Source organism: Sciurus vulgaris (genome assembly GCF_902686455.1).
Source record: "Sciurus vulgaris genome assembly, chromosome: 13".
NCBI lineage: Eukaryota > Metazoa > Chordata > Mammalia > Rodentia > Sciuridae > Sciurus > Sciurus vulgaris.
This window is the reverse complement of record NC_136474.1, coordinates 8,083,031-8,155,119: the sequence shown is the minus strand read 5'-3', so window position 1 is coordinate 8,155,119 and position 72,089 is coordinate 8,083,031. Positions and strand designations below refer to the sequence as shown.

Genomic DNA, 72,089 nt, shown 5'->3' with positions numbered 1-72,089 from the left:
CGGATGGTGGGCCTGCAGTAGAGGACTGACCCCATGTGTATCCTCATCAGTGTTCAACACCACCAAAGACTACTGTGTCCTCATACAACTGGTACCTAGAGTTATCTACCATGAGGCAGGCTCTTTTCAGGCTGAGTTCGACCTACAGCCCCATAGACAGAAGAGGAAACTGGTCTCACTCACTTTAGCTGTCCTGCTGGGCCTAGGAGTAGCGGCTGGAGTAGGGACAGGGACCGCTGCACTTGTTCAGACTCCCCAGTACATTGAAGAATTACGGGCAGCTGTAGATGAGGATCTGAAGGCTATAGAGCAATCAATCACAAAACTAGAAGAGTCACTGACCTGTCTATCCGAGGTGGTACTACAGAATAGGTGAGGCTTAGATCTCCTATTCCTTAAGGATAGTGGATTATGTGCTTCACTAAAAGAAGAATGTTGTTTTTACATAGATCACTCTGGTGTAATAAAAGATTCCATGTCCAAACTTAGAGAAAGACTGGAAACAAGACAACGAGATTGAGAAGCACATCAAGGGTGGTTTGAAAGTTGGTACAACCGGTCCCCCTGGTTTACCACCCTCATGTCCACCCTGATGGGTCCCCTTGTTATACTACTTTTACTCCTCACTTTTCGACCCTGCATCCTAAATTGCCTAGTTACCTTCATCAGGGAAAGAGTAAGTGCTGTACAGGTACTAATGCTCAGGCAACAATATCAGTCCCTTCGCCAAGGAAATAACTTGGGAGAAGAGTATATAGAGACAGTAGTTCTATGATTAGAACTTCCGAAAAGAAAATGGGGAAATGAAAGAATGGACATTTTTTAAGCTGTTTTATCTCAACTCCCTAAAGTCTCCCTCCCATTGTCTTAACTCCCTAAGGTCACCCTCCCAGTTATCTTAACTCCCTAAGGTCACCCTCCCAGTAATGGAAACAAAGCCCCTAAAGCTGTTCCAAGAAATAGCCCCAAACGGAGAGTAAAAGAGTAAATTGAGCCAGATAACTAGATAGTGCTCAAACAGTAGGATTACCAGAAACTATTGACCAGAATCTACGCCCTGTTGTAAAACATTGTAAAACATGTTGTATGTTATCAGACAACTCAGACCCCCTTTGGAATTTTCCGGCAACTTTGTTCCCCCATTTTTTTTTTCTTTTTTTCCCTTTTTCTCCCTTTCATGTGCGACCCCTCCCGATGTGTGGTTTTCTGCCTTCATACACTTGTAAGATTTTCTGCTAGGGACTCGACTCCTGGACTACTGCGGGAGTCACGAGTGGGGTCCCAGCGCGCTGGAATAAACACCTCTTGAGGTTTGCATCTTATGACACCTCCTGTGGTTGATTGGGGTTGCCGTCGATCCAAGGGATAGAGTTGGGTTCTCTTTTTTGGAGGTCCTTTACTACCATGCACTACATTTTTCATTTTGTTTTAATGCTGCATAAATATGTATTCTCTCATGTCTGTTTGTTTCAGATACAGTGTGTTGAGCTATCAAAAGTTGTTGCTTTTCTTATCAGTAGACAGCTGCCTGCTTTAAATTATTAGATCCTTAAATACCTTTTCTTGCATGTGTAAAATAAAATTATTTCATCTAAAAATAAAATAATGGAAACGATCAAAGTTATGTCCATGTGGACTAGTTGAAAGGCAGGTTTTGTTGTTTCTATCATGATTATTTTTCTCCCTACTATTTACATGGAATTCTTAAAGATTTTACCCTTTTGGTACATCTGAATCTGATAATACCTGAAACTCCCTATTCCATTACCCAACACTGTAGTCCCAATCTAACATTTTTTATCTGATTCTTGGGAAATACGTAGCTAAACAGACAGCCCTTTATTTTTCACTCAGCAGTTGTCATACATAGGAAGAACTTATTCTGTCCTGCCTAGGAAACAGCTTTACAGAATATATAAGTGAAATGAGGATGACACCTACAGAACAGTATAATTAGTGCTATACAATTAATCTGGAAGGAACCATGAGAGAACACCAGAGAAGAAGTTATCTCCTTGGGAATTGCCATAGAAGACAGGAAGCCACAAATCCTCATTTGATAACAAAGAATGCAATATCTATACTCATATATAGGGATACTTTTGGAAGAACTCCCTATCCCACACTTAATGACACTCGCTACTTTATGAGGATAGGAAATAATTGTTCATTAAAAAAAGTTATTTCATTCAAATGAGCAATCCACCAACTAGGTTAAGACTCATATCCCAGTCATTTCACCATTAAACTTTCTTGCATTGTCTCACACATGAACTTCTGGAAAACACTTCATATCTGAATCATAACAGACTTATTAATTCACCTATGAACACTGTAGAGTAGAAGCACAGGGATGAACAAGCAAGGGTGTTGACTGAAACTTCTGTACTGGATTCTGGAATCAGATGGTATCCGCAAATATCTTCACTCACTTTTGCGGTCACTGAAATGCCACCATGATAACCCACCATGATATAAATGGAAGCCTCTCTTGACCAGGGATTTATTTGGTAGCCTCTGGTCAATTACTGTTTCACAACAGGCATGTACTAACACCCACTGCAAGTCCCACTAAACCAGACTCTGTGAGCAGTAGAGTCTGCTCCTGAATAGCATCCATGTAGGCACTGAGATAATTGTGGTAACTCTAATGCAGGTATGAGCATAGCTCTCTTCCTAAGTGGTTAGTTGTCAACCAGGCCAATGGTTACACCTACGGGACATTGGGCCTGTCTATGGGTATTTTCAGGGATGGTACTAAACACATCATTATGAACAGGAAAACTCCTCAACACAAAGAAGCATCTGGTATTTTATGTTAAACAAGCTGAGGTTCAGAAACCGTGGTCTAGATCATAAATGCTACTCAGGAAGGCACTGGGCCTTCTGTAGTTCATCATTTTGTCCCAGTGCTTCAGGAACAGTGAGTGTCTCATAGTGGGTGGGGAAGGAAGAAAAGGAAACAATGTAAGGGGGAGAGGGAGACACACAGCCTATTCTCAGGAGAAACTTAAAGCCTGGGGGCAGGAGAAATACTAAGTTGGACCTGATCCTCATACTACAGTCTATCTGTCAAAGAGTTTGAACATTTTCCCAAAAGTTTTTTTGTCCAATTCCAGTTGTTGATGTCAAGTTAGATGTTCCTCCTTGAATGTCAGGCAAGAGTCCTTCTAAGCAGTAACCTCCAATTGAGAAAGTTGTCTTTTCTACTCTCTATATCCCAAACATGCACAGTTAAAGAGCACTTGACCAGCATGTGCATGAAACACACCCACACATTAATGTGCAGGGTCATTTGAATCCAATGGCCCATGCTGGAGCTGATGACCTGAGAAGGCCTCATGCCAGCTGCAAGGAAAACCTGTTGACTTCTGAACTTGTACATTCCACAGTGATCTATGCAGTACTTCATTTTATTCCTTCCAAATTGCCATCAGAGAAAATATAAGCTTCAGTGAGAAAAAAATGTCTTTCAAGGTTTGCCCAAAACCCTCTTTTCTCTGAGAAGTCTGTCCTTGTCCCAAGCATCCTGAGCTTGCTCCAGGCAGGCATCTCTGGGAGACAGATTAAGGATCAAAGGACAGTTTGTTGGAGGTAATTTGCATTCTATGCTCTGCTTACCATGCTTTATTTCAAACTGGAAAATTATATTTCAAATTGAATGCACTAAAACAAAGAGTACTGATTCTGTTCAGTCACCCAAAAGTCTGGTGTCTGTGAAGCAAGTGATCTGGAAGACCATAAACACAGGTCCTGACCTGGAGAGACCAGAGAGCAGACTTATTAGAAGCAACTGCTGAGTTACAATTTCTTTCTTTCTAGGGATCAAAAGTGCTTTGTTAACTCTGCCAATTACTGTTGGTTCTCTGTTTCTTTGACATCATGTCTTTCCTGACTATGAAGGACATAACTTCCTTGACTGTTTATTGCACGAGTGTGTGTGTGTGTGTGTGTGTGTGTGTATTTATGTGCGCGCGCACACACACACACGTGCACATTGGGAATGAAAACTTGGATTGAACTCAGGAGCATTCTTCAACTGAACCAAAACTTAACTAGATCCCTAGCACCTTTTTAAATTTTTTTGATGCAGGGTCTCACTAAATAGTTCAGGCTGGCCTGAAATTGTGATATTTCTGCCTCTGTCCCTTGAGTCACTTGGATTACAGACATATACCACTATACCCACGGCATGCCTTCCTGGAGATAGCTATTTCCAGAGAGTCATTTATCTCCCCAGCATGTTCATCTTATCCAAGCTAACTGCTCTGGTTCCCACACCACCAATCCCATCAGGTTCAGGTACCAGAGACCCAGGGATGGCCCTTCTTGCTTAGAGAAGACTTAAATATTTGAAACACACTAATCCCAAAACTACTTATGCTGCATCATCTTTCTTCCTGCACAAATAAAATGAAGTGTCTTTCCTATGTTTTTTTTCTCATTTTCCACACTGTAGGCCTCCTGATCAACCTTGATGCTTTGCACATGGCCTGGAACATTTGTTTGAGGAAACTGTAGCAGGCTGTGAGAGAAAAAATCTGTTTTTGTAAATCTTACCATACCAGATAAAAACAAATTCAAGGTACCCTTAAAACAATGTCAAACTTGCAAAGTTTCTCAAAAGACCTAGGGCAGTTGCATCCATAGCCTGAACCCCTAAGCCTGGGTCATGGGGGGCATCTATCCTCTGCTTTCTGTTAGGTCTTCCCCATCTTAGTTCTGAACAACAGGAAGGCTGTGAGAGTAGAGGAAGCTCACTGCACCTTCCAAGTGGGGATTGTGAAAGCACTATTCCTGTTCCAAACACTCTATACTGTTATGGCTGCAAGCTTGGGCCACAGAAGAGGCACAGGAGCAGACAAAGCCCACAATCAACTGGAGCATTTACCCTCCCAATGAACACTTTAAAGCGTCAGAAAGTCAGGCCCTTTATTTTTCTGGGTATCATTAAAATCACATTAGACCTCCCATGAGAAAAAAATTAGTTTGTTGTGATTTTACGACCTCTCCTCCTCCTGACTGGTACCCTCAGAACTCAGGACTGTGGAAAAATGGTCAGTTTGCCATGCATGGGAATTAGAACTTGTAAAATTCTAAAGGACTTTCCTGATAAAATATCATGATTATTATACCCTTATGTTAATGACTCTGGCTGCATATCACTTTCTGGATACTGCAGGAACATTGTTCTAAGCACACTTACACCTTAGGAACTCTAAAGGGACTAAGAAGCTTGCAGCAGGGCTGTGGAATGTTCCTAGGTGCCGGCAGGAAAGTGCACTCTTGCCATCTAGTGGTACACAAGGGCAACTGCAGGAATCTACACATATAAGAAAAAATGTAGTCCTCCCAATCATGCTCACAGGGCAGTAATGTGGCTTTTGGAGTTTCTTTTTATTTTTGGGGGGGTTCTGGGGATTGAACCCAGGGCCTTGTGCTTGCAAGTCAAGCACTCTACCAACTGAGCTATCTCCCAGGCCCAATGAAGTTTCTTAAACTACAGATTACTTAATGCTTCCTCCTACAGAAAAAAAATAATAGCTAACACATTTACAGAGTTTTGATTATGAGACTTGGGTGGAGTAGAGAACCTTAAAGAGGACAGTACAACAGGATTTCCTCGATTCCTGGGCACTAGGGAACTGCGTATGCAGCCCCTTGTTTCTCAGGTCCTGTCTACCTGGACTGAAACTGTCCAACAAAGTAAGCCAGTTTTCCTGTGGTGTCAGTCAGTGAGGTCATAATAAAAGACTTTTTTAAAGTGGTGAAAAAGATCCTGTTTTTGGAAAAAACAAAACAAAACAGGTGCTCAACCTCAAGTGTGCACCTAGGGCAATTTTCAAAATTAGGATTCTTTTCTCCAATACTGTACGTCTGTGATATAGAATCTGCATTGCTATCAGTTCTTTGGTAAAACTCATATTGTTCTAGAATCCACTCCTAGAAACTCATCTCAACCATAGTGTGACTTAGACTGTTCTTTTAGTTCTTCAATGAGAGGACACTCAGAGATGTGAGTTGTGAAAACATGAGGTTAAGAGAATAATTTTATGAAGTGGGTTCAATGTGCTGATCCACACAGGATTTCCTTTTCAAGAAGTAATTTAACTGCATCTCTGCCTGGCCTTAGTGGACAGGGTATGTCACATTCCTCAGCAAACTACTTGTTTTGGAAGGAACAATGCAGGTCTAAAATAATGTCTATAAGGTGGACCCAAGTTAACTGGCAGAGAAAGAATTTTGTGAACATTTCCACAGACCAGGTTCCAAAACTCAGGAAGATAAGAATAATTCCTCCTAATAGTAAAATCTGTAAGAATTTATGGTTAAGAATTTAATGAGAACCAGTCAGCATGGGCTGAAGCGACCTTGAGTTGTTATGCAGCATGGACTTGACAGTCTAAAATCATCCAGCTGTCAGTCAAAATTCAAGATTTGGCCCTTGGTGGGACTGTCTGAAACTTCTCTGGGACTCTCCAAGAAAAATAGATTTAGAAGAGGCATACATTTGTTAGATGGCCCACTCTCTCCCTTGAGAATCTCTCTTTCCTTCGTTTTATCCCTTCAGTGAACTCAAGCCTGTTAATCTGAGAGACATGTCTGAAATCTTTCTGACTTGATCACAAGAATCAGAGTTTGAAGGGGGGGGGCTCTTAGGACTGCCTCAGTTTCCCAGAAGTCATAAAATCTATTATACTAATTTGAAAAATTTTATTCAACATTGATATTGCTCCAGATAAACTGTCAAGATTTCTGGGACTTCAGTCTACAGCTCTTTCAGGAAAAGTCAAAGGGAGAAAGTGTAAGAATAGAGGTAAACAGCAGGACTGTCTTATCCCTTCTTACACTTTAACAGATAGGTTTACTAGGAAATAAATTTGACCCATTCCTGAGCATCAATGACCCTTGTTCCTCACTGCAATATGCAAATGATCAATGATGACAGGATGCTAATTATCCATGATGCCTTAGGCCAGGTTTTAGATATCTCCACAAGATGGACATAAATTTCCATTTCTTTAAAACAAAGATTTGCATGTGAGGCTTTTCATGCTAGATATTTACCAACACATATGGAAAACCTCTGCACTATACAACAAGTATGATTTTACAGGACAATAAATACCAGTCTGCACTCTCCAGCATATAGGGTTATTGGTCCAATAACAAAACTGCATCTGACCAATCAAAAGTGAGAAGTGCTCTGAGATCCTTCCTCCCATCCTGTTCAGCACAATCAAACCTCAACTACATTTAGCCAATCAGAAGTGATCATTATTCTGATAGCTCACTAATGGGAATCAACAACACAGCTATACCTATTCTACTTTTTCAAGAAATGTGCCTCAGTTCATGTGGTTCTCAAAATGCATTGTAGATCTAGTGAAAGTTGATTTGCCTGAAACTAGAAAAAAAATTGTTTGTTACAAGTATGTGCCCACTAACAAAAGTATTATCTGTGATACAGAAAAAAGCAAGCACTTTCAGAGTTGATATATCCATTGTTCACAATAAGTACAGTGCCTGCATCCCATGGAAATGTTTTATGTGAAATCCTAAGAAAAAGAAATAAATGCAATCTGTCTTGGGTAATATTCATCTTTGTACCAGCCCAGTAGCAAAATGTAACTTTTAATCTTCATTGCAAATGGAGGGGCCCATGAAGGTAGACTCAAGTGTCTGGGATTTTCTAAAGCTGTGCTCCAACATGTGGCCAGTGTCAGGGCATTCTCAGACTTTTATGGACTTAAGACTTTTTCTTATATTTTCATTCATGGATTGTAGTTGTGAGTCCAGGGGGGAAAAAAGCTGGTAGTTAATTGTCAAAGCAAAGAAAATGGGTAGATAACACTCCCCATCTTCTATTTGCTAAGTTCCTCCAGGGGAGATTAAAGTTTACATTTTCCAACCCAAGCAATCACCCCCTGGATGACTCTCTTCCTTCCCTTTTGGTCACCTTTGGTCACATAGGCAAGATAAGAGGAGAGGACATGAAAAGAAAGGAAACCTAAAAATCTACAATGAGAAAAGACACCCCTGGACCCTCAAGCATCAGCTGTCAATTCCCTCCCCTCCAGAGGAGTCTCTCTCTGTCCCTCCCTCTTTCTCTTTCTGTTCTATTCTTTAAATAAATTGTTTTCCTACCTCAGAATTTTTGGATGTTTAATCTTCAGAACAGGTGTAACAAGGACCTGATCTTGATTTATAAGACTAGACTCAGTTGTATATAATGCTAGGATTTGTTGTTATATATTTCTATGTGAACATGACGTGACAATATAATTTGGTCAAAATCATTCCACAGTACTTCACCCCACTCTCCCTATTTCCCACACCTTGGTCCCATTCCTCTACTGATCTTCCTTTGATTGTTAGAAGATCTACCCATTGCCTTGTTTTCCTTTTCCTCTTTAGCTTCTATAGATGACATATGACCCTTAACATTCTGAGTGACTTATTCCACTTAACATGATGGGCTCTAGTCCCATCCATTTTCCCTCAAAGACAAACTTTCAATTTTCTTTTTGGATGAATAAAACAACATTTTGTATATGGTGTGTGTGTGTGTGTGTGTGTGTGTGTGTGTGTGTGTGTGTGTGCATGTGTGTAAATAACATTTTCTTTATGGATGATTAAAACTATATAGTGTATATATATATACATACATATATAATATTTTCTTCATCAATTCATTCATTGATGTATTGATATGCACCTAGGCTGGTTTTATTTTTGGCTATTTTGAACTGTACTGCTATAAACATGGGCGATGGGTGTGTATATATCACTATAGCATGATGACTTCAATTCCTCAGGATAAAGTGTGCAGAGTTGTTTAACTGGGTCATATGGTGCTTTTATGCCTCATCTTTTGAGGAGACTCCATATCATCTCCTAATGGTTGTATTAATTTTCAGTCCCCCCAATAGTATAAAAATGCTCCTTTTTTCTCAATGCCATCGGAAGCATTTACTATTTGTATTCTTGAGGACTGCAGTTCTGACGGTGTGAGATAAGGTCTCAGTGTAGTTTTGATTTGCACTTGTCTAATTGGTAATAATGTTGAACAAATTTTCACGTTTGTTGGCCATTTGTATTTCTTCTTTTAAGAAGTGTCTGTTTAGTTCATTTGCCCATTTATTAATTAGTTTATTTGACTTTTGGAGAGATTTAATCTGTTGTTCCTTGTTACCATTCTCTTGTCCCTTCACTGCTGCAAAGAAAGGGGATTGTGGAAAACAGGTTAATCATCACACTTTGCTTCAAGTGACAGAAAATCAACACCAACTCAAACTAACATAGGCATAGGTGTGTGTGGGCAGGGTGTTATTTTACAAAAACAAAACAAAACAAAACAACCCTGTGGGGAGTTCTGAATGCAGCCACAGCTGTTTTATGTGACCCACTCTTTTTTCATCTCTCAGTTTTTATTCCTTCTTCTGGCCTCCCCTGGAGCCCCAAGATGGTAGTAAGCCTTTCATGCTCATTTCTTAACAGTCACTTGTGGGCCTCTGGAACAGTCTGGATGAGCTCAAGTCAACAGGGTAGTGCTTCCTTGTTCAGAAGGCTTCCATGCTCTGACTTCTTAGGCCTGATCACCTGTCCCACTCACCCTATCTGGAGTGAAATGCAAAGGGGAGAGGGTATTCTAGAAAAAAAAAATGAGGAGTTACTTATGGAGGAAGAGAAAAGAGATACTGGACAGAGAAACCCTCTGTACAGACCCCCCTCTGATTTTCAGAGAAACAGTTGTTTCCACCATAGAGCTAGGAAGTATCCATTTTGACAGCTCATGGCACTGTCCAAGAACCCAGGAATAGACCTTCTCATTTCACAAATGAGGAGAGCATGGACCAGAGTGAGATAAACCTACTGCCCAAAGCCATTGGTCTTGAAAGTGGTATAACCAGAATGAGAAGTCAAATGCATTCTCCAAAGTGAGGTTTGGAATTAATCATGGCTTCCCAGTTATTGCTAGTCTCCCTTATGTATAAGATTATATAGCCCTAGAGGAGGAAGAGGGGAAGAAGATGAATGAAAACAACATGAAATCACCTCACAGAGACTCTGCACTAGTCAGTTTGTTACTGAGATTGGGAGAATTCCTGCCACTCATATCTTGTACATGTTTCCAGACATATTTATTTTTATGTAACCTTTTCAATTTTGGAACTTGCATTATTTTTTGTTTATTTCTTTTTCTTATTTCAGTTTGCCTGTTATACTTACAAAAACTTATTTAAAATCTCAACTGTTTATGGCAATTGCCAATAAAAATGAGTACTACTTGCCTCAAATAAAAATATTGTCCTTCTGTGCACTTTCAAAATCACCCTGCATCTGAGGCAGGGTCTTCAGGCACAGTGTGAAAAATTAGACCAACAAGGTCACACCAGAAACAAATGAACCCTGTGATCCTCTGCCACAAACAATTTTCAGGCATGCTTTCCACCTCCGTTGCACTCTGAGAGCAAGGTGAGGACTTTCCTAGCTCCACTCAATGAGGAGTCCAGGATGTTCTACCCCAAGTGTGGCCTTATTACAAGGTTAATGGTTCTGCTCATTGCATTCTTAGTTTCTGAGCACACACACACTTGCAGGCATATAATATTCAGCAGATGTGGAGCCTCCCAGCAACCTTTGTGCCTAACAGTTTAGTTATATCATGATTTCAAATTTATCTCTTTCATGATTATTACTGGTTAAGGGCTCTGGGAAGTAGAAACCATGTTTTTATAGTGTACATAGGAAGCCAGACAGTACATGACTTAGCACAGTCACACCTTTGCCCACTGTCCTTTTGTCAGCTGCTGCTCAAATGTCTTTCAAAGACTAAACTCTATGGGAAGACAGAGAAACCAACAACTCCAAAATAAGAATGTCTTTGAGAGTATGGAAAAAGTGGTTCACTGTACAGAGGAGGAAGCCAATCCTGAGGGCCCTGGTCTTACTATCTTGTGCAATCATCAGGGACAGACCCATATTGGATAAATATTCCCTGACTCCTGATACAAGTTTATCATTTATTCAACTGAGAATATTTCAAACCCAAATTACATTGAGCTTATAACTCCAAGTATAGAGAGTACAAACCCTTCTCCTTAGAATATTCTAATCTCAGTGGTATGAATTTGACATCCATATGGGACTAAATATGTCAATGTTGCATGGGCATTGAGCCCTGACCCTGACCTCAAGGAGTCACACCTCAACCCAGTGTGAATATTCACAAGTCAACGCTTTGTTGCTCTTCTAGCATTGTAATGGAATTCAAGGTCAGCAGAGTGTGCTGCCAGTCATTGCCACAGTTCTCTTTTTTAAATTCATTTTATTGTAATAAATGGGATACATTTTGTTTCTCTGTACATGAAGTAGAGGCATACCATTTGTGTAATTATACATTTACCTAGGGTAATAGTTTATGATTCATTCTGTTATTTTTTTCTTTCCCCCACCCCTCCGTCCCTCTTATCCTTCTATATAGTCCCTCCTTCCTCCATTCTTGCCCACCTCCCACCCCTCATTATGTGTCATCATCCACTTATTAGCAAGATCATTCATCCTTTGGTTTTTTGAGATTGATGTAACTCACTTAGCATGATATTCTCCAATTTCATCCATTTGCCTGCATATGCCATAATTTTTATTTTTTATGACTGAGTAATATTTCATATATATATATATATATCACAGTTTTTTTTTATCCATTCATCAATTGAAGGGTTTCTAGGTTGGTTCCACAATCTGGCTATTGTGAATTGAGTTGCTATGAACATTGTTGTGGCTGTATTTCTGTAGTATGCTCATTTTAAGTTCTTTGGGTATAGGCAAGGAATGGGATAGCTGGGTCAAATGGTGGTTCCATTCCAAGATTTCTAAGGAATCTCCACAAATCTTTGCTACTCATACTTCACATAGAGCACTAATTTACAGAATATATAAAGAACTCAAGAAACTCTACACCAAGAATACAAATAACTCAATCAACAAATGGGATAAGGAAATGAACAGACACTTCACAGAAGATCTACAAGCAATCAACAGATATATGAAAAAATGTTAAACATGCTTAGTAATAAGAGAAATGCAAATCAAATCTACCCTAAGATTCCATCTCACCCCAAATAGAATGGCAATTATCAAGAATACTAGCAACAATAGGTATTGGCAAGGATGTGGAGAAAAAGGTACACTCATATATTGCTGGTGGGGTTGCCAAAGTTCTCTGTGTCTTCTTTTTCTCTCTCCCTACTGTCCACATCCCCCATAGGACTACACCAAGGAGTTCCTTCATCAGCACTGTTTAAAGCTGATATTGACATGCTGCTTGTTAACACTAGGATAAAATTATAGTCATGGTTTTCTTACTGTCATTGCTTCTTGTTGGGACTGCTACTTGAACTGGTCAGAAAATCCTAGGAGAGAGTGGGCTCTGTCTGCCATGGTCAAGAGTCTGTACTAACTTTTGGCACAACACCTGATCTGATGTACCTGATAGGGATGTCCTTATTAAATAAGCCCCAATAAGCCAAGAGTGTACTGACCTCAAGTTTTGACTCCCAGAGGCACATGGCATGCCACAGCAGGGAGGATCTTGGGTGCATTTGTTACTAGTCTAAGCTTGGCTTCACTAGGGAAATGGCCTTTAGGAAAATGGCCTTAGCTAAGTAAATGGCCTATCTCTCCCATCAAAACCTGAAGACTAGTCCTGGATACTATAAGCCTACACTTCATGGGGGAAATTGTGACTCCTGTGCTCGTCATGTTGCATTTTTTCTTCTGCTACTGGCTGCCTTCCCTCTTCTCCTCCCAATGGATTTTAGCAACTCTGTAGAGGGCATTAATGGAATCCTGGGCATGTGCCTTACATTTCCCAGTGAATTCTTTAAGAGAATCATTGTTCTCATATCATAAATGGAGCACAACTTGTCACTAAATTACCTTGGATGCTGTTAATGTAAAGCAAAAAAAAAATTACTGATAAGAAACATAGAATAAAAATGATGTCATCATAGCCTGATGATAAAATTGCTTTAGGTACATTATTGTGTATCTGAATCACTACCCCAGTGGAGACTTCCAAAATTGTCAGAGACTGAGAGTAAGGTAGACATTCTGGGTGATGCACAGAAGAGCAGAGTGAACTACACCCACCATCCCCATTCATCAAAGTTGTAGAGATCCCAGGGAGAAGGGAGTCTCAAGATCTCCCACATTAACTATGACAAAGAGAAAAAGAATTATTTTAGTGGATCAGTGAGAGTCTTTATATATTTATCTATTGGCACATCTATGGAGTTATTTACACAGTTATGAAAATCTGGAATCAGCTTTCCTGGACTCACAGTGAAATTTAAATATTTTTTTACATAAAGAGAGAGACCCTTGATCCTTTTTTAATAATGAATATTCTCTGTATCATGTGACTTTTAGCATCATAGAAAATTGGGGAGCAAGATAGCACAGAGAGTTCCTGTTTGAAACAAGTCAGTTCTGTTTGCATCAAGACAAGAAGGCCAGGGCGAGTAGTTCAAGATGCTCTTTTTTCCCTTGAAAAACACTGAGTGTTCAACTGCAATTAAGGATGCATATGTGGGCAGTGCCTTTGTAAGCTTTGTAGAGGCAGTTGAGTGACCACTGACGAATATCCAGGTGACTGGCCTGGAACATGGGTGGGCAACCAGGTTGACCTGGGTGTGTGCAAGATTGCCATCATGTGACCACTGGAGATGTTTTTCACTAGTGAGCTAGTGAGCCCAGAAGTACAGCTTGGTTTTACACCCTTCTGAGCTGATAGAAATATTCTGAAATGATTGTGATTTTCTACCTTCAGTCAGAATGCAGGATCAAGATATAGATTAAACCCATTGGATGACAATAAAGTTCTAATGTTGCCATCCAGATTCAAATCTTCTCCAGGGGACCTGCAAGACCTCCTATGAGCCTCTGCCAAAGTGGGCAATAGTGCATTGACAAATTCCCAAAGGGGTGAAAGGCCATCCCTGTTTGTATAATTTTGGATTGTTAAGGAGATGACAATTCAGCACTCCAAAGGAAAATTTTGATAGGTTTTATTATGGAAAGAGGCCCACATAATTAAACTTTGTAGAAGTGATGGTTTATTAGCATGGGAACCCAACAGAATGTACAACTCTGATTACCAAACACATTCTAGAAAAATTCCCTTGTTTAGCTCATATTAAGAAAAATGTGCAAGACACCAATTTTTTTTTGATGTGTCCAAACCTTCAAAGGTTTAAGGCACAAAAATATCCAGAGCAGGAACATTTTTAGATATTGACTCAGTCCTCACACTAGACCCATGTGGCACCCACAGGTGCCATATCTGGAGGCACCCACAGGTGAAACAGAGCAGCCCAGAGAAGAACAATCCAGGCAAGTCCTCATGTGGGATCATATCTGAGAAGTCTTTTTTTCTGTGTCTGTGTGTAGGGCATAGGAATTACAGGGAATCTGCAATGATAGGAACAGAATATTCCAAGTGGAATCTGTGGTAGAACTTTCATATTTGTGTCACTGGACATGACTGGTAGGGTGGATACTTAAGTTCTGGGTACTAGATTTTTCTACTCAAATGTACATCCAAGGACATAATTCTGTAATGCAGTGTCACCAACATATTGAGGCCTATGCATATATTTATAAATAACTAATCTGGGTATAAAAATACTCACTGGGGATTGTCCCTGTGAAATTAGCCAGGATGGTCAGAGTTTATTATTGTCCTACATGTAAGACAATCTCTTCATAGAGTTTCATGCAAATATTCATGGAGTTATTTATTAATTATCCTTGGGGAAAGATCAAGTGCACCAGAAATCCAACACTGATATATATGGTCTAAGTTTATATGAGACATCTGGAGAATGGTCTCAACAGGTGGAAATTGGAGATTGTAAAGATAGATCCAAAACAAATATCCAAGTATAGGGATTTCCCTAAAGCCTTTTCCAGGAATTTACCACTTGTATGACCTACATTCCCATTTCCAAAGAAATATAGACCGTATTACTCTCCCTGGCAAATTAATAGTTGTAAATCTACATAAATGTAGAAATAGAAGAACAAATTTCCCCATAATTTTCAATGTTTACTTGTCACTAAATATTTACTTTCTGTTGCTACTGGTTTTGTTTTAGTTCCCTGGCCCAGGAAGCCCATGTACCTGTCATCTCCACTGTACATCTAGTTCATTTAGAAGGTATAAAAACTAACCTTTCCTAGGAAAGTATTAACACAAAGAGGAGAAAAGTTTGCACAAAGTAATGATGTAAAAGTAGTCCACAGGTTTTTCATCACTGTACCATACCAAAAAACAAATCTCTGTAGCCCCATCTGGTAAGGAGTGTGTCCTCAATGTCTTTATAATATCCCAGTAATAGATTTCATTTGTTGAAGTAGTTCAGTCTGTCGATGCTGGTGGATATGATGTGATTTGTTTGTACCTTTTCATTCACCCATGCTGCATGGACAGTGTTTGTGTCCTAGTGGGCTCCATCAATACCATTGGGCTGTCATAAAAGCGCCACAAATGGGGTTAAACAGAAATGCATTTGGGTTGATTCCAGAGTCTCTATATCCTGGTGTTTCCTGGAATGGTTTTCTTTGAGACCCACTCTTTGATAAGTATATTGCCATCTTCTGACTCTGTTTGCATGCCATTTTTTTCTAAGCTTCTGTGTCCTTACTGATTTTTTATAAGAAGATTAAACTTTACACTAATTAACTGGATTATCATTAATCAAGTATTTAGGGGCCATATATTTCAGTGTAGTCACCAGGTATTTGGAATATCAAAATATGAGATTTCAAATGGTAATATAAACTAGTTGGCTGTTGAAGACAGACTCCCAGAAAAGAGAATACTTAGTGAACGGATATGCACATGCAAAAATTTACTAGTTACATGCAGATTACTTCACAGATGAGCTGCTGAAGTTTCATTGGCACAAGAAATCTCTGACTGTAGCAGCTTCTTCAGCCAGGATTCTCTGGGTTTGGGCATTTAAAAAAGTTATTTTTCTTGTTAATCTCTTGTCCTTTTCATATGTTCTACCAACCTAGATGCCCTTCAGTTGATGAATGGATAAAGAAACTGTGGCATATATATACAATGGAATATTACTCTGCCATGAAGAATGATAAAATTATGGCATTTGCAGGCAAATGGATGAAATTGGAGAATATCATGCTAAGTGAGATAAGCCAATCTCAAAAAACTAAAGGACGAATGATCTCACTGATAAGCGGATGAGGACATATAATGGGGGGTAGGAGAGGTTAGCGTTAGGATTAGGGTTAGGTTTGGGATTAGGGATAATGGAGGAAGGAAGGACTGTATAGATGGAAAAGAGGGGTGGGAGGGGTGGGGGGAGGGAAAAAATAACAATGAATCAAACAACATTACCCTATATAAATTTATGATTACACAAATGGTATGCCTTGACTCCATGTACAAATAGAGAAACATGTATCCCATTTGTTTAAATAAAAAAAAAAAGAATCAAATAGGCCAAAAATAATCTATACTTAACAGACATATGTAGAATATTTTATCCATCAATGACTGAATATATCTTTCTCAAAAGCACTTGGAACATGACATCTCTAGGCCATAGACAAGGAAGAACAAATCAATAACATTGTCAATAGAACCCAGGAAATAAAATCAGACTCCAATTCGATGAATTTGATATTATATAAACATTTTAAAAAATGAATGAAAAAAGTTGGTTCTTTGAAACACTAAATAAATTTGGTAAATTTATTTATCAAATATAGGAAATATAGAAAAGAGAAAAAATGCAAATTTTAAAAATCCATGATGAAAATAACACCACAAGCCCTACTAAAATACAGAGGAAAATCAGAAAGTACTTTGTGTTCTTATACTCCAATATGTTAGAATATTCCTAGATACATGTGACCTAATCAAATTGAATGAGAAGAATATAGAAAATTTGAAGAGAACAAATTTTAATAAGGAAATTGAAGAAGCCATGAAAAACCTACCAAAAAAAAAGTCTAGACTGGATGGATTCTCAACCAAGTTCTACCAGGCTTTTAAAGAAAAACTAACATTAATTCTCCTCAAATTTTTCCACAAAATAGAAAACTAAAAAATATTTTTAAACTAATTCTATGAAACTAGTAGCTTGATACTGAGATCAGACAAAATCATATCAAAGAATGGAAACTTCATGCTGATATACTTTATGATCATAAGTGCAAAAAATTCTTAATAAAATACTGGCAAATTGCAAACAAAAACACATTAAAATTATAGAGCACCATGGTTATCCCAGGGATGTAAGGTTGGATCAACATATGAAAATCAATAAATATTACCCATAATATAAATTGACATAAAGACATGAATGATATGATCATCTCAGTAGATGCAGAAAAGGCTTTTGACAAAATACAGCATCCCCTCAATATTTACAACTTTGGAAAAACTAGGTATAGTTGGAATATTCCTATATATGACAAACCCAAGGCTGACATCATTCTAAATGGAGAAACTTAAATAATTCCCACTAAAAGCAGGAAGAAGACAAGGATGTCCTCAATTACCAATTTTATTCAACATACTCCTTGAAACACTGGCTAAAACAATTAAGCAAAAGATATAATTTAATGTTATATGAGTAGGAAAAAAGAATTCAATGTATTTTTCTTTTGCTATCAACATAATTCTATGTGTAGAAGTCCCCAAAACTCAACTGGCACTATTCTAGAACTCATGAAGATATTCAGAAAAGTAGTAGGATACAAAACTAATACCTATAATTCAATTGAATTTCTATACATTAATAATAAATAAGCTAAAATAGAAATTATGAAAACTCTCCTATTCACAGTAGCCTCCAAAAGAAACTACTTAGGAATCAACATAATTAAAGAAGTGAAGTATCTCTACAATGAAAACCAGTGAACAGAGCTATAGTTTAAAATACAGTTACATCTTGGCAACAAAATAGACACAAAAGCAATGGAACAGAATAAAAGAGATAAACTCCACATAAAAATACTTACCTCCTATTAGACAAAGGTGTTAAAAGTACACTCTGGAGAAAAGATAGCCTTTTCAACAAACCGTGCTAAGAAAACTGAAAATCCATATGTAACAGAATGAAACTTAATCCTTATTTCTCATCCTGCACAACAGTCAACACTAAGTAGATCAAAGACCTAGAAATTTTACCAGAAACACAGCACCTACTAGAAGAGCCATTAAGCTCAGAGCTCCAACACATTGGTATAGGAACTGATTTCCTGAAAAAGACTCTAAAATTAAAATAATAATAATAATAATAAAATAGATGGGATCAAACTAAATACCTTCACGGCAAAAGATGCATGAAGACAGAACCTACAGAATTGGACAAGAATGTTCCTTCCTGAATATGTTGTCAATTTCTAGGATATACACAGAATTCAGAAAGCTTAACACACACACACACACACACACACACACACACACACACAATATCAAAACAAAAAGGGGCAAAGGAACTTAACAGACCCTTCTCAAAGAGTAAATAAAAATGATCAACAAATATTTAGAAAAATGTTCAACATTTCTAGATATTAGAGAAATACAAATTAAAACTATCCTGATATTCTAACTCAGTCCAGTCAGTATAGCAAGTATCAACAATATAAGTAATGCATGTTCAGAAGGATATGGGGAAAACAGAATGCACACACATTACTGGTGGGACTGCAGATTGTTACAACCCCTCTGGAAAGCAATATGGATATTCTTCAAGGGATGAATTCACCACTTAATCCAGTGAAGCCACCATTTAATATTTACCCAAAGGACATTAAGCTCAGCATACTATAGTGACAGCCACATTAATATTTATAGCAGCAAAATTTAAAATAGCTAACTCATGAAACCAACCTAGGTGCTTTTCAATAAATGTATGGATAAAGAAATTGGGCCACATATACACAATGTATTCTTATTCAACTGTAAGAAAGAATGACTCCATGACATTTGCAGTAAATGGATGGATTTGAAGAATATTATGCTAAGTGAATTAAACCAATTCCTGAATCCAAAGGTTGAATTTTTTGCTGATATGTGAAACCACATAAAGTGGTGGAGGGTTAGAAAAGTACATAAGATTAGACAGTAGTGAAAAAAAAGAAGGGAGGGAATAGGAGTAGGAAACAGCAGAATAAGTCTAACTTAATTTTCCTATGTATACATGTAAAAATATATGAATTCCACCATCATGCCCACCCACAAGACAATTGTCATTCTAATTAGAATTAGTATGTCCAATGCTTGTATAAGATCATATAAATGCATTCTACTGTCATGTAGAGCTAAAAAGAACCAATAAAATTAAACAAAAATAACAACTGTTTGAAGAGCTAGATGGTTATCCTGTTATAAACATAATGTATACATGAATCAAAGTTTTATTGCATAAATATAATTTTTATTTTAGATATTAAAATAATTTTAAACTTGAGAAACAAAGCACAAACAACATATCCAAATGGTATTGTTCTTATAAGTACCATCAAATATTTGAACTCATTTTCACTAGTAAATATTTCCTTTAAGTGGTCAACCTCATTACCTTTCAAGTTTTTCTAATCCCACTGGTCCTGGAATAACTAGAGAAATTCTTACATTTTCAGAAAACAGCTCGATCTCAGAACTACTGAATCAGATTTTTCACTTCATTAAATCTCTGATTCATGGTTGTACAATAATATCTGAGAATTTCCTCTATTAATTACCATAAGTTTCTTTTGTGAGAGATATGTAATTTAGGTCATGATATATAAAATTACAAAATCTATATTCTTGGATTGATTTCTGAGTTTTATATTTTATTTCATAAAAGTGGAATTATTATACTGTTTTTGGACTTACATCTCTTTTTCTTCAGAGGTGTATAATAGTATCAGTGAATAAAAGTACATTAATAAATAATTAATGTCATCACCCACATGAGAGTCTACTAACTCTTGTTGCAACTTCTGTTAAATTAAAAACTCTGTGGATGATCAAATAGTCAATATAATATTTGTTTACCTATTCTTATTTCAGAAACTGTTGATTTTCAGGCATGTGACCATTGATTTCGCTTAAGAGTGGGAATGCCTTCAGCCAGTTCATCAAAACTTATATAGAGATGTGATGTTAGAGAATTACAGAAACTTGGTCTTCCTGGGTAAGCATAAGTTTTCTTCACAATTTTTAATTAATCATGATTAATTAATTTTCTTTCCTTGCAGAATATCTTTTGGGAACTTCTCTATAAGAATTTGTTTCTTATAGAGAAGCATTTTTGGTACAGATAAAATGTTAATGACATTTATTTTAGTCTTTAATCTCTCCCTTTCTTGGTAGGCTATACATCTTTAACTTTAGAAAAGTGGTACGGAGACTAATTCAGTGATATAAAATATTGTGGCCTGACAAATCAGAAGACACAGTTGAGAGACCCAAAAGTCAAGGAGGAAGTCAAACTTCAAAATGTTGATGGAGAAGTTACCTAGCAGAAAAGATTTTTCAGAAGCTTAGGTTTATTTCTTGTGTTATCATTGAACATGCTCTGCCCTATGTTTATCATGTTTTCAATTTTTAAAAAATCTTCCGTTTGTCTCCAGTGATGTCTAAGTTTATTTAAACTAACCACCAAAACTCCCCGTTGCTAGTGAGTGGCAGCATGATCTGAAAGATCTTCTGTTATTTGTGGGTCTCCAGGTGGTATGTGCACATTTTTGGAGAATTCTAGGTCAACACACTGCAATATTGTAAAGCAGTTTAATAGTTTATATATTTGTTTATTAAAATTCCCTTATCTGTGCTCTCTATAAATACTTGTAAAAGATTTTCTGTGAAATGAAAGTCAAGATTCACAGTAAATGCTCTTTTGTGGTCTGTAGTGATAGTTGCAAATTGTAGTTCTATGAAACTGGTAAAAAAATGTCTATGGTTATATATAAATTGTTGAATAAGTTTTCCTTTCTTTTTTTCTTTCATTTTATAGAGTAGGTTTCATGCTGTAGAATAGATTTCCTCCCTTCACATAATACTGTTTTATTTTTTGTAGATTTTGAGTACATGGCAATTTCCATTATTCACAAATTAGTACAATATTGAAATTAAGGTATGCATGATTGTTGTTTCTATTGCCAAAAAATTATATTGTCTTTTCCTTGTTTCTATAAATATTACACCTGAGTTTTATATTTTATCCAGATATTTTTTATCCTGCCTATGTACATAGTAATGTAAATTTTTCATATGTTAATGTAATCCAAGGGTACTCTATTATTGAGCTGCATTCTCAATCCCTTTCTATTTATAATTTCAGAGAGTTTGTCATAAAGTTATTGAGGGTGACCTTGAAAATAAAGTCTCCCTGCCTCAGAATTACACTAGTAATTTTGAAACATATGGATGCCCTTTATCAATATATTCATGAATTTTTTCTTATTTATAGGATAAAGACCATAGCATTTTAAAGGTAGTTTTCAAACATTTTATAATTCTTTTTATTTGTACGTGCTGTTTGAAATTTTGTGATCAAAACCAGAAAAACAATACTTGCTCTCCCCACCATATTATGTATACTGTTCAGCAATGTTAACTCAAATGGTCATCTAATATATCTTTAGAATGTTGACATCTCAAAAAAATCACTAAATCAATTCCCATGTAAACAAGTGCTCATTTCTGTCTTCTTCCATCACTAATGTCATTCTCATTTCTGTTCAGAATGATTTTTTGCTCTTTTTTTTGATGTCATATAAGTAGAGTTCTGCCATATTTTCCTTTGTGGTAGTGACATATTTCAGTTATCATAATGTACTGAAGATTTATCCTGATTAGAGATTTTGCAAAAATGTATTACTTTTTTAACTTAAAAAGTATTCTGTAGTTTCTTTATTCCAAATTACTCCATTCACTCATTTCAAGGAATATTTGGCTTGCTTTCCTATGGTAGCTCTGTTGAATAATACTGTAACAAACATTGGTCTTCAAATGTCTGTCTCTGCATAAAATAGCATTAGGAGTTTGAAAGGGATTTACATGGAGTCTCCAGATATCTTTTTTAATTTTTATTTTTTTATTGTAAACAAAAGGGATACATGTTGTTTGTACATGGAATAAAGGCATACCATTTGTGTAATCATAAATTTACATAGGGTAATGTTGTTTGATTCATTCTGTTATTTTTTCCTCCTCCCCCACCACTCCCACCCCTCTCACCCCTCTTTTCCCTCTATACAGTCCTTCCTTCCTCCATTCTTGCCACCCTCCTTAACCCTAACCATAAACCTAACCCTAACCCTAACGCTAATCCCTCCCACCCCCATTATATGTCCTCATCCGCTTATCAGCGAGATCATTTGTCCTTTGGTTTTTTGAGATTGGCTTATCTCACTTAGCATGATATTCTCCAATTTCATCCATTTTCCTGCAAATGCCATGATTTTATCATTCTTCATGGCAGAGTAATATTCCATTGTATATATATGCCACAGTTACTTTTTCCATTCATCAATTGAAGGACATCTAGGTTGGTTCCAGATATCTTGAGGAGTACAAAGGTCTTTTAATTTAATCTTTCAATCCTGGAAAAGAATCATGTTCAAGAGTGTTCAATCAATTGCCACATGTGTGTGGTTTTTTGACCATCCTTTCCACTTTTTAACTTCTAACTTTATTCTTTTTTGATCATAAAATGATTTTAATATTTACATACCTATTAACCTTTGGTTTGTTCCTTTCCTGTTGGTTGATCCACTATAATATTTCATATGCTATTGAGAACAATTATTATATAAGAATATTTGCTTAAAATATTTACAGTCTTCTGTTTTTTGATTACCATTTTGTTTGACTTTCTTTACACCTTTCTGGATTGGTGTCCCCTAGTATTAAGGAATTTCTTTCTATTTCTTTATTTTCTTCAATCAATCTTAACTATTTATATGTTGGAGGTATGATGTAAGTTGAAACTATATCTATTCTTATTGCAGTATTCTAGGTAAAGTTCTTTTTTCATATAATATTCTATTTTGCCTCTTTTCAGTTTTTTTAAATTTAAAATATATTTTATCTCATGTAACTTCTTGCTTTACACTGTTTTCTATATCATAATTGGGACACCCCAGTTTCTTTTTTTGTTGTTGTTGTTAACTTTTTTATGGACACTCTTCTATTCTTTTGCTTTCATTCTACGTGTTTCCTTAGATATAGAGTTCCCAGTAGATTGCATATATTTGTATTTATTTTAGATTTATTATTTTTCTTTTTAGAAAATTTATTTGTTCTTTTTAGATATACATGACAGTAGTATGTATTTTGACATGTTTACATACATGGAGTATAACTTCCTATGTTTGGGGTTGTATACAATGTGGAGTTACACTGCTTGTGTGTTACTGTATGAACATAGAAAAGTTATGTCTAATTAATTTTATTGCCTTCCTTATACCCATTTTTACTTCCTTCCCTTAATTCTGCTTTGTCTAATTCAATGAAATTTTGTTCTACACTCCCCCACCTCATTGTGTTTAGCCTCCACATATTGGAGAGAATATTCAGATTTATGAAGTGATATTTTACTACCTCTACATTTAACATTCACCAGGCACTTCTAAACATCTAGACACACTAGATGTTTCAATTAAAAACTCAATTTGTCTACTACGTACATTCAGTCTTGAAGAAACTGCACACATTTCACAAGAGTTCTAATTTAAAAAGTCTTCAAAATATGAGCATTCTGGTTTTCAACAACCAAGTGTGCTATAATGCTCTAATTTTAAGAAGAAAATTCTTTATAGAAATTTGAACAAAACATATAAATTTGTTTACTAATTCTACTTTTATCATACACTGGCAACCTATTTAACATCTAGAAAAACTAGATGTAGATTATGACTCATTTGTCCTTTATATACACTATATAGAGAGCAAAGTAAAACAAAAACCATAAACATAGGAACAATGGTTACTTGTGTCTCATTGTAAGCACACTGGCATGGTGCTGAAGAGAACCAGAATACAATACTTATTACTCAACAGGAATTTTTGTTATTGTCCTCTACAAAACATTTCATAGAATTTTTTAAAAACAGTAATTTACAAAATGTGTTATATTTTACCACTTCTACTGTTAACATTAGCATATCTAAAAAGTTGACATTTCCAAAAAACATACTTAGCACTGTCAAATATATATACAGGAATGAGTGGCAAAATTCATAACCAAGCAATGCTTATAATATAAAAGATGTCTTTAAAACATAAACAGTCTGACCCAGGATCCTCCCTTCTCATACTTAATCTTGCTCATGTCCTCTAGCCCCCTGAATAAACTTGGACAATGTCACTCCTAGAGGTGATCTAGCAATTTCATTTCAAAGTCCTTCCAGAAGACATTTCTGACTTTTTAAAACAAATGTGTATTTATATAACATTATATTTTAACTGTAACATGTATGAACAACCACTTTTGCAGAAGCAGCAAAAGTTTTACAGGGTTTGGGGGCAAGTTTGGAGCAGATTTTTTATATTACATATACACAGGCCTTCTACAAATACCCAGTAATTCTTCCTGAAGGGTGTTGGACATTTCCAAGTGGTCAAATAGTTTGTTACCCTGCAGTGTCTCTATTTCGTAGAACAAACACCAACTGTCCAAAGGTGCTCACTTTTTCACCTTGGCACGGACTTTTTCCTCCATGCTGCTTGACAAGGTGCGAACATGGGGAAGGGCTTGGCAAGGCCACCATTCCAGGAAATTGCAACTGTCATCTCTCCTAGGAATTGGGTGTTTTCTTGTAATTATCATACTTATAACTATGCAACTGCAAATCATATTTCCTGGAGTGTTGTGATAAGAATTTTAACCTCAATGGGTTTTCAGAGCTTGGGGGAGGATGAGGAATGCTTTAAAGGATGTACAAATATCACACATAAGTTTAAAAGTTCTGTTTGAGCAGTTCTTCAGAAAATTACATTTAGAGGAACTGCTTGCTTCTATGCTGATCACACCTGCCCCAATTAATGCTTTACCAGCAAAATAGCGTGACAAACAAAACAGAAGACTTGTTCCCACAGTTCAAGGACTGCCCTACTTAGTTTACAAGATTGGGGGACATTTGTGGTATCCATCTAGAGGGAAACAAGCAATAAGTATAAGGATCCACCTCTCACACATCCACCTCTTCCCTATACAGCAGTGTACAATGAAAATGGTGAATGCATAATTAATATTAATGGTAAATGGACAAATGTCCAATGTTTGTCTTTCCTTCAAAGGTGTGGAGGCCAAGTGCCACCCAGAAAATGTAGAACTAAAGAACAAAGAAACAGCATACAAAAACATCTAGAAAAAATATCTTAAGATCAAATTCCCTCATTGCATATTAACTGATTATGAGTAGTTTATGCTGGCTTAGGTTTCACATATGTATTACAATAGGTAGAGGATAAATCAATGACATAAAGAATAATAGGATAAAATTAGGTACTCAAACTGATTGTTTGGCAATAAAATAACCTAACTTAGTCTTAGCTGAGTTTGTTTAAGTACTAGAGTAGACCTTTAAGGTTAAATCAAAACAATAATATGAGTTAAAGATTAAGTGCATGCTTTGCTTAGCAATTTGGCAAATTTAACTTAAAATAAAATAGAGTCATTATGCTAACAATAGATCTGACACCAAAGGGTAAATAAAGGCCAGTAGGAGGAAAACAGAAAAATATCTTTCACTGTAATAGGCTTATGTGAGCAACTTTAAATAAATATAGGAAATTAACCTTAATGTACCCAACTGTGTGTTAGACACCTGCTGGAAAGTATGGTCAGTGACGAATTTTGAGGTAATTTCTCTATAACTTGTATCTTGTTTAATACTGCTCTACTTAATACTATAAAACAAGAGCTAAAATAAATCTGAGCAGCACTTGCTTCAAGTTGCTCCAGGGATTGGTGATGTTCCTCTGTGCCAACTGCACCCATTCTTCAGGGAACCTGTGAGTTGCTTGGGCTGGCTCCCAGCACCACCTGGCACCTGCACAGCTTCTCTCACCTTCTGGGATGGATGAGACATTTGCCTTCTCAGGACAAGGTGTTGTCGAATGGAGCATGCGCAGAGTGAACATGGAGGGCCCTAGTCTGTGCTGATTGGCCAAACTTCCTGTCATCCATTGGCCCCCTGCTAGACTTGGCACTTTTGCTTGGCCACCGTTATTGAAATACCATGCCCCCACCACACAATGGTGCCATTTTCTCAGTGCAAGTTTTGGATAGGGTGTACAGGATTGGGCCAGGAGATTGATAGCAAAGGATTCCTGTGTCTGAGGTCAGAAAGATCAACGCCATTATCAGGTCATGCAGGCAGAGCTTCCAAACATTCACAGCCTAGGACAACAAGTGGGCAGTCACAGTGGGAATTCTGGGGTCTGAAGGGTGGATTTTTACCTTTCCCTGGAACCCCCATCTTACCCAGAAGCCTTGGGCTGGAGGGCCAGAGGAGGCTCCTAGGAGCTCCATTTCTTGACTCTCTCTCTCTCTGCCAGAATTCACTGGCACTTTCTTCTTTTATATTTAATTTTGTTAGTCAAGTTGTTTTCATTTGTTTTATAATAATTCATTAATAATCAAATACAACTTTAAAAGTAAAGAACTCACTACTACTTTGTAAGTTGTTTTCTATATTATAATTTTTTTCCATAATTTGCTTAATGGTATAATGTGTGATCCATTGCTATTCATGGTGGTAGGCTTTGATTTCTCTCACACTTCCCTTCATATATTTTTATTCCCATTTCCCTTTATATGTTCTATAGGTTTTTAATTTTTCAAAGGATCTCACTAAGTTGCTAAGACTGGCTTTGAACTGATGATCTTCCTTACACAATATCCCCCATGTTAGGATCATAAGATTTGCACACCATTTCTGCCTCTCAGAAAAGTTTTTGTAAGGATGTCTTCACATACAGAATATCTGCCTATTTACATTAACAAGTTTTCTCTGAATTTAGTTCACTAAATTTCCTTGAAATTGTTATTTAGCATTCTTTGGGTAATTCATAACTCTCACTTATCTAATGTTTGATTACTAATATTTTTGTTTGTTACTTTAATTAAAACCAGATTTTATTTATCTTTAGGCTCTGTACTAATTTTAATTGACTAGTCTATAAAAAAAGTCAACAGTAGATTATAGAATCATTTGAGAAAAACAGTATGGAAGATTGTAAATAAATAAAAAAGTAGTCAAGTACAGTTTAAAACTTTTTCCGCAATCCCACAGTGCTGGTGACTCGAACCCGGGCCTCCAGCATATGAGTCAGGCACTCTACGTGATGGGCTATATCACCAGCACTAGTTTAAAGCTACATGCTTGAAATATCAGGTAATTGAGGGCATGCAAAAGAATTCCAAGTTTGAGGCAAGTCACAGAAATTTAGAAACAAAATGTCTCAAACAATTTTAAAATGGCTTGTGTTGTAGTTCGGTGGTATAGCACTCTTGAGTTTAATCCCAAGCACCACATATTTAAAAAAAATAAAAGTAGAATGACCTCATCATGATCCAGCAATGATAGTATGAAATGTGCATCCATAGGAGATTCAATCAGCATGTTGAATATATAACCTCAGCATTGTGTTCAGTGCAAACATCGTTCTCAATATTCAAGTTTTAGAATAAACCAGTGTGCCCATTAATGATTGAATGAGTAAAAACATGGTATTTATATGCTATTACTGTTTAGGTATAAATATATACTGCCATTTAACATGATATGGGATTAATATGCAGAACTTTGCACTATGTGAAATTCAGCAGTCAGTTGCAAGAGCATCTGATTCACATGTGAAAGTTAGAAGTTCAGAGTTGTGGCCAGTAGATATTGTGTTTTGTGTAGTGTTGGCATGTTGCTATTCAGAGAACAAAATTTTATTTCAATGGGCAAAGTGTGGTCAAGAGTTTTGTGTTCCACATGGTGACTGCTATGTAATATGTTCTTGATAAATACTAATAGAATAAGTGCAACATTTGTAAGCACAAAACTGATAATTATACAAAATAATGCTCATGTTATTATCATTACATTTGTCATTTCACTATGTATAAATACATTAAAAACCATGATATAATTAGTAAATATACATAGTTGAATTTGTCAATGAAACAAGCAAATAACACAAACATTAAAAAATCAATTTATTAGTCTTGATTTCCATGTGTTGGCTTAATTCATGTAATATTGACATAGACTCTGCGAGGGTTTTAGTGCCTCTCAAACTTGTTTGGATGCATTCTATATATTTGTGTATAATTTTCTCACTAAAATTTTGTTCATATTGGTTCTTAAGATTCCCTACCTTTTTTAAACTTCTTGAATATCCATTGTATTAGCATTCAAAACCTACCTGTTAGTTCCAGATCTCTGTGTCTTGGTAGACAGAAACCAGTTTTCACACAATCTTCAAAAAGCCAGAAATGTTTATGTATGTTTAATATTTCCTTTATTCTACTGAGAGTGAAGGTAGTGTGTAGATTTTTTTTTCCTAATTGCTTCATTAGGGAGCAGGAAAGGCTGTGGTTAATAAAAGTAAGATACAGTCTTTTCCTCTACTATATTGCTCTCCCTAGTAATGTTCTTATCTTGGATACTGTGCTCTCTACAATAATTTGGGTAATTTTTACAACATAGTTGTACATTTTTATATAAGTTTCTATAGTAATGATGGCCATGGATTTATTAATCTAGTACATGAATGAGGTCCTGAGGTTGTTAACATTGGTATAATTTCCTATGCTATACATGGAAAATATATTTATCCAAGTCTACCAAGTATTATTTTAAATTTTCATTCATTTCAGCAATGACTTCTCATAATACCAAAGAAATTTCACCAGATCAGGAAAGAAGACATATATTTTAAAAAGTAATTAATGGAAAACATAGAAGTTGTGACCCTGACTATTTACAACACAGGACAATATGAAAAAGTTAAGTGAGAGTGAATATCACAGATCATATTATCAAAAATCAGGTCTTATTCACCAGCAGAGAATTTATACTGGAGAAAAACCCTACAAAATATAGCATATGACAAAAGTTTTAATGAAAAATCGCATGTTATTTGCCATCAGAGAATTTATACTGGAGAGAAGCCATACCAATGTGAAGAATGTGGTAAAGCATTCAATGCAAATTCACACCTTATTCACCATCAGAGAATTTATACTAGAGAGAAGCCTTATTGTTTTTTGAATTACCAAATTTCATACCTGTGAAATCATTTCTCATGAAGACTCATGCTTTGCTGTAATCAGAGTGACCAAAGCCTAGATAGGTCTAATGACTGGATTATTTGCTTCAAAGATGGTCCTTAGTATCTAGTAGTCTTTATTCAGTCTGTAAGTCTCACCTCTGTACTAGGCTCTAAAGAGCAATAAAAGGCATCACTCTTTAGGGCTTGTGGTCTAGTGAAGTGGGCTATAGCTGCCTCACAGCAGTTCATCTTGTGTACTCTTGTATTAAAAAAAATTTACGGAGGTGTTATCTACCTACCATGAAATTCATTTGTGAAGTGTCAGTTCCAGTTCTAGGGCATTAACACATCCACAGTTTGGCACCTACACCACTGTCAATCAGAAATTTTTTTTACTCTGAAAGTAAACCATGTACACACTTGTGGTCATTCCCATTTTTAACTCTTCTCTAGCTCCAGAAATCATGAAGCTTTGTCTTAATTATTTGTCCATTAACACTTAATACAGAAGTAATATACAGTGCATGGCATTTTGACAACATTCATGATCTTAAGTCAGCTCTTTTTCTTTCCTCTTGTCTTTTGCTGAGCATAATTATACTTCACTGAGTGATTTTATTGGTGATTTTCTGGTCTGAGTTCTTTGGAATAATGAAAGAACACTCTTTCGTTCAACAGGCATTTTTCAGATGCCTCATTTTTGCCACATTCTACTGGTTTCTATTCTCAGGACAGGATCAGAGAAGCCCTGTCCAAGGATAAAACATTTCAACCAAAATTTGAAAGAGGACCCAGTGACAAAATGAGATGGGACTAAATATTGGGCACAGCATTTGGAGGTCAGGTCAACAGAAATCTGGTAAGTTCCAAGGCCTCAAAGAAAGCCAGAGTGGCTGCACTACTAATAGGAGGGTGGTACATGTGAGATGAGCAGAGTTGTAGTCACCTGGGACTTTTTTGTGGGAAACATGTTTGGATTTTTCCGTGTGCAGTGCTATGATCTAATTTTGTTTAAGAAGACCTGGCCACTCTTTCAATAATGGAAAGCAAGGGTCAAATTGGAACAGAATACTTGGTAAGCTTCTGCACATGTCCTGTCCATTGGCACTGGAAGCCTTGGTTAAGACAGGGTAGAAGAAATGAAGTAGGGTGGACAAATAAAAAAAGTCAGGAGGAGAATGTCAGTTCTTGAAGATAGGTTGAATTTAAAGTGGAGTCAGGGCCTGATTTGAGCTTTTTGGTAAACTTTTTTTATAGTTAAGAAAGCAGGATTCAAATGGCTTTGACACATATGAAAACCCTAGGCAGAAAGATTGGATATTTGCATACACACAGGTCTGGAGCTCACAGGAAACCTGGAACTGGATAAGCAGAGTGGGAGTCATCATTGTGCAGGGAGTACTTGAAACCATGTTAATGGACAAGCTCTTCAAGGGGGAGATTCTACTGAGAAGAGATGCAAGCCTAATAATCTACAATATTTATAGAAAAACAGAGATAAGATGCCACAGGAGTGCCACCCGCGAGGAGGCATCAGGGGAGCCTGTTGGCATGCAGCGACCAGGAAGCAGACTTTTCAGCCAATTCCAGCTTTGTTGAGGAGACATGAGTCAATAGGAAGTGAATTCAGTATAAAAGAAATGAATAAGAGATCAGCAAAGCAGAGGCAGAGTTTGGGAGGCATGAGGAAAAAAAGCGATAAGAGAGCAGGGGCCTGGGAAGCCTATCTTTAGAGCGTTTATCATCTTTGGGTAAAACCTGAACATAACAAACTCATCTCTATAGCCTGGTTGGGAAGAGGTCCAGCTTTACCCTCAATAAAGTTATAAATTTGAAAGCTCCCTGGGGAAAAATGTGTTTTGGACAGATTAGTAAGATTAGGATCAGACAACCAATGAAGCACTAGTTCATGCTTCACCCAGAATGATTTTTCTTCATGTTTTAATGCTTAGTTTTAGTACTTGCTGATGGTATTGCACTGCTTTACCTTGGAAGTTTATAAATGAGTAGGCATCCTTAGAACTTTCTTAGCTTTTGAGAGCATGGGTCTTTCCTTCTTCCATCTAGGCTTGCCCATTATTAGAACAGGTAAATAATTATATCTGAGAGATAACTTATGTCTTCTGGTGATATGTGCAATGTGTACATTTTTGTAGTTGAGGTCCATAACTTATTGCATGAATCAATTTTGAGAATGGTCTATGCTGAGTTATTTTTGCATTTAGGAAATCACCTTTATGAAGACTGTGCTCATGGTCTTTTTAACATCTATCTTTCATTCTATAAAATTACTGAGAAACCATTATTTCCTAATTTAGTGATTTAAATTATTATTTTTCTGTGCTTTGTAGAATTAGGCATTCTATCTGAAAATCTATCATGCCAAATGCTTTGAATAAGTAAGTCACTCTCAATATTTTATTATGATTTTCTTAATTTTAAAATGGACAAATAAAGAGAAATCATAATCTGGTTTGAAGCTGCTGATTATGGGTTAAACTTACTGAGTTAATTTTCAGTTAAATTTAAGAATTTTATGTGTATAAATAAATGTGAAACAATACTCATGTTAATTAAATTTGAAGAGAAAGGAAGCATTGGCAACCTGCATTTGCCTTCTGACTGATCCTTTTTTGTGAGTGGACTGTCTACTTATTTAGTGCTTGATCTTCACCCATTACACTTTGAATAAATTGTAAATGTCCTGAGTAAAATCTAGTTCTTTCTTTGATATTTTGAAGAAATAATTGTGGAAGTCATGAAATTTTTAAATAGTATCTAGTGATTAAATCTAACAAAAATACTATTTCTGAATTGTTCATGGAAAATGTCACTGATTTAGCACAATTTTTTTAATCTCACTATTCTTAACATCTTTAGGATTTTGTAACTAGTAAATATTTAAAAGAGTTGATGATCAGAAAGGTACCTAAAAATGTGAACTGGAAAATCAGACTGCCTGGGTTCAAATCCTGGCTCTCATATATCACAGCATGTGACCTTGGGCACACTACTCAGCCTCTCAGCAGGAAGTCTTCCATCCCTCTGAGGACATAAACCATACCTTTGTCGAATGTCTCCATACTGTATATACTACCTATGTGTTATCAGATTTTTGGAGTATCACGTTTGTGATCAAATAAGCCTATTTTACTTAATAGTAGTCCCAAACATATGGAATAGTGATGCAAAGGAAGCACCAGGGCATAAAACATGAAGGATGGATTAACTTTAGTACTTGTGGCAACAATGAAGCTACCTAGAAGAAAATCACTGTTGGGGTATTTGGTAGTGTTCATGTTTTCAGAAATCCTTTGAGGATCTTGGAACATGGTGCCTGGGAATCAGGGGGAGGGACTTCTATATTACTTTTTTGAGTGTTTCCAACAAAGGTAGGGACAATGGTGGAACTATTTGGTTAGTTCAAGCAACATTAAGAAAGCAAAATTACATTTTGTATATTTGAATACCCTCATGCCATCTGAAGGGGTAAAAATTATTGCCTTAATCCTTTTGTGAACAAGAGTTCAACTTCTTAATAACAGTATGTTGAAAGGAACTGAAGAATTAGTACTGAAATAAATTCTGTGAGATGAGTTGTAATTTTTGCAGGTTTTAAAGATATTATCTGAGTCAGGCATGGTGCCACATACCTAAAGTCCCAGTGGCTAAGGAGGAGGATCACACATTCATATAAAATTCCTGGTATGTTTTTTGCTATGGAACTGGGAGTGACAAGCACACCTTTTCCTTGCTTCCTTTCCTTGCCCTACATAGTAACCTTGAAAGTAAAATCTATTTTTGTGAACAAGTCTCTGAGATGTTGTTTGTCCATTTCAAGGCCCTGTTTTAGGAGACAGAGAAAGTACTGGTGATCTAGACCATCTTCTGAGAACGAATGGTGGTGATGATGGCTGCTGAAGGAAGGGTCCCACCCTTACAGTCTGGGTCAGAGAAGGAGGTACACAGGGGCAACAACAAATGTTTTGTCCTCTGTATCCTCCACACATCTCATGCTAACATACTATAGCTATATAATCTACCTGTGTGTGTGACTTCATAGATGCACATGTAAGCATCAGATAACTACTACACACATTTGATTTTACTTTTGACTTTGATAGTTACATGTGATAGTTTTAGTTTGATAATTAAATAGATTATGTAGTTACCATAATTTGCAACCTATTAGAGGAGTAAAATTCTTTGACTCTTGTCTGTGTATCAAGTAAAATAATACTTATTTTTAGTGTATGATTTATAATGAAAATAAATTATCTCACACATTTTTGTCTCCAAGTGGAATAATTTCAGGTGGAGAATAGTAGCTGAAATATGTATCATACATACCTTTCCCCCTTTTAACATTTTTGACTAAAGAAAAAGTTTAAAAAATAAGATTTATGATTGGGACCTATCTCCTTGGTCTCATGGTTTTGACAGGCCAGTGAGGATTCAGGACTAAAAATCAACTACTTATCTTGCATTTTGGCTTTAGACCTAATTGCCAGTTCATGATATTTTTTCCATCCTACAATGAAAGTCTCTCAATAAACAAGTGGACTTGGAATCAAGATAATTTTTTTTTTGCCAGGAATGGTGGAACACACCTCTAATCCCAGCAGCTTGTAAAGCTGAGGTAGGTGGACTGCAAGATCAAAACCAGCCTCAGCAACTTAGCAAGAACTTGTCACTAAACAAAATATGAAAAAGTGATGAAGATGTGTCTCAGTAGTTAAGTGCCCTAGTTCAATCCCCAGTACAAAAAAAGTGTCTTATTGAAAACTCCAAAAACCTACATTACACCATACAACTCATACAACTTTTCTTATTGTTTTAGAATTTGATTAATGGCACTTACTCAAAAAAGCAGAGTTTCTACTATTGTGTGTGTGCATATATATAATTATCAATATATTTTGCTTGCTTTCTGGTATCTGGAATGTAATAGACCATGGCCAGCATGTTGAGGAAGAAAACCTATCTCTGGAAGCTTTCTGCTTAAAGCTCCCTGCTTTCACTCAGGGCAGTGTCTCTCCTGTTTTTTGGACCTGAGAAGAAATAGAGGTAAGGAATTGTATTCCTCACCTAAAAGAAAAGCAGGTAAGAGACTTGCCTGAACCTACATGTATACATAAAATATGCACATATATTACATATAGTCTTTTCTAGAATCTGGGAAAATCCTGGTTCAGTTTATAACAAGTAATGACACCAGCCAGAAGTAATCTCAACGCTCCAGAAAAAAATACAGATTTCTAGGTCATTTTCTAAATATAGTTGAACATGGGTGATAGAGGCATGGAACAGACAATTCTTTTATTAGGGACACAAAGTAAAAGCACTCTAAGAAATACAATTAGTTGTACCACCTTTAACCACCAGAGTATTGAAATTTGGAATTTAGGTAAGAAAAATTCAACCTTTTATGTTGGGATTGTGGATGGCATTCATGCCTGCAGTGAAAAGGTTATTATAAGCTTTTGAAAAAAAATTCATGGAAGTGGCAGATAATGGTTAAACAATCAGTATCTACACAATGTTTCCCAGGTGCTTTGTCAGCTGTGGCTACAGCACATACACTGTAAGGAGCAAAGATAAATGTGTGACATTCTGTGTGCTGTGTAACTTACAAAAAACAACTTCTTGACTCTGTGCTGTGTAACTTGCAAAAAGTAACTTGAGTGCTCTGTGCTGTAATGAGGTAATGATGTGATGTTGCCCCAAGTTGAAGACACGTGCAACTGACCCGGAGTAAGGTAACTGACTTCCCTCTGACCAAGACCAGCTGACAGGGTATGATAAAAAGGATTTAAAAGGACTCAGAACGAGCCTAGCTCCAGTCGCCATTTTACACCAATGACACCAGTTTTGCACCAAGCCTGAAGGGGACTCACTGACGTGCTTATTGCTTGCTGGAACATCCATCATCCTGACCATGACCAGATGTTTCTGTGGAAGTGACAGCGGAGCTGCCTGTGTTCATCCTGCCTGAGACATCTCTGCCTGGCCTGTCTGCCACGACCTCCTCGCCCTCCTTCGCCTTCCAACTGTCCTCGCTGATCAGGACTCCAGCCAGAGGGAGCCCCCCAGTGAGATCTCCTGAGATGTCTTCCTGATTGACCTCTGGGAGTCACTGCCCTTTCGCTGAAGACACGTCACACAGGTGTGGACCTTAGGAATGGCTCTCAGTAAGGAGTGAGTCTTGTATTATTATAATAATTTAGTGATTAAGTTATGTGTGATATCGGTGTGACTAAAAGTTAGAATTAACTATAAATAATTGTGTGATCAGCATCAAATAAAAGCCAATTGATTTTGGGCCAAATTTACTCTCATTGACTCCTCCTTGCCGCTTGTGACATACATGTATTACTAACCTCCATGAGGAGCATGATTCATCTATGTCCTCTAAAACTATTCCCATTTTAGTGATGAGAAAACACAAGTTTCTGGATATTAAGTGGCAGTTCAGCTGCACAGAGATAATTACCCAGAGGCAGAACTATATGAAATTCCTTCAAAGCTTCTCAAAGGTTGATTTGCTCCTGATATAGAGGATGTGTCTGGAGAAATATTATTTTCTTTCCATTTTGAATAGAGTAATTCGGAAGACATCCCGGGAGCAGAACAAATGTATTTTTTTTCCATCTTTCATGTTAAGTAACTCCAGAAACTGAGCTATCAACCTAAATTTCTTCAAGTTAATGCTAGGAGATTACAGGGTGCAGAATAGCACATCACAGGCTCAGAGTCTGAATATGACTCATAAAAGAAATAAATCTAAAATGCTCATGAGAATTTTGAAGAAAAAATATGTAATTATTTCCAAAAATATATGTCCTTTGGTTGCTATCTCTACTATATATCATTTAGAAAACAATAAATTATGATGCATATATCTGGGATTTGCCAAATCTTATCCTATATGGTTTTGTGTCCAAAATCCAGAAAAGAGAATGCATGATTCACTGTCAAAAACATTATAAAATAAATCTTTAAGTGTTGGGGTCTTTAGCCCCCTTGCTCTTCTCAACCAGAGACAAGAGAAGGGGGCACTCTCCAACAAGGCCAGACTGGGAAAGGTAGGGCCGACTGACGACCTACACCCAGCCCTCTGGGCACAGGACAATTAGATGCATCAGGGACACCAGTCACAGCAGGAACTTGTTTATTGAGGAAGTCGCACAGATTTTATGTAGGGTGGAGGCTAGGCAGTAACCAATCAGCTTAAAGGTCAGCAAGGCATGGGGAGTTAACACAGGTGAGAGTCCCATAGGACTATATGGCAACCACAAGCTGATCACCTTCACGGAATCTCTGGTGGTGGTCCGATTTATCATCATTAACTTTTGAAACTGCCTTTGAGGCCTTGATCTTGCTCACTCACCAGGGAGTAAGGAATCAGCCTGAGTTACTTAACGTGTCATTAATCCCAACATTTAAGGTAGAGGAGTGGCTGTTTTAGTGAATGTGTCATTCAAGAATTTACTTAAACAATGATTTTTAGTAAAAATATTCACTTTTCTGAATCCATAGGAAAGTGAGATTTTCCTTATTTATATTTCCTGTTAGAATTTCCTAAGTGAAGCCCTAGATTTTATTTGAAATAACCTCCAACTATAAAACATAAAAGATACCTACAATACAAACTCAGGGGTATAAAATATAAGTTTTTTTATTAATTAGAAGCAAAACCTTTATTTTTTCCTTGGAATCCAACTTTATCTGCCTTTTTGAATACTTTCTTTTTTATTTTTGAAGACAAACCACAAAAAAATCACAGGCAAATGCCTTGAACTGCCAACTAATACAGGGAATATCTATATCTAAGTGTTCAATAAACATAAATATTTCAAAATCCAAAGAAATATTAGAAATATTTAGAGAAATATAAAATAAAATTTTACTATAGACAATAAAAGATGGAGACGGTTGGCAAGTCACCGGAGAAGTCCGCTTTATTACAAGATGAGGCTTACATATATACTCTTGGGGCTTCCGGGTTAAGGGAGAAAGTGACGTGTGGGTTTCTGATTGGTCCGGCTTGCCGCCGGTGGGAAAATAGGTGGCGGGAAGCCGAGACTTATGGGAAGAAGAAGCCGCTCAGGGGCCATCTTTGGTGTGGATCGGACTGCATATGGAACCTTACATTCCCCCCTCTTTGGTTTATGGGAATTCGGGACGTTGATTTTCAATCTGGCTGCTTCCTGCTGATCAGGGGCGTCGTCAAGGGGCCCGGGGCAGGGGGGTTGGTTGTGAGGGAAGAACAAAGCATTGGCTATTATATTGCATAATAAGCCATGTCAGATCAGAGTAATATATTACTTCGTCACCCGTAAAGTCCATAAAACTCCCTTGGAGCCATAAGTCCTCAATTTGGTCTAGGAATTCATTGTAGTCATTAGTCGGATAGAGGAGCCATGCATCAATGTCCAAGGTCCGTAGAAAGGATATTAGCCTTGGAAGAAGTTTGGGGAAGTCTATCATGGCAGGACGTCACCAGGCGTTGTTCCCAGTAGGTAGCAGTTGATAGTTCCTGAGGAGAAGCTGGTTAAAGGCTTGGTTAGAAATTTTTTGTACTTGGTCTCTAATGAACCTTATGAGACAGGGGAGGAAGAAAATGATGCAAAGATCTCCAATAAGTGGACCTAATTCCAGTTTGTTGACAGGTGGACCAAATCCAGCTAGGGTCAGGGAAAAGAAGGGGAAAAAAGCAGAAAGGTAGGAAGTTATCATTCCTCCTGAATGGGTGAGAGGCGCGAGAGACGGAGTTTCAAAGGATTAGAGGGATCCACGGAACTGGTGTAGATGTTTGGCTTGCCCGTATTTATAGGGTCAGGATCCAGAGGAGTAGGGGGTGAGTCTCCTTGGTCAGCCGGGCAGGGTTTTAACCTGGAAATATGGATCCAAGGAGTGGTCTCGTTATTAGGTAGGATGAGTTTAGCTGCGGTGGGGGTACTAAGGATTACTGGGTATGGTCCCAGCCATTTAGGAGATAAGGGTTCAGGTGTGGTTGGTGGAGTATAATAGGCAAGATCCCCTGGGTTCAAGGAGGGAGGAGGGGAGGTTGCAAGAGGACGGGGAAGTAACCAGTCTTGATGTTTCCAAAGTTCAGCTCTAAGGTGAGAAAGGAGAGGAAGGCTGAGGGTATTTGGGATGTTTAGGGAGGTAGGAACGATTCCGGGGGGTACAGGAGATCTTCCATACATCACCTCAAAAGGGGACAAATTGGTAGGTTTCTTTGGAAGTAAGCGTAGTTTAAAGAGTGCCAGAGGGAGGAGGCAAATCCAGTCTAAGTGGAGTTCTAGGGAAAGTTTGGTGAGAGTCTCCTTTATGGACCGATTTGCTCTCTCAACCTTACCTGAGGCCTGAGGACGATATAGGCAGTGTAGATGCCAGGGTAAGGCTAGAGATTGAGAGAGAGATTGGATTACTTGAGCTGTGAATTCCGGTCCGTTGTCCAATTGAAGGGAGGTAGGCATCCCAAAGCGTGGAATGATGGAGGTAAGGAGGTGATTGGCGACAGTGGAGGCCCTTTTGTTGGTAGTAGGAAATGCCTCAATCCAGCCACTAAAGGTATCTAGGAAAACTAGGAGGTACCGGTGTCGGCGAACAGGAGGCATGTGTGTGAAATCAACTTGCCAGTCTGCCGCCGGAATGGAACCGCGGGCTTGATGTGAGGGATATGGGTAGGGAGACTATGGCATAACCATCTTTGGGGGCTGTTGGACTTCTATATGAGGATCCATCCATGAACCAATTGTGATCCGCATGGGGTAAGGGGCCCTCGACAATGGTAGAGGGAGAATGAGTTAAGGATTGTAATGTTTCTAGACAGTTGTGAAGTGGAGGCTCTGGGGTAGGGTGAATAGGAAGAAGAGTGGCTGGGTTGAGAGGAGAACAGGATTGGAAGGATATAGAAAGGTTTTCTAAAAAGGAAGTAATTAGGGCTAAAACTCGTGAGGGGGGTAAAGTATGCAGGGACTTGTAAGCTAGGAGATCCTTTAGATGGTGTGGACAGCATATAGTTAAGGGGGCTCCAAAAGTAAGTTTAAAAGTTTCCTGCTGTAGTTTTTGGGCAGCTGCAAGGACCCTGAGACAAGGGGCCCATCCCCTTACTGTGGGGTAAGAACCCTAGGTAAGTGACTTGGGAGGCTGAGATTTGAGCTTTAGAAGGTGTCACTTTGTATCCATGTTGGGCCAAAAAGTTAAGCAAGGCAGCCCTGTCCCGTTGAGAGATATCCCAAGAGGGGCTACAGAGAAGGAGATCATCAACATACTGCAAAAGTGTGGAAAGAGGACAAGTGGGGTAGAAATTTTTGAGGTCATGGGAGAGGGTCTGTCCAAATAGATGTGGGCTGTCCCTAAAACCCTGAGGAAGAACCGTCCAAGTGAGCTGTTCAGAGTGTCGTGTGTGGGGGTCAGTCCATGTGAAGGCAAAAAGGTCCTGTGAGGAAGGGTCTAGAGGTCCAGAACTGAGAAGTGAGTGGAAGAAGCTGGGATGAGAGAGAGTAGAGTGTAGGGATTGGGAACAAGAGGGTGGATGGGTACGACAGCGGCATTTATGGAGCGGAGGTCCTGTACCAAACAGTAGGAACCATTGGTTTTTTTATACCCAGAATGGGGGTGTTATAGGGGGACTGAGTGGGACGTAGATATCCTTTGCGAAGAAAGTCAGAAATAATGGGAGAAAGTCCGAGAAGGGTAGAGGTGGTTAAGGGATACTGAGGCTGATGAATAAATTTGGTAGGGTCCCGTAATTGGATGGAGACTGGGGGGCACTGAGCTATGGAGGGATTGTCCGTGTCCCAAACTGAGGGGTTAACAGGGTGGGAGATACGTGGATGTGAGGAGGTAGGATCCTGCAATAGGGCCATAAAAAAGGAAGTAGAGGCATCGAAAAGTGGGAAGGAAATAGACGCCTTGAATTGGGAAAGAATGTCCCGTCCCAACAAGGGAATTGGGCATTGAGGCATGACTAAAAAGGAGTGGATAAAATGTGAAGAGGAATTCTTAAGGCGACACAGAAGTGGGGGAGTTCTGAGTGGATATATGCGTTTCCCTCCTACCCCGACAATAGGAGTGGAACTAGGAGTGGTGGCACCATGGAACTCTGTCAAAAGTGAGAAGGTTGCTCCTGTATCTAATAAAAAGGTGACAGACCGGCCATCCACTACAAGGGTTACCCTAGGCTCGTGAATGGTGATATTGAGGGTCGGGTGTGGCCCAGGGCTCTGTCAGTCCTCTTCAGCCAATCCCACTATCGGAGGACAAGAGGGGGGCATTCTAGCGATTGGCCCTTCACCCCTTCGGGAGAAGGGGCAATCGGAGCCCCAATGTCCTGTTCGTTTAATTTGGGACAGGATTTATTGGGGGGCCGTGGCTGAGGACAGGAGCGTGACCAATGACCCTCTTTTCCACATTTAAAGCAAGCTCCAGGAGGGGCTCTTGTAGGGATCGGGAATTTCTGTGAATGAGGAACAGGATGAGGAGTCCCCTGATCATTTGAGCAACCATTAGTAAATCAGTTTGCCTGGCCTTATGCCTTAGGCGTTCTTTTTCGTCATCTCGTCCATGGAAAACCTTAAAGGCCAGCGACAGAATTTCACTTTGAGGAGTTGCCGGTCCATGTTCCAATTTTTTTAATTTGGCCTTAATGTCGGGGTAGGACTGAGCTAGGAAACTGGTCATAAGGATATGACGGCCCTCATCTGTGTCCAGGTCCAGTGTGGTATATTGCCTGAGGGCCTGAGTAAGCCTCTCTAGAAACTCAGTGGGGGTTTCATCCTTTTTTTGGATAATTTCCTGGACCTTCTGAAAATTAACTACTTTGCGGGTCGCCTTTTTTAAACCCACACTGAGACACGAGGCAAACCGATCTCGGGCTTGTATGCCTTGATTTGTATTGTAGTCCCATTGTGGATCGATTTCTGGGACCGCTTCAGGCCCTAGAGGGAAAGTAGGGTCTATGCGATGTGTCAGGAGGGTGTTGGCAAGGAGCATAAATATAAGCTGTAGGCTTGTAAAATCCATTGGAATTCCTTTATGTAAGTGGTAGGATCGGAGGAATAGGAGCCCAATTTGTGCTCCATCTGAGATAAATCAGCCAGGGAGAAGGGGACGTGAACACGGACAATACCTTCAACTCCAGCTACCTCCCTTAATGGGGCCATAAAAGTGGGAGGGGCCGGAGGGGGTCCATGGGAGCGTGTGAGCGGCAGGCTGAAGGAAATAGGTGGAGCGGTGGGTGTAGGAGCTATGGGCGCGGGAGCCAAGGCGGCGGGGGGGGGGGGAGAGAGGGGAGGAAGGTGGCTCCGGGAGTATAGGGTTGAGAGGAGGGGCCCTATAAGGGGGAAGCTCATCGGCCGGGTCAAAAGAATCAAGAGAGGAGGATGGGGGAGGGGAGGACAATGGGGAAGCAATCTTACATGCCAGAAGAGCCTGGGAGGGAGAGCAAGTAGTGCAAAGTGAGGGGTTTTGGGATCGACATAAGGGATCTCCTTCCACTTGTTCAGGCGCTGGCAATAGTTGAAAAGGTCCCTTAAAAGATTTGGATCTAAAGAGCCTTCAGGAGGCCATTTGTTCTGGTTATCTAGAGGATAATGGGGCCAATCCTGAGTGCAGAATTTTGTCAATAATTTGGGTTTGATGTCAGGCTTAAGGGAAAGAGGTCCTAAATTTTTGAGGAGACACTGGAGGGGCGTGTCTGCCACCGGGGAAGATGGGGAGGTCCCCATGGTTAGAGGGAAGAAGGGTGTAGGGAGTGGAAGACCTCGGGGGAGGAGGGAGCAGTCTGCGAGGTAAAGGGCGTCCCCAATGCCTCGAGAGAGACCCGGAGGGGGATCAATCTACAAGGTAAAGGGCATCCCCAATGCCTTGAGAAGGATCCGGAGGTTCCGGAGACGGAATGGAAGGGAAAGCGCGATGGAGATCGTCACCTCGATCGGTATTCCCAAAGGGGTAAGGAACCCGGATGGCCACGAGGTTACCAGTACTGGATTTAGGCAGTTGGAGAGGAAAGGTGACTGGGGTTCCCCGGGGGTAGATTAAGCTCCTCACTCCTCATAAAGTGTCTTCTATTGGCCTCTTTTGTGTTCTGACGGAAGGGCACAGGGGTCCACTGTGACCATGAAGGTCGTGGTGGGAGGTTGTCCCCCCTTAACTCAGCATCGGGAGGCTACCGGACGGTCACGGCTAGTACTCCCGCGTATAGCTGAGGTAAGGTGTGCTCTTCCAGGGGGAAACTTACAAATTTTCAAAGCCGGTGTTGAGTGTCAAGAGCCAGCGCCGGAGCAAGAGGACGAGGGTGGCCTGCCAACAGAGGAACGGAGTGCCGTTGAAGGCTAACTCCGTCCCGGGTTTCGGCACCAATAAAAGATGGAGATGGTTGGCAAGTCACCGGAGAAGTCTGCTTTATTACAAGATGAGGCTTACATATATACTCTTGGGGCTTCCGGGTTAAGGGAGAAAGTGACGTGTGGGTTTCTGATTGGTCCGGCTTGCCGTCGGCGGGAAAATAGGTGGCGGGAAGCCGAGACTTATGGGAAGTAGAAGCCGCTCAGGGGCCATCATTGGTGTGGATCGGACTGCATATGGAACCTTACAGACAAACTATAATATTGATGGTGATATAAAGCAAATGAATATTCATAAACTCAGGAGGAGTTTATTATCATTTGTGGAAACTCTTGCTAATGAAGATATGTGATGCTCACTGTCACAGAGACTTTAGAAATTACAGCATATGTGACCATGATAACATGTAAGAACCCAACAGAACTCATCCAAACACCAAACATACAAAGCTAGGGGCATGGTTCAAATGCATGTGCACCTTGGAAGAGATAAAAAATAATCTGTAGAAAAAATGGTTACTAGGAGCCACTCACATCTTTAGCTATATTATGTCCAGTTTAAAAAATATACAATACCATGTTTAAGTTTTATATATGTGTAATATTAATGTTTTATTTCACATGTATACATGTTTAGAAAGAAAAAAATGTTTAACTTCTGAGAAAATAAGTATTGGAATCAAATAACACACTCACACATCCCATGTGCAGATGATAAAACTCATCATTAAAAAGAAGACAATTTTCTCCTAAATTAACCTACAATATATCTCAGTAAAATTATGTACCTATATAAATATATCAGAGTAAATTCTACTTTTATGTATCTATAAAGCAATAACTTGTAAAACTATAAATAAAAGAAAAAGAGGAAATTGTAAGAGAAGAGGAAAAGAGGAACTACTGGGTAATAAAATGGAGCAAACCATATTCCATATTTCTATGATTATGTCAAAATGAACCCAAATATTATGTTTAAGTATAATGAAATTATAAAACATTCACATGTTTTACTTTTAATGAAATAAGAAACCAAATTATGAAGTTCCAAAATTCATTCACAAAATTACACATAATTTTAGCCAAGAAATTTTTCAATTATAGGAGGAAAAGGAGTACATTCATGTATATTGTGAAATTATACTATTATAATAATCATCAAGAAATCACAATAGAAACTAAATACACATTTTGAAAAAATTGTACAGTTAATTGTAATAGAAAATTCAACAAAAATCAAACCATAACAAATCCAATCTCACCAACTAACCTAGACACTCCTTCAAAATTCAAAAATAAAAGTACTATGGATGTATCTCAGTAGTAAAGTATCCTGAGGTTCAACTTCTAGCAACACAATAAAAAGAAAAGAAAAGAAGAAAGTAAAATTGAAAATTAACTAGTTCAGGAGGAAGTGAGGTTCCTATAGACCACAGCTGCTCTCCTGCAAGAAAAATGGCATGTGGAGATTTGTTCATGATAATGGACCCACCTGTTAATCACCAGCACCAAGAAGATGCTGAGCCACAGGCACACACCTGCCAGAGAGTATTTGAGGTATGGGTCAAGGATGCCCTGCAAGGATAAGAAAGGCAGTGAGGGGTCTGTGCCACTGATGTGCTCCCCATCTGGATGGCCTCCAGGACTGATGGTACACTGCCCCACAGTAGGGCTCAGGCCTGCAGAGTCCAGAGACTGTGCAGAGTCCCATTTTGCTTGCTCCTGTTCCTGCATCAGCCAGTCCCACCTTTCCATCAGCCTTCCTCCACAGACTCATCATGCCACTGCCCACTCACCATTTTTGGGGTCTCAGGAGCCAGTACTTGTCCCTAGAGATCTTAAACCCCTGCACAGTGGATCAACCTGGGTCTCCAAAGCAGGAGAGTGAAGCCTAGAGCTGAAAGGCAGATATGGTGGACTCAGCAGAAACAGAGAAGCCAGTGGAAACCCATCCCCAACTCCCTGACAGTTCACGCATTGGAAAGATCTAAGTGCTTCTGATTGGATGGGAATTCAGACCATGCCTCTTAAGTCTGAGATCAAGGAGACATGTGTGTGATTGACAGTGGATAATATCCAATCCAGAAAAGAATAAGGCCAGAATGACAGGTGATTGTGTGTAGCTTAATTTTTTTTTTTTCTTTGTGGTCTGGGAATTGCACACCTGAGACTCAAGCTGCTGCTATTTTAAGGCAATATTTCCTTCTAGAAGTGAGATCTAGTCCTACCAGTAGAACATTTGCATTTAACCTATTGTACAATGCCATTTCTGTTTATGGATTATATATGCTAGTATATTATTCCTGAATAAAAATAATATAATGGCAATTACTATAAAATGTTATGTAACTTTTCTGCTCTCTGTTCTTGGTAGAAGACAGACTAAACTATGAATGGGAAACAACCCTTTAAAACATTAATATCTAATGAAAACAACAGCTAAGGCACAAGAGTATTTTAAATATTTCTAGTATTTACACTGATAGCATAAATAGAGTTGAAATTGATATTAATAACATAAAAATCTTTTGAGAATATTACCTTTATGTGACTTATAAAATACTACTAATGAAATACATGTGCTTTTGGAACTACACCCTCAAGTTTGACTCCCTCCATCATACTTCAGTTTACAGGAGCCACATTACAAATTTGAGGGTTATGGGTTCCCTGATATCAGTGACTTACAGGGCCTGGTCTATCTCTTTACATGCTAGTGTTGAGGAATTAAATTTCCTAATAATATTTCTCCTCAGACCCAAAATTAGAAGAAATAATATGCTGAGTGAAAGCAGAAAGGTCCAACCAAAGTGTCCAAAACTAGATTATTCTGTCTCACTTCATACTGGCCACAGGTTTTTCACATTGCAGATATCATACAGCAGAAAAAAGAAGGGATTTCAGGTCAGTCAATGTACAGAGGAGTGAGAGTTCCTTGATTTCAGCAAACTCCTCATGACAAAAGATGCTCTGTTTGAATGGCTTGGGAATGCTCTGCAATTCCTCTGTCCTTGAGGCCTGGAGATATTTTCTTCTTATAATAACATTTGGTACTAGTGGACTCTGAGAAGCAAGCAAGTTATGTGATCTGCACATGTGGAAAGCTAACTGTACTATGTAACCTTAGTTACTTGATATGACCCTGGAATAGATAATAAACTAGACTGGCTTTTTCACAAAAAAAACACTTCTTGCTCTTCACCATCCTGTGTGCTTGCCTCTTTATTAGCTCTTCCTTTAATCCTTTTAGCTGGACCTCAATTAACCTTCACAGCTGGGATGCTGAACAGGAACAGTTTTGGATGTGCTGATGGCAAAAGGGGATAGCTTACTGCCTAAAAAAGGCTTTGATGTGCATCACTCTTGACTGGTACTGATCCCACTGGTAAGTTATGGGGAACTCACTCTCTGACACTCAATGACATCATAGAGCTAAACTTTATTTGCTTCATAATGCTAAACATACCGTAAGTAATTCTGATCTTGCTGCTTTGCTATTTGAAATAGATTTTTTACTGTCTATGGAATCAGAGGAGTGGGTTCTTTAGACCCCAAAATTGGGAATATATAGGTAAAATATTGCATGAGGAGCCAAGAGCTCCTGTATATGTGTTACATGCTTGGTATTATTGTTGAGATCCTATCTCAAAAATAGCATTGACAGAGCTACAAGCTTCTCAAGTAGTCTCTAAGATTGAAGTTTTTTCTCAGCCATCTCCTTGCATTCCTACTCTTCTCTCTCTTCCTTTTTCTCCCCCAGTCCAGTCTCATTAATCTGAATGTCTCAGGCAGGCAACTGCAGACGGAGAAACTCATACTTTGATTATCTGCACCATTAGATTAAATAATGCTAATCAGTCAGAATGTGAACAATTGCCTTTTGCTGTGTTTAAAAAATTAAAAAGAATGGTGTCAGAGAGTGGAAAAAATAGTAGTTTTCACTCTTAATATGATAAAGGTGCTGGGTAAGGGTTATGCCTTGGTTCCCAATGATTGGAAACCTTTGGTGAAATGGTTACTTCTCCTGCCTAAAATACAGTGTTTTTACAAGAATACTCTGATTTAGCCTGTGTTCAAGCTGAGGATAATGCTCAAGGCAATGTTAATATTGATTATGATTACTTGATTGGCAAGGGGCTAAGAAGGACATTACAACAATAAGCTCAGTTGCCAACAGCTGCCATTGCCAGATTAGAACCTTAGTTTGTAAACCATGGAGGAGGATCCCAGACACGTGGAATCCTTCCAAGTCCATTGCTGTAATTGGACAAGTCACAGGAGAGCCTTTCATTAATTTTCTTAACCAATTGAATAAAGTTATTGAAAGACAAGTAGACAATTTGGAAGCTGTCAATACTCTGACTAAACAACTGACTTATGTAAATGCCAACCAAGATTGTAAGTAAGTAATAAAATCTATTTGCCATATAGTGGATACTACATTTTCTGATTTAATAAAGGCATGTCAAAATATTGGAACTGAAACCCATAAAGCAGCTTTACTGGCTGATGCTTTAAACTCCCCCATAAACTTTGTTACAATTGTAAAAATTCTGGACATCTTCTAAAGGACTGTAAGATTTTTTTAAAAAGGGGTTACAAAAGCAGTTCAATCAGAAATGTCTAATATGTTATAATGAATTTCATTGGTTTAATCAATAGAGCAACAAGGCTCCTAGCTCTGCCACACTGCTAGCCACTTTCTCCTCCCTACCCAGCCCTGCCACTCCTTCTCATGGTTCTCCCAGTTCCCAACACCCTCACTCCTGCTGCCTACCCTACCCCCCCTCACTCCTTCTTCAACAGCCAGTGGGACTACCAAAGCTGTCAACTGGGGTGCCTCAAACTGCCTTCAGACACCATCCTCCTACCAGCTGGGGGTGGAGGATGAGTGTTAGTGGAGCTCCTGTACTCCCCATCTCAAAGAAAGGGATCCATTCTCTTCTTTGCAGCTACCTCTCCACTTCTTTCACTTTCTCTGAACCCTTTATTTTCACCTCTTCTAGCATCCCCAGCTCCTGCCACCATAAAGGTGAGAAGTGGGTTCCATAAATAAATCTATATATGTGTACATAGGAGAAACTAAATATACATTGTTGTTTTCCATAGGTCAACCAGATTAATTTAAATGATATGGGGATGGGGGAACTCTGTGCGTTGTTCATTTTTAGGGTATCTTGTGTAACTTGCTCTGTGCTTTGGGGGTTACCTGGAAGTGAACTCAAGGGGCCACTTAAAGAGTGAGTAAAGCCCTAACCCATTTCTCCATGTGCTATTCAAGGCAGATTTGGTGTTGTGGGATCCATCAGGCCCCAAAGCTTTAGACATAGCTCTACTTGACTGTATATAGGGTCCACCATTTTTCACTACTCATCTTGATTGTTGTTCTGCCCCTACCCAGCCCCATTGCTGAATGTTCAGAGAATTTTAAAAACACTGCTTTTCACAAGTGCAGTTTGTCCCGTGGATCTGAGGAGCAAGTGGGCATTGTGGAAGGCATTTCCCTCACCTCCTCCTGCTTTGCAAAAGTCTACATAGTTCTGTTGATTTTTTCCTCTATGTGTGACCTTTGCCTCATTTATCTTGTGGAGAAGAAGATTCAGGCACAGGGAATCCCAGCCCTGGAAAGTCCACATGTGCCTTTTGCAACACGAGGTGATTCACCCACCCCTGCCTCTACACTGTTCCAGGACATTTACTAGCAAGAATGGTGGTGGGTGTAGCTTTACTGGAGACCCAGAGTGGAGGGGCAGGGATGAGGTTATCCTCAGACAAACACAGACCCCAGGTTCTGCCAAGGAAAACAGTCTCCCAGTTCCCCTCTCCACCCCAAGCTGAGGTCAAGTCAGGACAGTGTCAGAGGCCTCTAGAAGCACAAGAATCCCAACTTGACCTGAGAGGTCAATAGAGCACTTCTCAGGGGCAGGCCCAAGCAGATCCTTGCCTACCTGCTTTTCCTCAAATGTACATAGATCTGGGAGGAGGCCAAATTCTCACAACTAGGTGCATGAGGTTGGGAGCACTCATGACTTTGTCTGTTTGTGCCTTGTCCTGTTTGAGGTCCTCTGTACCCTCTGCCTGCACTGGGATATCTACATCTCTTGAATTGTCACAAATGCTCCATTTTCAAAAGAATTGATAGTGAATACATTAAAGACATTCATACATATATTTTAAAATGTTAAATTTTATGTTATGTGAATCATCAATAAAAACATAAAATATGATTCCATAAAAATTTAGGGCATGAACTCAAGTCCCTGGATTGTGCATTCTTAGATTTTGAGCATCAGCACACAACCTTCTTTGAGACTTTTCTACACATCTCATGGTGTATGGAACAGTAGTTTTCAGGCTATGCCTCAACTTGAATTACTCCATCTTGTAGAAAAATAATTTACCATAGCTACTCCATTTTGAGTAAAAGTGTCAAGATAGATGGCTCCACACCTTGCTTGTACCATTAAATCACCATCATCTGCCTGAAACCACCACCAGGTACAACTGATAAATAATTTATGTGCATTCACTTATGAAAAAAATAAACCAACTAGTACCTGGACATATGTGGACATTCCAAATCATATCAGGAACACCAGACCCAGACTCCTATCAACCTTACCACATGCAACCTCCTCACCTAACACCCATAAAAAGACCCGTGAGAATGGACATGGCAGCACCATGAACTAATTACCCAGTAACTCACCATGAGACTTGACCAGAATTACCACAGTGCTTGAATTCTGAATCTCAATCCTCAAATTTCACCCTGCCCATGATGACCACACACAGCACACTCCAAGTTGACAGTCAAGCTGTCACTCTGACACAGAAACTACCACACATTTGGATTCTCTGCTTTAAAGCTCTGCAAAACTGTTTGTAAAAATACTCAACTGACCAACTCGTCAACTGGTGCTATAAATACTCAACTGGTGCTGAGGACTGATCCAGGGCCTCAGACATGCTAAGAAAGCACTCAACCACTGAGCCACAACAAAAGCCCCTACTTATTTATTTATTTATTTATTTATTTATTTATTTATTTATTTTTGGGTGCTGGGAATCGAACCCAGGGCCTTGTGCTTACAAAGCAAGCACTCTACCAACTGAGCTATCTCCCCAGCCCCCCTACTTATTTTTTAATGTGGGAATTGATATTGTTCAGCAAATGGCTTACAATTTCAGTCATTTTACAAGTTTTTGGGCAGTTAAATTTCAGAGACTTTTTTTGTTGCCTAGAATTTAAATCTCAGAGGGGAAATAATTAGTGCATTCAAATAATTTAATAAATTTCTGAAGCCTGAAAAAGACAGGCAGAGGGCATAAACTGGGTTGGGATAATTACTTCATGTTTTAAAGATACTCATACCTATAAAAGATTATGAATCTCCAAGTTTTGGGGGTTTTATTCCCCAAATTGGTTAAAAGTTGTGACATTTTCAAAAGACTATCCTGACTTTGAATGTACTTAAGTCAATCTTAGTAGGAAAAAAAAATTAAAGTTTGTGTATGTGAAGGGAAGAAAAAGTCATATTTTATAAATTGTCCTTAACCTTAGTGATAAAACCTAAAATATGCACGTTAATAATTTTTTATAGGAATCAAAGTTCTTGCTGCTCTAACTGATATATAAAATATCAATAATTTTGCACTTATAATAAGATATCATTTCTTAATCTCTCTAGTACTGTCATAGTTTTTTATAAATATTTGGACTGTACTTAATTCTTTAATCAGGAAAAAGGACCAGGGCTTGAAGACGGGAGAACCCAGCTCTATAGTCCTGGCTGTGTCACTGATGAGCAGTTTAACAGGTGATATTTAGGGAGTTCCTGCTCCCTGTACATTACTTCTGCTTCTTCATCAATGATATGGAAAAAGAATAGATGACTTTCAAGGTCTCTTTCAACTTTAAAACTGTGTATTAGTGTCCAGAGTCGGCAGGCCATGCCCCTGCCTCGCCACATGTTGAGCTAAGATGGCGCCTGCCAGATGCTGGTGGAGCATGCCTCTCCTGCACATGTAACACTCAGACAATACCAGGTGAGTATCAGGCTAGATTGCATGGTGCTTCATGACTGGCCAAGTATACTTCCTTGTTCAAGCTCTGGCACGCGGACAAGTTTTGCCTTCACGCACTTTCCCCTGATTGGCTTTTGTACTTGATATTAACAGGTTTATTCCCCCAATAAATGAGACTTGATCAGGCTTTTGTCTTGTCTCCATTTTTCATGTCTCTTGTCTCTCCCAATCCTCCAGGTTCCCATTGCAGTCTTGTGCGTTGGGACATATGAGGTGATTACTGTTGGCAGATATTAAATGTTTCATCTAAACCATTCTCACTTAGAGTGTGTTTTATATTTTAGTCATCACCATTCCTTGATAATATGTCTCTATTATGGCAAAGGACCACATTTAATCTATAGTGAATAAATGAGTTCATAAATCCAGGATTCTGGGATTTGTCTTATTTCTATATTGAAAAAGGGAGCTTGTCCTGGAAAACTCTGACTTTAATTCACTGATTAGAGTATAAACATGTAAGTATTGGTTGAGTCAGAGGTCTCTGCTATAAAATGAAACAAGTTTGGAAATTCAAAAAAACATTAAACTTAATCATGTATGTGTCACTGACAGTAGCCCAGATGATGAATTTCCTCGTGCTCTCCTCTACTGCAGGACACTTTCCCTAACAGTCATTTGGCAGTTTTTTTTTAAGTACAAATTCTTTACCACTGAAGATATTTGCAATGGAAGATGATTAATACAGGTCAAGTCAGAACACTGCTGCTTCTATGCTACTATGGTGGCATGTATCAATCTATGCTATCAATACAAATTTTATAATTACTTTAGGTACAGACTGAAGAGAAAATAAGTTAACTCATTATTACTGTAATTCATAGTAGAAAACATATTCATTAATTATTTTATGTATAACTTAGAAATTTATAGGTTCCTTAGAGGAGCTTTGGTAGAAATATATGCTTATTTTTGTGAGAAGCTGCAGGTAAAAGAAAATATTTTTTCTGATAAGAAATGGAAGAAATCTTTTTTTAATATTAAATTTAAAAAGTTTTAGACTGCATTTTGATTCATCATATACAAATGGGTACAACTTTCATTTCTATGGTTGTATACAATATAGATTCACACAATTCATGTAATCATGCATATACCTAGGGTAATACTGTCTGTTTCATTCTATCTTTCCACTTCCCATATCCTCCTACCACATAAAATGAAGAGATCTTAAGTAAATAGTGACTTTTAATTTTACCTACATTATCAAATATGAAATGTGTCTGTTCCTTTTAAATTTTTTATGTTCTTATTTTTTTACTTTCTATTCTTTTTATGGTTACATGTTTATGTGGAAAATCTATCTAGTGTACTCTTGAGTATATAATAACATTACTTCTAGTATATTTGTTTCCTGTTATGCCTCAGGTTTTGTGCTGGCACCAATTTTCTTACATCAGGTGATATTGCATTTCTGGAGTTTGCATTTTGTAATTCATGGTATAGTGAAGAATGAGTACTGAAGTGACAATGTGCTGTTTAATATCAGGAGCATGTATGATGATGCTGAGTTTCTGATGCATCTAACAGTGATCATATAACATCTGATAAAATTGCCTTTTCCCCCTGTGTAATGAAGAGGAAGTGTTCTGATTGGTGCACTGTAAACTTAAGTATGGGTTGTGTTTCATAGGATTGGTGACAAGGCACTATTTCCACTTCATAGTTAATGTTAGATTATGTTGGCTCTTGACATGTACTTCAACTTTTTCTCCACCCACAGATATAAGTTGTTCCCAAATTATATCAAAGAAAGAAATTCATTAATCCTTCCTTCAGAGAGTGGAGATAAGACAAGTGGATAGAAGATGTAGGGAGGTGAATTCTAGATTAATTAGTGTAAAGAAAGTTTTTTAGTCAGAATATTCCAACAATCTAAAACAGTCTAACTAGTTCTTTGACATTGGACTGAGTTTAGTACTGCTATGTGACTACCATTCCTACCAGCCTCAGTGCTTGGACAAGTTGAATGTCAGGTTTGATTTCCTGATCAGAGTTTCAAGGAAGTTGGGGATTTGGTGTGAAGAAGAAAATGCGCCCCCTTCAAATAAAAGGGAACATTTCAAGGCTGGGTTGTTTCTCAGTGGTAAAGAACTTTCCTAGCATGTGTGAAGCACTGTGTTTAATTGTCAGCACCACAGAAATAAAGGTATTGGTGGCATCTACAACTAAAATAATACATTAAAAAATTGAAAATCTTTGAAAAGAAGTGAATGTTTTTCATTTCAAAAGTCCTTATATCATGATAGACACTAACAGTATTTACTTTTGATACGCATTATGATTCCACATCTGTACCCAAGAAGTACACCTATTAAAGCTACTGATCTTTGTGAATAGTGGCATTTCCCCCATTGAATGATAAAAACACTAAATAAAAATTGGGCTCTTGTGACCAACTGGAAAAGAAAAAGCTTATAATACATAGGAGGTAGAACAAGGCCTTTCTGCCAGAGGCTATTGTATGTGGGTAAGATTCTGCCTTCCTCTCTGGCCTTCATCTTGCCCCTTAACCCCTCATGTGTCCCTGTAAATGCTAGTGGACACAACCCACCAGGCTTCAGTGCACAATAAGCTTTGTAGAGGTGATCACTGGCCACATTGCTCCATTTTTTCACATGCCAAACCCTTCATAAACCCAAGGCCTGTGACCTGTTCCCACCAATGCTGGAATGCTGGGTTCTCAATTAACAATAGTGGTGTTAGCTGTCATGGTTACAGCAGAAAGCAGTGTTGTCATGCTTCCACACACACTGCACATTCCCACACTGCAGGCTGCCAACTCGTCACCTCCACAAGTTAGGTCCCACCATCACCTATTTCCTCTTACTGATAAAAACACAGCAAGGAAAGGAAATGAGCTTATACAACTTCCAAGTGGTGGGGCTCAGGGTAGAGCTTAGGGACCCCTAAACTCACAGCCCAAATACTATGGCCAGTATCATCCAGAACAAAAGGTTCCCAAAGATGAAAGTGACTAGAGGTGACAGTGGAATGCTGATGATAGGGTAGAATAAAGAGGGAGGATCTGGGACCAGAACTGACAGACTCATGAGAAAAATCACTGAGGACCCCATGACAGATCTGGACTGGCAAAGACAACTTAGAAAAATGTAGGCTCAAGAGAGCTGCAAGCTCATCAGGGATGCCAGGTTGGCTAGATGAGCAGAAAAGAAATCAAAGGAGAAAGGTTCTGGGAAGAAAGGTGGGCTGGCCTGCCACCAAATGTTTACCCAGAATACCAAATATTCTGCTTTTTAATGGTGTCTATGACTGTGCCCCCATATGAAGGCTGAACTCCACTCTCCTTATTTCCCCTGAAATCAACAAAGCCAAAGGCACAAATTAGTTTCAAGTAGATTCATCTTCAGCCTGTAAGACTTTTGTGGCCATCTTAATCTGAAATTTTAAAATGTATAACTCAAAGCCACATTACTTGTCTCATGTCTTAATACTTGGGTATATTGAAATGTTGGTTTGCTTCTCTCTCGCAGACTCAGACACACACACACACACACACACACACACACACACACACACACACACAAACAACTTACTGTCGAATGTTAAACGTATCTTCAGGTTTCCTTGAAATAACTCCTTCAAAGTTCTGTTCTACTTCAGTGCTGTGATAGTTTTTCTTTCTCCAAATGGTCAATCAGCAACCTCATTCTTTGTAAAGAGAGTAAATATACTTTACAGGCCTCTGTTCCCAATACAGACCTGAGAAAAGAAAGCACAAATCTTTGAAGACATTCTCAGTTCCATTATTGACCATCAAGTTTGAACACCCCATCAAACTACACACCAGACAAAAAAGTTCTTGGCTTCTCAGTGACCAAGCCTGCATGAATAAAAAAAGTCCACATTTCATAAAGATTTCTTAAAAGCATGTGGTGTGGGATAGAGTAGGGGGTGGAAACATTCCCCAGTGGAACTAGTGACTCAGGATCAGCTACCAAAAAAGAGATTTTTCCAGAAGGAAGTATTTCCAGAAGATTATATATATATATATATATATATATATATATATATATATACACACACACACACATATATATGAAGATTATATAATATATATGAATATACATCTCAAAACAACATGTATGTTGTAAATTAAACACAAGATAAATTTAAAAACTCACATGGAATCCAGCAACCCAATTTAGGATGCTGAGGCAGAAAGGTGGAAATTTTTTTTATTAATTGCAATTTCAACATGAGTCTTAGCCCCAAGAATTTTGTGTCAAAGGCAAATGGTTGTTTATGCACACCCTAGTACCAGCTGTTGCCAACAAAAGTGACCTATTAATGTTATTACTACAAGAAAATTTCTGTTCCCACAACTCAAGACTTACCTCCAGGAGGAGTTCAGCACAGGATTACTAGTTTTAGAATAGTGAGGCTGACAACATCCAGGTTTTGCCCTTAAAATATTAATATGAATACATCATTTTTGAAAACCAAAACCAAAGCCAAGAGAAAACAAAACAAAGTGAGACTTAGAAACTTAATAAAGCCCTCAGAAAATTAGCAAGTCCCTGTCTCAAACAATAAAATGTGCTGCAGATGTGGCTCAGTGGCTAAGCACCTCTAGGGTCAATTTCTTGTACAAAAATAAATAAACAAGAAGGGAAAAGGGAAGAATAAACAACCAGTGCTCAACAAATGACAGTGTGTGGCATTTATCTGAATTTTGATTCAAGCAAACTATTAAACAGAAAGGTACAATAGTAAGTAAAATGCAAAAATGAAGCATTCTTATGCTTTAGTATTACATGTTTAAATGGTTAAACATGCAGTCCAGAAGTACTGAACACTACTGTACATGAAAATATATCTCATCATGCTTTCATAAATGTTTAAAAGTTTTCTTGATGGAAAAATAAAATAAACTCAGAAGCAGCTCAGGACACAGCAGTTCTACAGAAGGATTGGTGCAGGGCATCCTGGCAGGGTTGACAATTCTATGATCCCAAATAAAGCAGGAATGAGCATGGTCCAAGTAATGAATGTGGACTCAGCAGGCTGGGTCCTACTCTGGTCATGTTCTTCCTAGATGAGTGACCTTGGATGGAGACAGAGCCCACTGGAGCTTTGTCCTTTGTGTATGCATGGGGACATCCCATCCAGCCGAAACATTTGAAAGGTGCTGTGAATCATGAACACTGATATTCTAAGTGCTGGCAATAATATAAACCCCTGTGTAAGCCTATGGTGACAGAGAATTCACAAAAGGATTTTTGCTGGCTTGATTGGAAGAAAGATAGCTCAGTCATTCCACAGAAACAGTCCCTTATCCAGTAAACATGCAAAAACTCCAAGGACAATGCAGATGATGTCTATGGGAAAGGGCACAGTTGGCTGGTAAAGGTCAAATGCAAAGGTCAGCCAAATAGCATTTCAGTCAATTAATTGGCTTCTGCTCTTCACTGCTTACCAAGATGAGCCCAAATGAGACTTTCAGCAGAGAAGAGAAGTGAACATTAGGCATGCCTCTGAGACCTTCTTTTCTGAAAAAAATATTTACTTCAACCAAGGAAAGACATCATGAACTCACAGCTCACCACCTCAGGAAGAACACTGTGAATAGGCCAAAGTGACTGACAGAGCTTTGAAGTCAGACTCTGGGATCTCCATCAGGGGTCTTCCACTGGACAAGGAATGTCCCACCTGAGTATCTCATCATCTATAAGCTGGGAAACAACACCACTGAAAGAGTAATCTGGAGGATAGGATGTGAACACATGAGGGTGCTGGAACCATCCCTAAATATAGAGAATGTGCTCAAGGTCAGAGCTGTCACATGCACTAAGTGACTATGTAATAGGTACCTACCCTTGTATTAGGTCAGGAGATATATGATAATGTCACTCAGTCCTATTACTAGGGATGCTGCTCTTGAAAACTTTTTATGGGGCAAAATAGACTTCTCGGTAGATACCATTATATCAGGAATAAAGAAGGTTATTTAAGAAATGGATCAATCCATAAGAGCACAAAATGATCTTAAACATTGCACTCCTAAAGACTGCCAAATGCATGAAGAAAAAAATGATAAAAATAAAGAGGAAACACATAATCTCAGTAGCTTGGGAGGCTGAGGCAGTAGGATCATGATTCAAAGCCAACCTCAGCAATGGCAAGGTGCTAAGCAACTCAGTGAGATCCTGTATCTAAATAAAATGCAAAATTGGGCTGGGAATGTGATTCAGTTCAATCCCCAGTGCCAAAAAAGAAAAAAAGAGGAAAAATAACATAATTATTTTTTGAGATCTCAACAGTCCACTCAATTAAAAAATAAACAGAAAATTTGTAAGAATACAGATTTTAACAGTTACAAACTTGACCTAATTTAATTTATAGAACATTCAACCAAAACAAAATTTAGTGGTTTCCAGGGTACAAGGAAGAACACTTTCATGACAAAACCTTAGTCTAATCCACAAAACTCTCAATGAAAGTAAAAGAATTATAATTATGCAAACTATATGCTCTGATCACAAAAGAATACATTTAGAAAATGCAACTGTAATACCACTAGAGATCCTATGAATGTTTAGAATACAGAAATAAAAAAAGATTACAACAACTTTTGGTCTACAAATTCATTGACATTGATAAAATAGACACATTTCCTAAATGACTAGAAATATAAAATCTTACATAAGAAAGAGATAACCTGAACAGCCCTGTATCTATTAAAGAATTTGAATTGACTGAAATATTCCATTAAGTCTAGGTTCAAGTGGGTTTACTTTTTTCAAAGCTTATTTTTTTTATTATAGTGCAAATTAAACCCAGTGCATGACACATGGTAGGCAAGTGCTGTACTATTTAGCTTCATCCCTAGCAGTTTTTAATTTGAGAGTTCTCCCTAAATTGCTGAGTTTGGCCTTGAACTTGCAATCCTGCTGTTCTTAGCCTCCAGGGTACCTGAGATTACAGATGTGCACCAATGTGCCCAGGTTTTCTTAACTATAGACCAAATACCTCAAGAAGATATGTGCAAAACCTCTAAAAATCTTAACAAATTGATCTTGGAAATATAAAATATGGATAGTACATCTTGACCAAGTGAGAATTTCCTAGGAATGTAAAGATGGATCATTCTTTTTAAATCAATAATTTTCTAGTAGATGCAAAACAAAGCATTGGACACAATTTGATACAATTCATAATGAAAACTCATCACACTAAAAATAAAAGGAAGTTCTGGAGATTTTATCAAGTTCAATAAAGAAAAGTAAATAAAACCAGACTCTGAAGGAAAAGAAAGCTGTGTCCAGCATCAAAACAACTATCTATGTATAATATTCTACTAAAAAGCTCATACAAAGAAGAAATCACTTTAATGTAATATAGAATACAAGATCTACAGGAAGATCAACTGTATTCATTCAAGAAAAGAGGGAAAGTAAAGACATGAAAATTTTTTGTTAGCCACTTCAAACATAGAAATAAAACCTCAGTGGGAAACGAATCCATATGCATCAGAAAAAAAAAAAAAAAACTGTTGGGGGCTGTGCCATGTTGGCGGCGCCACAGGATGGCACCTGATCGCATCGGCAGCGAGGAGGTTAATTGACATAAGCACACTCAGGTGATTTTCTCGTCCATGCACACAATGTGTGCGCATGTGTTCTTGAGCACTAATTGCCTGCTTGGAGCTTCTCGCCTAATCTTTTCGTAAGAGGTGTGGCCCTGCTCTCCTCGTCCTGGAGGTGATATAAGCGTAGGTGGAGCGAGACAGAGCCACAGCAGCCATTAGAAGCAGCCAGAGGGAAAAACACGCTACAGCAGCCATTAGCAGAAGAAAAGCAGTAGCCAGAGAAGACACGCCACAGCAGCCATTAGCAGAAAAGCCAGAAGAAAGAACACAGCAGCGAGTAGGGGCAGTGGCAGAGGCAGATCACAGAATGGAGAAAAGCCTGTCTTTCTTTCAAAGTTTCTCTCTTAAGCAAAGTTTCTTTCTCTCTGATAAGCGGGGTCTCTCTCTCTCTCCTCTCAAAGCAAGTAAACCTCATTTTCTCTATCCTCTATAAATGAACAAGCAAGAAACAAAGTCTCTCTCCTCTCAAAGCAAGTAAACCTCATTTTCTCTATCCTCTATGAACAAGCAAGAAAGCAGTGCACTAAAAAGAAATATAGAAGTGCCTCAGTTTCCACTCCACCACCCATAAGACCCGTGCAAGTTGTTGCTGCAGGCGGTGACAAATATCCATGGATTTTGGAACCGCAAAGAGTCAGCGATGAAAAACAAACAAGTCTGGTGAAAAGGCAGAGAAACCAGATCACTTTACATATGTTGGTGGAAATGTAAAATTATAGAGCACCTTTAAAAATACTTTGACACTTTCATAAGCAACTACACATGGGTCCCAGCAGTGGCTCACTTTGGCATCCATCCCAAGGAAATGGAAACAGCTCCACAAATATCCCAATATAAATATGCCACAGCTAGATTGATAAGCACCCACCAAACTGGAAATATCTTCATGAACATTTGATGTTGGCCAATGAAGGGCTGTTTGTCCATGCCACAGAGTACAACTGAGCAATAACATGGAAGAAATTATTGACAGACACAGCAACCTGCTTAGAGAATGTTGCTGGGTAAAAAGAGTCAATCCACAAAACTTACACAATGTGTAATTCATTAACACACATTGTTGAATACCTGGCAATACAGGCATGGATCACTGTGTACTGATTTTACAAATAATTTGAGGAAATAATACCAACTTACACAAAAGTCTTTGCAAGGGATGCTTATTATATAAATCTAAATCTTGAATGATAATCTGCATGTGAAGAGTCATATATGGAAAAGCTGCAGAAGCATGTGTGCATGCTAGTCTGCATGCACCTAGTCTGGTGAACCTGACTAGGCTTAAATTGGAGCACACTGAGTCCAACTTACCAATTGTGCCAGTACACTAGTTAGGCAAGATGGTTTACCATTAGGAGAAATGGAGTGAAGTATACATTTCTGATTTATTTCTTATAACTGCACATAAATTTTTACCTACCCCAAAGTAAAATATTTTTAAAAAACAAATAATATGGTTATCAAATGATTGAAAATATTGGAGTTTTAAGTCCAAGAAAAATATATTTTAAAAATAAAAATAGAACATTATAACTTTGTTCTTTCATTTTATCTGTTTCCAAAATATTCCTTAATAATTAGAATATTTTTATTAATTAAAGATTAAAACAATTAAATGGACAAATTCTGCAGATAAAAGTTATACAAAAAATTAAAAATTAATGTCACTGCAAAAATCACTTTAAATCAATTGCACTTCTATATTGTAAGAACAACAACCAAAAATAATATTTTTGGTTGTTCTGAGGATGAAATCCAGGGACACTTACAAACTCAGTTGCATTTAATTGTATTTTTTAAATTTTGCAGACTGGCTTTACTTATGTTTACTTATCCTCCTGAGTATCTGGGAATGCAGGCATGGCTCTTTGCACTCAGAAGAAATTAAATTTTAAAATAGCACCATTTATGACAGATATCAAAAAGTGTAAGTACTTATGAATAAATTTCACAACCCATCAAAGAAACATTAATTTAAAAACCTGAGGGAGATTTAGAATGGTGTCAGCAATAAGGACAGGATGGCAAAGGAGGAAGACAAAGGCAGGGCAGACAGTGAGAGAACACAGAGCATATGCCAATAAGGCCAAATTTCTAGCTGACAAATGTGCCCATGGACATGAGAGCCTGGAGTCAGAGGAGATAGAAAAAGGAGGAGGGCCCAAAACCTTTGAAAAGACCAAGTCAGTACTTTCCTATAGGAGTCCAGGCTCTGACTCTGGGGCCCCTTCTCTTCAGAAGAATCTGTTACTTTATTACCTTTGCTATTGTAAAAGACATGCTGCTTGCTTGCTATCTTCCTGTCCTATTCAATGCAAAAAAAAAAAAAAAAAAAAAAAAAAAAACTAAACAGTTTTGACCAAAATTACTCGGTGGCTGGGTTTTGGAGAGCTTTGTTAGCATGTATGAGTTACTAGGTTAGATCTCAAGCACAATATACATTAAAAAATAAATAAATAAGTAAAATAAAGATCTTAAAAATTAATTCAAGACCTATACCTGGAAAACTGTGCACATAAAACAAAACTAAGAGAAATTTAAATGACCTAAATAAATTGAGTGATATGTCATGGTCATATATAAAAAGATTCAATATTTTTAAAATCTCCATTATTCCTTACACTGAGTTATTAATTTATTGTATCTTTAAATATAACCCCAGCAAGTCTTGTGGAAAAGATGAATCTAAAATGGAGTAAAAGAGTGGAGTATAGAAGAGTCAAATGAGCAGAAAGAAGATGGAAGAAGAGCACTACCCAATTCCAAGTTTATTGCAGAGCTCAGCAAACATCACAGTGTATAAGGAAAATAAGACCAGGTGAAGACAGAGGACACAAGCAAACTCACACCTAAGTGGTCAAGCAAGTTTTGACAAACATGCCATGTCAATGAGAAAAGGAGAATCTTTTCCACAAATGGTGCAGGAAAATTTTGTGACCATATGTTAAAAAAAAAATAAATAAATAAATAATTTCAAGCTCTGCTTTAAACACTATAAGCTACTAAGGGGGAATGATCATAGATCTAAATGTAAGGGAAAAAGCATAAAATTTTCTGAAACAAGAGATAAAAATCATCATGACCTGAGTTTTGGCTGACTTATGTAAAATATGAAGTACTAAAGAAAAGGAGAACTGAATGTACCTCAGAGGGACAACACTTACCTAGCATGCTTAAGACCTTGAGCTCAATTCCCAGTACAAGAAAAAGACACTAACAATAAATGAAAGGACTGATTATGCACATGGACTGGTGAAAACTTGGAACAGTTGTAACTTTGTACACGCTGTTGGAAATGTAATGTGGTTATCTCTTTGGAAAGAGTTTGGCAGATTCTTAAAGTGTATACCTACATCATGGTCAACATATTTCACTTCTAGGCATCAACCAAGAGAAATTCAAATACAGTTCTGCATGTATGTTCTGCATTTATAGCAGAGGTGAATAAGTGAATGGATAAACAGATTAAAATATACACAAAAAAATCAGTACTAAAAAGGAAGAAAACAATACACAGAAGATGCGAAAGTCTAAATTCTACTAAAAGATAGATAAGAACATGAAAAATGTATGATTATATAATGTATTAAAATTTTATAGTGAGAAAGAGCACAACAGCAGTTTCTTGGAAATAAGGAGGTAATAAAGGGGAAGCAAGAAACTTTTGGAGGAAATAGATACATTTATTATCCTGGAAGGGCTGAAGATTCCTTAGGACACAACTTAAATGCATGCAAGTTTTTATAAATTAATTATACCGCAGTAAAGTGTATGGAAAAACCCAATGAGTCATATATTAAAAGTTTAAATTTAGAAAGAATGGGGCCAAGAAATTAAGACTTGAGTAGGAAGATAACACAAGAACAAAACAAAACAAACATTTCTAAATAACAAATGATATCTATATACAAACAAGCCACTGTGAGCAATAGAGCATGTTAAAATGTAATAATATAGAGCAACATTGTCAAGACAGATCCTGGAAGACCAGAGTTTCTTCTAGGGTACCACAAGTTCAAAGTTATGTTATTGTAAAAGCCAAATGTTATTTGCCTTTTTCATTCTGATTCTCCCAAGAGTGTACAGATGACCAGGCTGGGGAGGTAGCTCAGCTGGTAGAGTGCTTGTCTTGCAAGCACAAGGCCCTGAGTTTGATCCCCAATACGGAAAAAAAAAAAAGTGTATAGTTGAATTTCCCACAGGTTACATGGCAAAAGATGAACTTAAAATATAGAAAGAGGGGAATCCCGCTGTATTCTAATTTCAAGATTTGCAGAACTTTAAACAATACTATTCTTTCCACTGATTTCTTTGGTGATCAATACATATTTTACTAAAAATACTATGTATGTTAACATGTAATATGTACACATTATTTTATGTGAATATAGTGTTTTTCAAATTCTCAGTTCTAATTCACAACAGGGTAAATATTGATAGAAAACCTAATATAAATGAAAACTCATTTGATTTTTTAGTGTTGGGGAAGAGTTATTAACTTACCACTAAAAACCTTTCAGGGATTCCCCTTGAGGGGAACAACTTCCCTGTTAATGTCTGGCCAGACACCCTATGGGAGGGTCTCCACATTCTGGAGGAAAGACATTCCACATGTTGACTGCAGGTGTGGCTGCTATGTACCATGCCTGGGCCATAAAAAGCTCAGCATAGATTTTCAGACTCAACCTTTAGAATCATGCACAGCATCTTACAATGAATGCTGCACAAACCAACATATGAATTGCATTGTTTGTATCTTGGATGTTTTCATCTCATTTTTGTATGTGTTCTTTTCTAATGTGTTTTATATGAATATTGTTCTACAACAGTTTGGAATTGTTTAAAGATTGTGCTTCACCATGGAACCATGGAGAAACACAGAAATACATATCTATCTTTTTTTTTTTTTTTTTTTTTTTGCGGTGCTGGGGATTGTACAGATCTTTCAATAATAGCAATTGGTATGTTCCCTAAAGAAAAATGTTAAGACTAGAAATTATCTCTACTTCATTAACAACAATGAAGAGGACTGCCTCCCTCTTTATGCTATTTCTAATATAAATATCAATGCAATGACACTTACAATGGGAATTGGCAATGGCAATGTGAACCATGCATACTCTCCTCAGTGAAGAAATTTTCCATGGTTTCAGATGGATTGGTTTCATTAAGTTCATCTTTGCTATGTTCTGGAAATTAGAAAAAATGATGAATACTTACAAAAATGATATTTTAAGCAAAAAATTTTATCACAGCAAAATAAGTCAAAGGGGAAGGAAAGAAGGACAAGACCCACTGAAAGACCTGGAAAGCAAATCTCACAGGGTGCTTTAGGTGAAAGACTTGACTTCCTACATCCATCTCCTTTCTCAAACGGGTTTATTCTTGATTTGGATCAGCTGCAAATCCATTAAAAATGATGAGGATCATCCTACAAAGGGGCCCATGACTAGCATAAGCCCTGAGTTTCACCCTTGATTTTTCTGCTAATTAATGCAAGGCTGCCAGTCATGGTGGCACAAGCCTGTAATCCCAGCACTTGAGACGCTAAGGCAGGATGGAAAGTTCAAAGCCAGTCTCAGCAACTTAATGAAGGCTTAAGAAACTCAACAAGATCTCATCTCTATGTAAAATATAAAAAGGGGCTGGGGATGTGGCTTAGTTGTTAAGCACCTCTGAGTTCAATCACTGGTACTAAAAAACAAGCACAAACATGCATACAAGCTAATTGCAAGACCATCAGAAAATTGCTCAATTTCTCAGTACTTCCATTTGTTCACCCATAATATGCAGGTAACATTTTCTTCATGTTTTTTTGAGTGAAGGAGTGATGACAAAATCAGACCTGGTTGTGAAATAAAATTACAAAAACGTTATGGTCAGAGTTCAGTGCCTGGGTAAGGGGTCAATTCCCCTCCCTTCTCTTAGCCTTTCTCCAGGAAGTCAAATTGACCAATAAATAACTGCCATTAAGAGTCTAACTAATCCCTCCTGAAATGTAATAGATGTCTGTGAGAGGAGTTGTATCTTCTTAGCTCTTCTGTGAGCACACTTTATGTTAGAGACACTGCACGAGGCCTTCAGTCACATAGATTATGAATTAAAAAAAAAAGATGAAGAAAAAGCTCCAATGATAGGATGGGTCTAAGATGACATCAAATAACATATAATTATTGTGAGAAACTGTGGATCAGGACTTAGAGTTTTGGAGTGCTAATCTTCTCTGGGACCTCCGGCATAAAATAAACTTTGGTTTCTCCTAATGTCTGAGTGCTGTCTTGTCATTTTCTCAACAAAGTGTGATGGAAAATCATACTTCTACAAGATAACTCCCAAAGAAAAACAGAGAGACTTGCACCTTGTAGAAGGGAGGGAAAACTAGTCAATCACTAACCTCACAGTAAATCTTTTCTTAATAACATTGCTCCCTGAAGGAAAGGGGCAGATACTGAATGCAATGCTCTGGACTTTGACCTTCCCCCAGTGCACAATAGTCCAAAATGGAGGCAAAAAAAATTATCAAAACTCTGGGAAACAGTGGATCTCAGAGAAAGAAAAGCAATGAGCAAGATTTGAGTACTCTTCCCTCAAGATCTGAACTCTTATCTCCACAGATAACAATAAATTTTAACCTTTTTACAACTACCTTCCTAAGATAAAAGTTTAACCAGCAAAATTAATTCCTCGACTGTGCAACCTGCATGTCCATAATCTTCAAAACTATAAAACCCAGATTTCTTCTGTAACCCGCAGGCCATCGCCATACACAGAAAATGGGCCCTCCTGTGCCTAATTCACTTTGCTTAAAAATAAAGCAAAGCTTGTTGATCTGAGGTTTGAGTCCCATCTCCTGTGTCTGTCATTTGTGGGCCATGAGCTTACAATCAACATCCCTGTGCTTTCCCAAGTTCACCAAATAAGAAATGGCTGCAACACAGTATAAACCACGTTGCCCAGAGTTCCTCCCCTGGGACAGTGTAGCTTTCATTCATCAGGCTCAAGGGGGATCCAGAAATATAGAGCTTTAGCATGGCTTACCTCACTCAGGTCTTGTCCAAAAGGTCTGGGGACAGTGAAAAAGCTCAACCACAACATAGCCTGATGGCAAAAAGTCACAGAGAGCAAGGGTAGCCTGAAGTGCACAGTACCTTATTGATCCTGTCCAGGAAGAGCTCTTTGGCATAAGTTCTGCAGCCCTACAGCAGACCTCTCGCCTTGAAGTCGAACAAAATCGCTCTGTCCACGTGAAAGCTGAAAGCCTGCAGACGCTCAAGCAGCACTTAAGTCACAGATGAAGCCATCACCACCCCCCCAGTGCCACTCGGACCTGTGCTGGCAGCGCCCCCTAGCGACACCACCAGGTAGAGCCACTGCCCCAGCATAGTACGCGTGCGTATCCTCCCTTCCAGGAAATAACTGGCACTCTGGGGATCAAGAGTGGGGGCCTTGCCATTCCTGCTGAACCCGAGACAGCCCAGGTGGGAGGGTGCTTTTGTGAAATTCCAGTAGTATCTGAGTTAAACCAGCCAATGTAAGGGTTCCAAAGGATTGGATGGTGGCCCAGGGGCCCCCAGTGTACTTTTTTTTTTTTGTTCTTGGGGTCAAAGGTCTTGGTAAAATAGAATAAACTCTTGCGGGAGTGTTGGTTGGGGTAAATTCACCACCAGTGGTTTGGAGGGAGCTCACAGTAAGATGAATGTTCCATTTTTAAATGGAAAATGTAACAATGGAAATCACTTTGTTTTGCTTCCTAGCTTGTAGGTGTTAGAGTTCAGGTACTCCATGATGGCGAGGCAGGTTACCAGCACAATGCCGCTGGAAGACAAGCCAGGAAGATGACTCATCTCATCCTTATTTCCCATAAGTTCCATTGCAGTGAACAACTCCTGCCACTAAGGACTTATCACCATGGCAACTCCTGATTCAGGTTTGGCATTATAAAATGATCAATGATGACAAAGTGGACAGTATTCTAATTTTGTATTTTAACATAACCAATGGGAGAATTTTGGACATTACTCTAATAATGTGTTACTAGATAACTAAGGGGAGCAAATGGGGTGAGGCCTTCAATCAGATCTTTATAGGGAAGGGAATGCCTCACAGTCAGCACATAAGAAAAATTTGCAGATTGGGGAGACGAGCTTCTTTTGCTCAGCCCATTCTATTCTACCCCACAGAATGATGTTGTCACCTTCACTTTCAGTAATCAAGTAAAGCCAGAATTAAGGACAGGCAATTGATGTAGAAATAGGTAATCAAGTCAAATCAAGGAAATGAAGGCCATGAAAGACAACTGCCTCTGGAAGTTGGAGACTGCCCCGGGAGAATGGAATATCAAATATCTCCAGAGCTCATTGATTACCAAATTTACCTGCCTTCATCAAGGACTGCAGACAATGAGCTGCTAATTAATGTACCTTGGGCCCTTACCTGCTTGAATCACCTTGGCCCTCCCCCTGCCCATGGATTCTTTCTTAATGCAAAACCAGGCCTAGTCATGTAGGCAGGAAGGAGAGATAAAAGAGACTTTAATCTATAAAAGATGTAGGGTGCACACACTTCTTGGGACTTGAGAACATCAGCCATGGCCCCCTTCTTCCTGCTAGGAGAAGTCTGTATTATTACCTTTAAATAAAACCTGCTTAATATGCTTGCCTTGGTGTGATTCTCTAGTGTTTAATCTTCAACATTAGAAGGAGCATAACTCATCACTGTTAAACAGCAGTATCACAAGGTCCTGGACACTAACTGTGAACCCCACTAGCACATGTAATTAGCATCATTTCTTTGGTCAGAATACAACATTAAAAAACAAGTGGAAGAGAAGCCACTCAGAGCACTGAGAAGGGATAGGAATGGATGGAACATGCAATAGGGAATGTTGATCTGAAGAAGAAAGAAAAAAATTCTCCAAAGATTAATGATAATTACTTGGGAATGGCAGACTTTCGCAATGTTGATACTGTTAGGAGTTCAGGTACACCAAGATGGTGGAGACAGGTTACAAGAAAAATGCCAGTGGAGGAAAAGACAGGGAATCTCTGTAAGTACCACTACCATGACAACTACAGCCACTGAACACTTAGCACCATGGCAACTTCCGCCTCAGGTATGGCATTCTCAAGCAACCAGTGGTGATGAAGTGGACAGTATTTTAATTAGGTTTTCTAAATTAACCAATGGGGGAAAATTTAGATACTATTCTAATCAAGTATTACAAGATAATCAATGGGAGGTAATCAATGGGAACAATCAAGTCTATATAGGAGAATAAATATTTTAGAGCTAGGCATATAAGACACCAATTTCTGGGCTTTCTAGATTTGTGGACCTTGAACCTTTCTCTCAATCAACCCACTGACTCCAAACTAAGGAGTGCTGCCTGCACCTTCACTTTCATTAATTCCATACTTTCCTGTTACCTCTAAGTGTCTTCCTCAGTTCTTTGTTTATGACATCAGGTATTTGAACCCCAATTGGCACCTCCAAAATATGGGTACCTGAGCACTGCAGTGGGAATATGCACCTTGTTGTAAACTGTGGGCAAAGAGGTTGAGAGAAGGACAGAAATTTGAAGGCAAAACTAATGCAGATTACATCAGCTCTTTAAAGACTTGGTTAAAACCAAGAGCGACATCAATGTGAGACTGCCCAGACAATGGTTTCATAGATACTTAGAGAAACACTTTTTGTATAAAGTTGTGGTGCTCTCTGTGCAAATTGTGATTTTGGAATAGTATTTTTTGTTACTAACAAGTGAATATTGCCCTTTCTCAGTATTCAGTTATAGCCAATCTGAACTAAAAATCAGGGGTGAGGATGCAGGAGCTTGAGACATCAGGACACTTTATGCTCATTCCTCAGATTCATGGTTTTCTTCACAGACTGCAGGTGTAAGGGAAAAGGTATGAAGTTTAGACAGGTTTAAAAGTACTTTTTTTTAATATGATAAATCTCACTAACTGGCCATTGCACTGTTGCCAGCTCTTGTATTGAGTCCTGTTTTCCACCCCTCACACCTGGCATAGAGAGGTAGTGGGCTTGACACTGGCTCTTGCTCATCAGGGTGCCAGCTGCAGCAGCAATAGACAAGTAGGAATCACCCAGACCTGGTGTCTGTGACTCAACTCTGGGTTACATATTCTGGGAAGGGTATGAGAACACTACCGCTGACCAGAATCAGTAGAAAGCCATGGAAACTAAGTAGAAAGCACTTCTGACCAGAGGGTTGTCCAATATCAGCTCCCCCAATTTTTGGCATTTATCTGTTCTCATCTCAGTTTTCCTTTTCTTTGTTTACCTTCACAAATACAAGTGCAGCCCTCCCTACCTCTGCCTGTCTCAGGTGCACCAACTTCTCTGCAAGTATTCATTCATCCCTTGTAGTGTGTCTTTCTATCCAGCAGATGGCAGTGGTTCTGCATTTTCTGGTTTTTCTTCCACCTAACACCTGTCCCTGTGATTCCTAAATGTGGTTAATCATCCCTGACTTTCTAAACCCTTGGGGGGCAGGTCACAGCTCTGGTTGTCACAGCACTTTGGCAGCTAGTGCTGGAATCCACACTCACTCAATCTATGCACTCTTTGTTGAATGTTTTCCTCCACTCTTGGCTTCCAGGCTTTGCCATTTCCATCAATTTTCTGTGGAGTTTGATGGTTATGTCTGCAGGCAGGATGGCATGAAACTGCTTTGTTAGGTGTGGGAGTAGGAGCCCCAGGAAAGACTGGAAAAGCCAGTGCATTTCATGAGTCACCTTTTGTCCTCCAACCTTTTCTCCATTATTGTCTATATCTTAATCTTAACTTTACTTTTTTCTCTGTGTGCTTTTTCTTGTCCTCAGCTGAGTGAAGAGCTGCCTAGGAGTGATTAGGTCAAAACTGCAGCAGTACCTTGGTTTCTTCTGCAGGTGCATCCCTCTTCCTCCACCCCTCTCTACACACAGCTCAAAAAGACTTCCACACAGTCACTGAGACTTCAGACCTCAGGGAGTCTGCAGGGAAAACATGCTCATTAGGATTAGAATAGAAATGTCACAATTGCTGAAGCTGCTGCACAGAAATGGGGGCACCTCCTTCCTGCTCCCAACTCCACTTTTCAGTGTCCAAATCCTCCACCTGTTCTACATGTTATCATGAGAAATGTTGATAACCTGAGTTGGGACTACCCTGTTCCGCCTCTTCCACCAGTCAGTTGACAGAAATATTGGGTGAAATTTTGCATAAAAATGCTTATGGTATATATGCTTTAAAATATTTTTAGCACTTTTTTTCAGTAGTAGGTATTGCACCCTAGGGCACATAACCACTGTGCTATATCCCTAAGCATCTCCTTTTTTGAGGGGGTCTAATTAAAATGTGCAGGCTGATGTCAAACTTGAGATCCTCATCCTCTCATATCACTGGTTATATAGGCATGCAACACCGTAACTGGTTAGTGTTGTAAATCTTTAATTTTTATTTTCATGAATTTTATTAGAGGAATTCATCATTTCCAGTTCTTGCATGAGATGGAGAGCTACATCAACAGAAGTATCCATGTCACTCAGTCTAAATCATGTCTAATCATCCTTCTTCCTAGAGTCCTTTTTTGAAGTAGGAGTTGAAAGACCCCTGCCCAGGCCCACCAACCTGGGCCCTGGTTAAATCCATTCACATTTTCCAGTTTTTTACCACCCATAACATGCCTCCTGGTTATTATGTGGGGTCTACAAAGGACCTGATGTAGACCCAGATGCATGTGCACTATGTGTAGGACAGCCACATGTGTCAGACCTCATTTTCCCACTCTGCCATGACTTTCTACCAAGGTGTTCTACCTCATCTCAGGTCCAGAACAAAAGATTAAGCTCACCATGGACCAGAACCTTTGAAATTGCAAGTCAAAGTAAACTTTCCCTTCCCTAAATTGTTATTGTCATGTATTTTAGTCACAATGACAAAAAGTAGACCAATGTACCAGTGCTTCTCTAGTCACCATATTGTTACTTCTCAGGACAACTCTGAGGTAGGTACTGTTGTCCAGGTCTCATTTTATTTATCTATCTATCTCTCTACAAATCAATCCTCTATCTTTTATTCCTTCATTTCAGTTATATATAATAGTTGGGTTAATTTTGATAACATCTTATGTACATGGAATTTTAATTATTCCATTTCAGCCTCTGCTGTCCCCTGCATTCCCTCCCCCTATACCTCTTCTTGTAGTTTACTAGTTTTTCTCTAACTCATTTATTTCTTCTGGAACTTAATAACTATACATAAAAGTGAAATTTACTGTGATATATTTATTCATGCACACACCATAATTTTGTCAAATCCATTTAGTATTTCCTCCCCATTCCTATCACTATTCCCTCCATCCCTCTCCATATTTTTCTTCTACTCCATTGATCTTCCATATGGATTTATGATATCTGACCATCATTTCCCTCCTCTATATTTTAAAAAATAAAATTCATACAACATATACTATTGGCTGATTTTTTTCTTTTTTATTGAATATTTTAAGAAATTCATCAATATTAAAAATCTTATTTTAGTTTTGGAATATAAAATACAGTGATTAGAAATATTTCTTGATTACTTTTTATCAATTCAATGTGTCTAGAATCCAATACCAACCACATTATACGTTAGATATTTCTTTTGTTTGATTAGTAATTATTTGTATGAAAGTAACTTAAATAGCATAGCTATTTTCAGTATGTTTGATAGTTGTAAAATCTCTCCCAATTCTGGTGAGTTATCTATATGTAAGTGAGCACTGTGTTTCCAGATTATTTTCTTAGATGGAAAGATTAAAACTTTTTTCATAACCAATGCAGTGAAATTGGCAAAGTATGAATTATGTAAATATTTAATTAAATGATATGATACATGAGTCACCCCTTATCTTGAGAGTTCACTAATGTTAGGTATAGTAGTAGTAATGAAATTAATTCATTTGGACATTAAATGAACCCTCTGAGCAGCTACTGCAGTCTCATTTGGAAGGGACAGTAAGAGGCATAGAAATGCAAGTCATCTTAAGGACACTCAGTTAATAAATCAAGGAACTTGTGTTTATAGCCCTGTGTTGCATTATTGATTTTATGCTGTACTAAATCAGAAATAGAAAACCATGTATCATAAGAATAGTTTCCCCAAACTTAAGTGTATAACAATACCTTTTCAAGAAAGATTTGGACACTAATTCAGTGTATCTTCAACATAATGTGGCAGAATGCAAATTTTCACCAACATCATTACCATTTCATAGAATATATTAGCAAAACTGCTTAAATTCTTTGTGGTACTGGGAATTGAACACAGGGTCTCAATAATATTAGGTAAATGTTGTATCTCTGAGCTTTTTAGGAACTGCTTACCAAACAAACAAGAACCATCCAACTGTGGTTTTAAGGAAAAATGCAGCTCAGCTTGGGATCTGCAGTAGCTCCAGCCTCTCTAACGGAACTGGCGCTCCCAATACCAAGTCTCAGTTGTGGCTCAACAATAACTCCCAGAAATCCACGACGGATACGGGAAATTACATAAGGGAATTTATTAAGCAAACAGGTGTCTCCCTGCAGGGTAAAGGAGAAAATGAGAGGGAAAGAGAAAGGAAAAAGAAAGGTTATGTGCTAGAGAGAGTGGAAAGCAAGGAGGAGGAAAAGCAAGTGTGTAGGAGGGAGAAGCAAGAGAGGAAAGATGGCAGTTGAATTCCGCTGGGCTAACA

The 72,089-nt window shown here is 38.3% G+C and overlaps 1 long non-coding RNA gene across 5 annotated transcripts; it reads right to left on the bottom strand.

The window, feature by feature from the left end:
• Nucleotides 1-43,466: 43,466 nt before the first annotated feature.
• Nucleotides 43,467-65,776, bottom strand: LOC306643022. Of its 5 annotated transcripts, none has more exons than XR_013758782.1 (5): nt 65,518-65,776; nt 63,453-63,558; nt 49,227-49,286; nt 44,466-44,566; nt 43,470-44,244 (listed from the first exon to the last, which is right to left on the bottom strand). It is a non-coding gene; the product is annotated as an uncharacterized lncRNA (long non-coding RNA). The 5 variants fall into 5 exon arrangements; XR_013758783.1 differs by having other exon boundaries at nt 65,408-65,563; XR_013758784.1 differs by lacking the exon at nt 65,518-65,776 and adding an exon at nt 64,764-65,391.
• Between the last annotated feature and the right edge of the window lie 6,313 nt (nt 65,777-72,089).